This window comes from Osmia bicornis, chromosome 13 (genome assembly GCF_907164935.1).
Source record: "Osmia bicornis bicornis chromosome 13, iOsmBic2.1, whole genome shotgun sequence".
NCBI classification, from domain to species: domain Eukaryota; kingdom Metazoa; phylum Arthropoda; class Insecta; order Hymenoptera; family Megachilidae; genus Osmia; species Osmia bicornis.
The window spans coordinates 25,634-86,581 of NC_060228.1; the positions used below are offsets into that span (position 1 = coordinate 25,634).

General features: G+C 44.4%; 5 protein-coding genes across 5 annotated transcripts; 2 read left to right on the forward strand and 3 right to left on the reverse strand.

Moving 5' to 3' along the window:
• The first annotated feature begins 1,306 nt into the window (after positions 1-1,306).
• Positions 1,307-1,871, forward strand: LOC123988408. Its single transcript, XM_046288428.1, has 2 exons — positions 1,307-1,379; positions 1,606-1,871. The coding sequence occupies exons 1-2, from the start codon at positions 1,307-1,309 to the stop codon at positions 1,869-1,871; spliced, it is 339 nt and encodes a 112-aa protein (XP_046144384.1).
• Positions 1,872-37,491: 35,620 nt separating this feature from the next.
• Positions 37,492-38,889, forward strand: LOC114881592. Its single transcript, XM_029198411.2, has one exon. It carries the CDS (start codon positions 37,492-37,494, stop codon positions 38,887-38,889), a length of 1,398 nt encoding a protein of 465 aa, XP_029054244.2.
• An 8,426-nt stretch (positions 38,890-47,315) lies between these two features.
• LOC123988409 lies at positions 47,316-49,805 on the reverse strand. The gene is made up of 2 exons (XM_046288429.1): positions 49,503-49,805; positions 47,316-48,625 (listed from the first exon to the last, which is right to left on the reverse strand). Exons 1-2 carry the CDS (start codon positions 49,633-49,635, stop codon positions 47,316-47,318), a joined length of 1,443 nt encoding a protein of 480 aa, XP_046144385.1. The 5' UTR covers positions 49,636-49,805.
• Positions 49,806-50,142: 337 nt separating this feature from the next.
• Positions 50,143-52,055, reverse strand: LOC123988410. Its single transcript, XM_046288430.1, has 2 exons — positions 50,341-52,055; positions 50,143-50,290 (listed from the first exon to the last, which is right to left on the reverse strand). Exons 1-2 carry the CDS (start codon positions 52,053-52,055, stop codon positions 50,143-50,145), a joined length of 1,863 nt encoding a protein of 620 aa, XP_046144386.1.
• A 4,877-nt stretch (positions 52,056-56,932) lies between these two features.
• On the reverse strand, positions 56,933-58,165 carry LOC114881663. The gene has a single exon (XM_029198507.2). It carries the CDS (start codon positions 58,163-58,165, stop codon positions 56,933-56,935), a length of 1,233 nt encoding a protein of 410 aa, XP_029054340.2.
• Positions 58,166-60,948: the final 2,783 nt, after the last annotated feature.

The window sequence follows — 60,948 nt, forward strand, 5'->3', positions numbered from 1 at the left end:
AAAAAAAAATAATAATAAATAAATATATATATAATAAACAAAAAAATATATATATATAAATAAGCAAGAAAAAAGAAAAAAAATATATAAATAAAAAAGGGGAAAAAAGGATACATACGTAGAAATAAAAAAAAAAAAAATATTCACATATATGTATATATACACATTAATAAATAGTTATAAGATGGCTAACGAAGCCAACGTACCAGCCGAGGGCAACCGCCCAATTAGCATAAGGGATGCAGCGGACATAGTGCCACCTTTCGATGGCCACAACATATCCGTATATCAATTCACGAAGAATTGCCTTAATGCTAGGGGCATGATTTCACCGAACGCCGAATACGGCCTAGTCCAGTTAATTAAAAACAAATTATATGGACAAGCTTCGAGAGCAGTATTGAGCGGAGACTACAATACTATCGAACGGCTAATTACGGTGTTAAAATCACGATTTGCTCCTTTGTACTCATCGATACAACTATACGGAGACATGTCGAAGATGGCTCAAATGGCGAACGAAGCAGTCGTCGACTATAGCAGCCGAGTCTCTAGTATCCTGCTGCAAATTCAGAACTGTAATGAAATCGAAGTTCCTGATCATACGCAGCAATATAATGTATCTGCAGAAGCCAATGCTGTCAAAGCATTTCTGACTGGGATGAAACCAGAAATCTTCAGTCGATTGCGAAATTGCGAATTCGACACCTTAGACGAAGCAATTAGCGCAGCTATCAAAGGCGAAGCGGAATACAAGGAAAACATGATGAGAACGAAGATAACTGAGGGATATACCCAGGCCGTTCAATGCAGCAATTGTTTTGGATACGGCTACAGCACCAACACCTGCAGTAGCCGTTCATTCCAAAGGCAGCAGGTATCATCAATCCAGTGGCAGCCAAAATATTGCCAGCATTGCCAGCGCCCGGGACATACGATTCAAAATTGCTGGTTCAACAATAACAACTTCAACAACAATAATAACAACAACTTCAACAGCAACTACAACAACTACAATAATTACAATCAGCCAAGAAATCAATGGATGCAACCAAACCGGGTTCCACAAAACCAAACCCCGGTAAACCAGCTTCAAAATATGGGTCGTAATCCTTCATATCAACGCCAAGGAACGGGACAACCACCGGCTTTTCAACATCCGGCAAACCAACCTTTGGCAAATCCGACAAATCAAACCCCGGGAAATCAACCTCCTAATAACTGGTACCAAGGCACCGCAAACTGGAGAAGACAACAACCTCCAATATGTCGCTTATTGCCAAAACATTGGCCATACTATTGAACAATGCAGGAAAAAAGCATATCAAGAAAAAATCAAAAATCAACCACAACAACAAACTACAACTCAAGAACCACAGGTACGTAAAGAAACAAACCTGTGCTTAAAAGCAAATTACGCAGAAAAGCCTCCAAGCATCAAACTCATAAGTGAAAATTTTCATCAAGGAGTAGCATCACTAATGATCGACACTGGATCAGATATAAATATTATAAAAAAACATATTATATCAAATAAAGCGATAATTAATACAAATATTATCTTCGAATTAAATGGAATAACCGAAGGATATCTTTCAACCCTAGGCTACATCGAAGTAAAAGCGCTGGATACAGAGTCCATATTCCACGTCGTGGAGGACCTTCCAATAGCACACGATGGAATACTAGGAACAGAATTCTTCAAGAATAGCGGAGCGAACATTGACTATGCCAAATCTATGCTCATAGTCAACAATTATATTATACCATTCCAAGAACCTTTAATCACCATACCATCAAGAACTAGGACAACAATACCTATCAAAATAGAAAATACAGAAGAAACAACAGGGCTTTATACCAAAAATTGATATACATCCACAATTATACATGGGAAACGCAGTCGTAACAAACAGAACTGGAATAGCCTTCCTTCATGCAACAAATGTCTCTTCTGAAGAAATAAAAATTCAAATGCCTACCGTACAATTGGAACGATACGAAGAAATTAAAATAGAAGAAGAAGAAGAAACACCATCAGACTCTACTAAATGCATAACCACACTATTTACATCACTTCGCCTGGAACATCTAAATAAAGAAGAAAAATCAAGCATAAAAAATTTAATTTCAAACAACGCTGATCGATTCTATTTAAACGAAGATGAACTTGGAGCTACAAACAAAATTTTTCATCGAATAATTACAACCGACGAAGCTCCAGTTAATATAAAGCAATACAGATATCCACAAGCACTAAAGGAAGAAGTAAATCGACAAGTAAATGAATTATTAGAAAAAGATATCATCGAACATTCATCATCACCTTACAATTCTCCAATTTGGATAGTACCAAAAAAAGAAGATACACAAGGAAATAAATCATGGAGATTAGTTATCGATTTCAGAAAATTAAACGAAAAAACCATTAGCGACGCATATCCATTGCCAAATATAGTCGATATTTTAGATCAATTGGGAAGCGCAAAATATTTCTCAATATTCGACTTAAAGTCTAGCTTCCATCAAATACCCATGCATCCAGACGATAAGCACAAAACAGCTTTTTCAACGCCATTTGGACACTTCCAATTCAAAAGAATGCCATTTGGTTTAAAGAATGCTGCAGGTTCATTCCAAAGGCTTATGAACAACGTTCTGGATGGACTACAAGGGGTCGAAGCATTCGTGTATATTGACGACATAGTAATATATGCTAGTTCAATAGAAGAACACGAAACAAAATTCAATAGACTTATGGCAAGACTGAGAGAAGCAAACCTGTATCTCCAGCCGGAAAAATGCGAGTTACTGAAAGAAGGAAGTAGCCTATTTGGGACACATTATCACAGAAGATGGAGTGAAACTTGACCCAAAGAAAATAGAAGCGGTCAAAGAGTTTCCAGTTCCAAAAACAGTTAAAAATATTAGGCAATTCTTTGGTTTATGCGGATATTACAAAAGATTTATCAAGAATTTTTCAAAAATAGCTAAACCTTTATCCGATTTAACAAAGAAAGAACAAAAATTCGAATGGACGCAACAGCAACAACAAGCCTTCATCATCCTCAGAGATAAACTATGCGAGGAACCAATTCTTCAGTATCCAGATTTTACAAAACCATTCAACATCACTACAGACGCATCTGGAATCGCCGTTGGAGCAGTACTTAGCCAAGGCGAAATCGGGAAAGATCAACCAGTATCATATACTTCAAGAGTATTAAACAAGGCAGAAACCCAATATTCTGCCACAGAAAGAGAATTACTAGCAGTCATATATGCCGTAACTCATTTTATGCCCTATATTTATGGAAGAAAATTTTATCTAATAACAGACCACAAACCATTACCGTGGCTGCATAATCTAACAGATCCCGCATCAAGATTAATGCGTTGGAAACTAAAACTAAGCGAATACGACTACGAAATTAAATATAAACCAGGAAAACAAAATATAAACGCTGACGCATTATCCCGAAACCCTATTGCAACATTACCAATTCAAGCAAAACGGAAACACTCTACCACAGATTCAAAAGAAGTTAAAAAGAAGAAGCAATGGCACCAGTATGCTACGAGACCTAGAGCAACTACTTCAACCACAGATTCAAGAGAAATTAAGAAAAAAAAACAATGGCATCAATACCCAACACGTCCTAGACCATCGACGACATCCGATTCTAGGGAGTACAAAAAGAAAAAGGAAACCCACCAATACCCAACACGTCCTAGACCATCGACGACATCCGATTCTAGGGAACACAAGAAAAAAAAGGAAACTCATCAACACCCTACAAGACCGAGACCAACAACATCATCAAGCTCCAGAGAAGTCAAAAAGGAGAAAGAAACGCATCAATATCCAACAAGACGCCGAGACACATCTTCAGAACAAAACAGACAGACAAAAAAGAAGAAACAATCGTATCAACACGCCACACGACAAAGAGATACTTCCTCCGAATCCGAAAGAAGTATTGTAAGAAGAAAAACAACACACCAATATTCTACACGCCAGCGAGATACTTCATCTGATTCTCAGAGAGAAATAAAAAAGGGTAAAATTACACAACACCACAAAATACCACATAAAACAAGCAGCAGTCAACATCAAAAACGTCTAAAAGAAGATACTACCTCCAGTGAATCAGAATATTGCGATACTGATGAATTCCAAGATCAACAACACAGGAAGAGGAAAAAGGAAACATCAAGCTCTGCAAACAAACAATATAAAAAGAGAAGACCGAACGAGGAAAAAATCACAGTAGAAATTCACCAATTACCTAAAAAACAACTAATTTCTGAACCTCCTAAACCACTTAAAAGGAGACATGAACCAATAATAATTGGTGATGAAATTGATGATTTTGAAGAGGGAATAACTCTACCCCAACATATATATAGAGAGCCACCCAAAATAGATTCATCTTCAGAAACTAAAAAAGCATCCTCAGAAATAAAAAAATCATTATCAGAAATAAAAAAGGCATCTTCAGGAACAAAAAGAGCATCTTTAGGAACCAGAGAAGAATTTTCAGAGCTGAAAAAAGAAGAAAAAAACTGATTCAGGAAGTACATCTACAGCACCTATAACTCCCATTAAAATTATTAAAGAAGAAGACCAACTTACCACACATAAAATAACACAACCAAGAGTGATCAGCAACCTACCAGTCACATCAAAAATAGTAGAGACAACTGACCACCTCTGGATGAAGAAAGGGATTGTAATTGTATTCCTAAATGAAGAGGGAAAACCAATAGACAATCAATCAAGAGAATTTTTACAAAAGAAAAAATAAAAATACACATACCTCAACAGGAAGAAATTATCATACATTTAAAAAAGAAGAATAAAGAAATATTTGGCCTAGTAACACAATCAAGAGAAGACCTACCTAAAACACTAAAAATACTTTATCAAGAATTCCATAAAAGACAAATTCAAGAATGCTCTATACCTGAATTAAAAGGATTACATAAACTCCTACAAGTAATTTTTGCAGAATCAAACATTTCCATCACACTATGTAAAGGAACCATAATCACACCACCTAAAGAAGAAAGAATACAGATCATTAGAGAAAACCATGAGAGCCCAGTAGAAGGGCATAAAGGAATAAAAAAGACTTACCACAGAATCAGAAATAATTATTATTGGAAAAACATGAAAAAGGAAATCACTGATTATATTAGAACCTGCATCAGTTGTCAAAAAGTAAAATTAGTGAGGATGAAAAACAAGGAACCTATGGTCATCACTGACACCCCTATTAATGCATTTGACAAAGTATCTTTAGACATATTAGGACCACTACCAATTACTACATCAGGAAATAGTTATATACTTACCATCCAGGATAATTTAACCAAATATTCAGCTGCAATACCTGTAATATCAACCACATCTGAAGAAGTAGCAAAAGCTTTTACAGAAAACTTTATATGCAAATTTGGCAGTCCAAAAGCCATACTTACAGACCAGGGTACATGTTTTACTAGTTCATTAATGAAGAAATTAGCCAAAGCATTCCAGATCAAAACATACAGAACATCTTCATTTCGTCCTCAATCAAATGGACCACTAGAAAGAAGTCATCATGTTTTAGTTGAATATTTAAAACATTATATTTCAAAAGAAAAACATTGGGATGAATGGTTACCACAAGCAATGTTTTCCTATAACACCAGCATCCACGAAGGAACGAAATTTACACCACATGAATTAATTTTCGGAAAGAAAGCTCGACAACCATCAAGTATCAATTAAAATTCTCCAAAGACTCCATCACAGCAGAAACAAGAAACAGACACACCATGGAGGTTAACCCTCATCGAGATCCCGGAAATAAGTTGGAAAATCTACAAGAAGTCAAATCAGAAGGATCCGAGACGAAGACATGCGAAAATTATTAAATATTTCGGAAAACTGGCAGCATCCCCCAGGAATGACAAAGAAAGGTGTTTATGCAAATTCTGCTCCGAAGAACGATCAACAACCAAAGAGTCTCTTGAGGACAAGAGACTAACACAGGAGGAAGGCTGTAACATCCTACAAGAAGAATGAACAAGAGAAATTTAATAATTAATATTTATTAATATATTTATTCATTTTTTTTTTTCGTTTTCATATAATTACAAATTCGTTTTATTTATTTTTTGTACTACATTGATTTCGATAATTATATTTATATTTAATAACTAAACAGAATCTTATATTTATTAATATTTACATTTAACAAAAATTTTATACGTCGATAATTCTACCGCGTCGATAATTCTACCGCGTCGATAAAAGGTCGACGCAGCGCGCGAAATAAATAGAGAAAGACAGCAATAGCGAATAGAAAGAGATAGGAACAAGCGCAGAGTAGAAAGAGACGGCAATAGCGCGTAGACAGAGATAGCGATACGCACGGAGTCACGTACGCGCAGGTCAAAGTCCGAACACTTCCGGTATCGAAAACACAGGTAGAAAAAACTGCTACGTCAGCAGTTCTCCGGTATAAATACGAGCGTGCCGCGCAAAGAATTTTCACTGCGATTCTGATCGTAGTCCGAGACGGGTCTATGATACGATTTATATAGAATTCAGTAATCTTAGACTCTTTTGTTGGCAAAGCGGCAAAGGTTCCGCGTCAGACCCGGAGCGCTCAACTATCGGTTCGCAGCGGTTCTACTACGTGTCAGGTTCGCACCCAAGCTTAACGAGCGAGCGAAAGCCGAAGCTCCTTGGATGCGGCCTATCAGTACACTGGCTCTAGAGCGACGATACCGTTTTGCAGAGTTCGCTACCAAGCTTAACGAGCGAGCGAAAGCAGAAGCTCCTTGGATGCGGCCTGTTCACTGACGGCTAAGTTGCCCAGAAACCGAACTGCGGCCGAACGAGCCAACTCCTACAGCGTCGGAACGGATCTTGGCCAATTTCCCGACAATTCATTCAAATCATTTATATTATATTAAATTATATTAAATTATATTAAATTATATTAAATTATATTAAATTATATTAAATTATATTAAATTATATTAAATTATAGATTCAGGTTTTATAATCGTATCTAGAACCGCGTTCACTAATCAATTTATTTACTCTGTATTTTTATTTTAGGTTGAATTATTTTTGTAATAATCTAATTTTCTTTTATTGTATTCCAATTTAGGCACAAACACGATTGTTAGTTTCATGTATTTTTCAATCCAGGGCGTACTCATTGTACAGTACTAATACCATTATTTTCTTTTGTATTTCAAACAAAGGCGCAACATTTGTTAATTAACTACATTAATTCAATTCAATATTTAATTACCTCAATTCATTATTTAAATTCAATATTTAATCACATTATTTAATTACGTTCAATATTCTTTTATATTACTTACCTTCTTTCTTTTTTTATTTTTATATTATACACAAGACACCACATTTAATTTCTTGAATAAACACTCACATATTATTATTTTGAGAAAGGAATCTAGCGTTGGATTTTACTCCTTTACCGCGTGCCACCCGAACCTATAATCCCTTCCTATAATTAATACATAATATATATATATATATAGTCGAGTAATATATATATACGAGTCGCCTTCTCTTAGGGAACCGCTCTCCCTACGAGTCGGTGCAGTAGCGTGCTCGCGAATAATTCCGGGACGTTACAAATGCATATTGCGTTATATCTCATGTGGATATAGTAATAATGACAAGGTTATTAAATGTATATTTCATTATATCTCATGTGGATATAGTAATAATGACATTGTTGCTAAATATATATTACATTATATCTCATGTAGATACAGTAATAATGACATTGTTATTAAATGTATATTACATATCTGATGTAGATTTAGTAACAATTATATTGTTATTAAATGTACATTTCGGTATATCTCATGTGGATATAGTAATAGTGACATTGTTATTATATGTATATTACACTATATCTCATGTGGATATATAATAATGACATTGTTATCAAATGTATATTACGTCTCTGATGGAAATACAGTAACAATTACATTGTAATTAAATGTATACTACATTATCTCATGTAGATATAGTAACAACGACATTGTTATTAAATGCATATTGCGTTATATCTCATGTAGATATAGTAATAATGACATTGTTATTAAATGTATATTACATTATATCTCATGTAGATATAGTAATAATGGCATTGTTATTAAATGCATATTACATTATATCTCATGTGGATATAGTAATAATGACATTGTTATCAAATGTATATTACGTCCCTGATGGAAATACAGTAACAATTATATTGTAACTAAATGTATACTACATTATCTCATATAGATATAGTAACATCCACATTGTTATTTAATGCATATGTCGTTATATCTCATGTGGATACAGTAATGTTGACAAGGTTATTAAATGTATATTACGTCTCTGATGGAAATACAGTAACAATTACGTTGTAATCAAATGTATACCACATTATCTCATGTAGATATAGTAACAACGACATTGTTGTTAAATGTATATTTCATTATATCTCATGTGGATATAGTAATAATGACATTGTTGCTAAATATATATTACAGTATATCTCATGTAGATACAGTAATAATGACATTGTTATTAAATGTATATTACATATCTGATGTAGATTTAGTAACAATTATATTGTTATTAAATGTACATTTCGGTATATCTCATGTAGATATAGTAATAGTGACATTGTTATTATATGTATATTACATTATATCTCATGTAGATATGGTAATAATGACATTGTTATTAAATGTATATTACATTATATCTCATGTAGATATAGTAATAATGACATTGTTATTAAATGCATATTTCATTATATCTCATGTGGATATAGTAATAATGACAAGGTTATTAAATGTATATTTCATTATATCTCATGTGGATATAGTAATAATGACATTGTTGCTAAATATATATTACATTATATCTCATGTGGATATAGTAATAATGACATTGTTATTTAATGTTTATTACATATGTGATGTAGATATACTAACAATTATATTGTCATCAAATGTATATTACAATATATCGCATGTTGATATAGTTACAATTATATTGTCATTAAATGTATATTACATTATCTCATGTAGATATAGTAATAATGACAGTTATTATATGTATATTACTGTAGCGTCGAAACTCAGACCCTTTGTCTGAGCTCCGTGGTTCATGTAAAAGGAAAGACATTATGGTAAATAAATACACAAATAATCAAACACAATTTTTGGGGGCATACCCCGAGGTAAAAAAGACCTTGCGGCCAAAAAAACCTCGATAAAATAGTATATTTATTTGATAATTTGGTTTGTATCAATGTGAGGTGTGTGTCTTATGTGTGTGGTTGGATTTGGCTGATTATGCTTACCGTAATCAGATCGGATCGTACATGATCGCATATTGTTTGTATGGCGACGTGGAGTCGCCGTAAGCAGTACCGTTTGACGGTAGCGTTTAATATGTATTCGCTGAGAATTGATTTTGTTGAAAGTCTGTGCCGATTAACGGCAGGGAGTGCGTATGGATGACGATATAGAATCGTCATCGGCTTGACCGATGTACGGAAGCAAAGTGTATTGACGACGACATGGAGTCGTCGTCGGCTAGACCGATGGACGGCCGCTTTTGTATGGTGTGTATTATTAGCAGTAAATTGCTGGTTTTGCAGTTACATACCTTTATGTATATGGTAACTGCTTCTCTGAGAACTATGAGAAACTCACTGATTTTAATGAATACTGGATAAAATGCAGAATCTTACACTGCGTACTGTGCTCTTTGAAAATCAGAAAAGAACTGTGCAGGGCCCTCGAGCGGTACGCTCGACCGCTCTAGACCCAGCTACCCCTACCCCACAGCGTGGGCAACGCACAACGACGTCAATTTTACCCTTGACGCGCATCCGTCCCAGGGCATTGCAACGGCCTAATCAGCCGCGCGATATTCAAAAAATACTTGGGATCGGTTCCGACACAACATGCTCCCCCCGTTGCGAGAGTATCGAGCAAAGTGTTAATGTGTGCGTAAATACAAGTGTTAAAGTGTGATATACAATATTATGCTACACTAGGCAATGGACATAGTTGCGTAATATTTCGTTTAAAAGTTCCTTGCGCTGTTTTGATGGTAGCGACTCGGACGTTTCCGTCGTTTCCAGGGTGTACCTCTAGTACTACTCCCAATTGCCATCTCATGCAAGGCTGCCTTTTATCGATGATGAGTACAACAGCTCCTGGCTCAAGGCTGTCGTTGTCATTAACCCATTTCTGCCATTTTTGCAGTTCACTTAGATATTCCAACTGCCATCTCCTCCAGAAGTCCTGCCTAGCCTTCGTGATGAATCTCTACACTGACAGGCGATTCTGTGGAACCAACGATAAATTCTCCTCGGGTAGTGCGGTGAGAGGACGACCTACTAAAAGATGTGCAGGTGTAAATGCAATGGGATCATTAGGGTCAGTACTAATGGAGCACAAAGGGCGAGAATTTAAAATCGCCTCGATTTCAATCGCAAGCGTGTTAAACTCCTCAAAGGTAAGAAGCTGTTCGCCTACGACGCGTTTCAAGTGATGTTTAAACGACTTCACGGCGGCTTCCCATATACCGCCGAAATGTGGTGACAGGGGCGGATTAAAATGCCATTCAATGTTCTTCTTTGCAGAGAAGCTGTCGACATTCTCCTGGAATTGTTCAGAACCAAACAAAATGTATAATTCCCGAAGTTGGTTGTTCGCGCCTACGAAATTGGTCCCGTTATCGGAATATATATGGGAAGGAATGGCCCTGCGACCGATGAAACGTCGAAATGCACCCAAGAAGCCCTCAGTAGTCAGATCGCTTACAATCACCAAATGAACTGCTTTCGTGGCCATGCATATGAAGACACATCCATATGATTTAATCCGTGATCGATTGCGGTATTTCTTCTCCTTAATGAAAATGGGACCAAAGAAATCCACACCTGTATGTTCAAAAGCAGGAGCCCTTTCGACACGTGACCTGGGTAGGTTACCCATGTGTATTTGTAATGGAGTCGGCCGATGTCGAATACATGTCACACAACGACGCACAATCTTGCGGACTTGGTTTTTGCCGTCGAGAATCCAAAAACGATGCCGTATAGTATGCAATGTGCTCTGGATCCCGGCGTGGTAAGAGTTTTGGTGGACCTCTCGTATGATCAGATCTGTTACATGGTGGCAAGAGGGTAGAAGCAGAGGATGCTTCTGATCAGAAGAAATCTTCGCGTTGAGCAACCGGCCACCTACTCGAAGCAACCCTTGGTCATCGAGGAACGGGTCAAGTGCAGCGAGCCTACTATCCTTCACCCGACTTGATTTAGATAAGAGCTCGATTTCGTCATGATAACGCTCCTGCTGTATGACACGGATAATCCTCCTCTCGGATTCTAGTCTTTCCCGGACACCAACAGTCTTGCCTTTGAAGTCGTTGCATCGACGAAACCGCAAAACATAGGATGTAACATTTAACAATCTTGTGTAAGAAGAGAAATGCTCGAGAAAATCGTTTTTATGATTCAATGTGACCAAACATGTACTCTTCCTTAATCCCGGCAATTCCGCAATAGGCAAATCACTGCCAACAGGCCAATTACTTTCGTAGTGCACAAGCCAAGTGGGCCCTGTAAACCAGCTACGATTTTTCATAAATTCCGAAGGACTTTGTCCTCTCGACAGCGCGTCCGCCGGATTATCACTGGTCCGCACATGTTTCCATTCAATTGAACTGTCGAGCGCCTGTATTTCGGCGACTCGATTCGCCTCAAAAGTCTTTAGTAATCGCGGTGATTTGTTAAGCCATTGCAATACAATCGTAGAATCCGACCAAAATATGATTCGGCTTATCGGAAACTTGAAAGTAGGTTGCGCTTCCTTGTAAATGCGAGCTAGAATCTGTGCGCCACCCAATTCGAGTCGTGGAATTGTGACTTCTTTAATTGGAGCGACACGAGATTTGGAGCAGGCGAGATGAACATGAACGCGCCCGCTATTATCGGTCGAACGGATATACAGGCACGCACCGTAACCATGCTTACTTGCGTCACAGAAGCCATGAATTTCGATGTCAGTCGGGTTTTCATTTAAAAAAAGACGATCAACGTTCAGATCACGTATACAATTAAGCTGTTTAGCGTATTGACTCCATTTAGAATGTAACTCTTGAGGCACCGTTTCGTCCCAATCGATCTTAATTTTCCAACACTCTTGCATAATAAGTTTAGCGGATAAGATAACAGGACCGAGCAATCCTAATGGATCAAAGATTTTTGAAATATTAGCCAAGATATTTCGCTTGGTGATTTTTGTGGATAGATCGATGGGATTTACGGTATAAAGAAATTTATCCAACTGCGAATTCCAAATAACTCCCAGCGTTTTCAAAATCGGATTTTCTTCTATTGCGTGGTTCAGATCTAAAATCTTCTCCGTTATATTATCGAGCGCATGATGATGGTTAGAAGCCCATTGGCGCATGTTGAAACCGCCCAGCCTTAGAAGTTCGATTATCTCATCTCGAATCAATAAAATTTCTTCGAGAGAATCGGCACCAGTTAGAAGATTATCTACGTATAGATCACGTTTTAGAATCCGAGAAGCTCGGGGAAACCTCGCGCTTTCATCGTCTGTGAGCCGCGATATCGTTCGAATTGCCAGAAAGGCAGAAGAGGATACTCCAAACGTAACAGTATTAAGCTCCCATACTCTGATCTCGTCATTATGGTACCAAAACATGCGTTGGTATTGACGATCTTCAGGGTGAACCAATATCTGCCGATACATCTTCTCGATGTCGGCTGTCAAAACATAAACGTGAGATCGAAACCTCATGAGCTGTTCAAAAAGAGAAGGCTGAATAGTCGGACCGACCATCAAAACGTCGTTTAACGAAATGCCTTTGTCCGTCTTTGCTGATGCGTCAAACACCACGCGTACCTTAGTGGTTGAACTAGAGGCTTTGATTACAGCGTGATGAGGCATGTAATAGCCGTTAGCATTTTCGTTACGAACCAAAGACATATGTCCCAAATCGATATATTCTTGGATAACTTTGTGATATTCAGACCTCAGATCATGATTCGACTCTAATCTCCTTCGTACAGAGTGGAAACGCCTAAGAGCTTGAGAGCGCGAGTTACCGAGATCGCGATCGTTATGTCGAAAAGGTAAACGTACCATATATCGGCCGTCCGCGTCACGCACGGTATTTTCTACATAATGTATCTCGCACAGCGACTCTTCCGACGTCTTTGAAGATTTGATATTCGCGTCTTCAATTACCCAAAATCTGGCCAATTGCTCGGATAAATTGGTCAAGTTACAGGTTAGTACGGAGCTCCCCTCTTCGCTATTCAAACCTCCGGCGACCACCCATCCTAACTGTGTTTTTTGCAAAACCAAATCACACTTATCGCGCGATAAATTGATTTGGCCGATCGACAGCAATGACAAAGTGGCTCCAGATCCGATTAACATATCCACTGAACGTGGAATATGAAAACGAGGATCGGCTAATTTTAAATTGCTTGGTATTTTAACTAACTCGCGTGGAAAATTTTCTTTCGGTACAAAATCGGAGATTTTTGGAATGGTTAGAAAAGTCAGTGACTTCGAGAAAGTGCTATGTATAGAATAAAACTGTATTTCGATGCTGTTTTTGGCCACCGTATGCATCCCGTTGATGGCACCGATCGGAATAGGGCACGCGCGTTTGAATAGCTTTAGTTTGTTCGCGAATTCCTCCGTTACGAAATGGGCCGTCGCGCAGGTATCAAGGAAGGCTCGGGCCTGAATGAAGTGACCGTCTACGTCACGAACATGGACAATGGCGCTCATCATCAGCTGTGAATGTGACGCACGCGAAACCGTAGCGAAGGTGTCTACGACTAGTCATTGTGATCCTTTCGCCTCAGGTAGCTCGTTCGAAGTTTTGTTAGACGCATTCTGTGTACGCGGCGATGCCGGGTTCGGAATATTCGAATGTAATAGCGTGTGATGAAACCTACTGCAGCGCTTACAACGTGTAGAGTTGCATTTGCCCGGATGCGCACGAAGACAATTACGGCAGAGCCTTTTTGCCTTCACTACCTCCCATCGCTGCTTAGGATTTAGCCCTTCAAATCCCGGACATCTATAGATATAATGATTCCCGCGGCAATGCGAACAAACGTAAGATGCGGACGTAACGAACGTTTTCGCGCCCGTTTCAAATTTCCGTGCCTTGGACGGTTGCATCTCTCTATTAACGCGACGCTTCTCACGTGATCCTTTTCTATCGCGCGCGGCATCGCTGTCTAATGTGCCAAGACTGAATGCAGTCTCATTGATGAATTTGCAAAGTTTGTCTAAACTAGGAAATATATCAAGAGTTAAAGACTTCTCCCACTCCTGCCGCACGTCACGAGGAAGCTTCCCTTCTAAAATTCGGACGATTAATCCCTCATCCGATTTCACCTGCAACGTTTCCAACATACTCATATGCTGACAGGCGTCGTCAGCGATCCTTAATAACCCTTCCGGGGTCGCGGTAATCACTCTAGGTATATTGAGAATGGCGTCGTAATGTTTGGCCAACAGAATGCGTCTCTTTTCGTACGAGTCTACCAGAAGTTTCCAGGCCTTCTTATAATTCTCGGCGCTGGTATCAAAACGCGCGAGCTTATTTAAAGCTGCACCCGTAAGCGAATTTTTCAAATATAAAAATTTATTTAGATCACTAATCTCGGTATGAGCGTCGATCATGGTATTTCTGTATGACAACCATTTATCATGATCGCCGTCAAACTTAGGCAACTCTGCTATGGGCAGCTTGAGTTGCCGTTGCTTTTCAACGAAAGTCGAACTACCAAGGGGGTTGTTTATGACCGTGTCGACGTCCCGGGACCCGCCTGCGCTCGGCATGTTTTCTACTTTCGACACGACGTTATAAAAATTGTCGCGTATTTCCTCCATGTGCTCTAGGCCTTCGTTAGCCTCGTCTAACAACTCGAGTTCGTCGTTGAGCTCCTCATACGCGTTGAAGATTTCCATGACGCGCGCAAGTCGTGCTTTAGCATGCGTGCTGTCAATTCTGTTCTGTTCGACGGAAGTACGTGGAGACGTGATTTGTCGTTTGAGTGCTGTGCGCTTCTGCGCGATGAAAGCGATACGGTTCGGCATTCTGATAGATGAAAAGAAACTATTCACGCGATGATAACTGCGTTGATGTAATAGAATATGTAACGAAACGGAACCGAAATACTACTCTCTCGCTCACGCTCTCTTTACTTTACGTATTATAACGTAAATAAGATGACTTTCGTACGAAGATGCGGACTGAGCCGTTAAGATTGGATCGGAAATGATTCGATAGCGAACTCACAGAGATTCCAGACGCAAAATGAAAGAGGTTGAAAATGAATGTCTTATCTGTTCGTCAATAAGAAACGTAGGCTGCGGGCGACAACTAGTCTAGAAGCACCCCTGACGGAAACGACGTCCCTTTGATGACAATAGATCCCAGGTATTCTGGGCTAAGGTTTGCTGGACTGCACTTTGTTGCAGCGATGCGCTGTTGGCGAGTGACTCACACCTCACAGGAGGCACCAATTTGTATGTAGCGTCGAAACTCAAACCCTTTGTCTGAGCTCCGTGGTTCATGTAAAAGGAAAGACATTATGGTAAATAAATACACAAATAATTAAACACAATTTTTGGGGGCATACCCCGAGGTAAAAAAGACCTTGCGGCCAAAAAAACCTCGATAAAATAGTATATTTATTTGATAATTTGGTTTGTATCAATGTGAGGTGTGTGTTTTATGTGTGTGGTTGGATTTGGCTGATTATGCTTAACGTAATCAGATCGGATCGTACATGATCGCATATTGTTTGTATGGCGACGTGGAGTCGCCGTAAGCAGTAGCGTTTGACGGTAGCGTTTAATATGTATTCGCTGAGAATTGATTTTGTTGAAAGACTGTGCCGATTAACGGCAGGGAGTGCGTATGGATGACGATATAGAATCGTCATCGGCTTGACCGATGTACGGAAGCAAAGTGTATTGACGACGACATGGAGTCGTCGTCGGCTAGACCGATGGACGGCCGCTTTTGTATGGTGTGTATTATTAGCAGTAAATTGCTGGTTTTGTAGTTACATACCTTTATGTATATGGTAACTGCTTCTCTGAGAACGATGAGAAACTCACTGATTTTAATGAATACTGGATAAAATGCAGAATTTTACACTGCGTACTGTGCTCTTTGAAAATCAGAAAAGAACTGTGCAGGGCCCTCGAGCGGTACGCTCGACCGCCCTAGACCCAGCTACCCCTACCCCACAGCGTGGGCAACGCACAACGACGTCAATTTTACCCTTGATCGGTTCCGACACAACAGTTACATTATATCTCATGTAGATATGGTAATAATGGCATTGTTATTAAATGTTTATTACATATGTGATGTAGATATACTAACAATTATATTGTCATCAAATGTATATTACAATATATCGCATGTTGATATAGTAACAATTATATTGTTATTAAATGTACATTTCGGTATATCTCATGTAGATATAGTAATAATGACATTGTTATTATAGGTATATTACATTATATCTCATGTAGATATAGCAATAATGACATTGTTATTAAATGTATATTACATTATATCTCATGGGGATATAGTAATAATGACATTGTTGCTAAATATATATTGCATTATATCTCATGTAGATATAGTAATAATGACATTGTTATTTAATGTTGATTACATATGTGATGTAGATATACTAACAATTATATTGTTATCAAATGTATATTATATATCCGATATAGATATAGTAACAATTATATTGCTACTAAATGTATATTACAATATATTTCATGTAGATATAGTAATAATGACAAGGTTATTAAATGTATATTTCATTATATCTCATGTGGATATAGTAATAATGACATTGTTGCTAAATATATTGTTGCGCCGGGGAGTGGAGCTCGCGCTTTCCATAGTTAAATGAATACACCAGGAGCAAACTAGACTGTCTATATTTCAGTTACACATTTGGTTTAGCAATAGATCCGTACAGTTCGGCTTCCCGATACAATCTGATATTTAAAAAGACGCGCGGTTGTCTAAGAGACCTGAAGCATCCGGTGACGTGTTTCCGCTCGAAACAAGGGATAGCTTCACGTTATGACTCGACGACAGCTTCGGACGGGGCAGTCGATGGCTCTTTCGATACATCAAGAAGCGGTCGATGCGTCGAAAGAGCGGGAACTTCTCGCCGTCGCAACATTGCTCCCCTCCTTCAATAAGCGGTCGACCCGACCGCGGGCATCTTCATACTTGTAACCATCTTCACGTAGGCCGATCAATAAGCCAAATCAAGTCATAGTCTCTAACCTCGGGCTGTCAGTCTTCCATGGATGCTAACCTCTTCTTTAATACCTCTGCCTGAAAGGAGGTTAAAAGCTAAAGCGTAACAGTTACCTAAGTGGCCCTCTCAGGCAGCTAACGTCTTGACATTCGTCCTTCGTCCCAGGGGAAAACCACTCAAAAACCCTGAGCAAGACGCCGGTTCAGTGCTAACAAGTCAACTTAGAAACCGCTCCAATTTCCTATTGTTCTTTCTTCGATTTCCAATTCTTCTTAGCACTCTTCTTTCTTCGAGGAGGTCCCGACAGTTCCTCGCCCTTCCTCTTGATTCCTGGGCCTTCACGCCTTCCTCTCGAAGTCTTCTCGGATGAAGAAATTCCAGTCCAACGGGTCCACTCTACCGGGGGATGCTCCCCAGCCATCAAGCAAAATCTTTCCTCGATGGACTGGTGGTCCGGAGCATACCACAACTACGCAGTCCGATGACCAGAACCCCGAATACAAAAATCAAAATAAACGGGACACCGGCTGAGGGGATGCCCTCTTCCTCCGAAGAGAACAACACTTCCTCCATCGTTTAGACACGCGTAGCCAGCAAGTTTACCGTGGCCGAAAGAAACTTCACCCTGGCTTTGTGCGACGAAGCGTCTTCTTCTAGGTCGAGGACGTCAGAAACACCCTCCTCAGTCTCCTATTCTTGATCCTTCCCTATTTAGGTGTTTCTTCCCGGTGAATGTTCATATGGAGCCAAACGATTCACGTGAACCACCTTCGGTTTAGATTTTGGGGAGCGAAATATGCGGTAGATTACGTCATTTAACCGGTTCATCACTTCATACGGTCCTTCCCAATCAAACTGGAGTTTAGGACATTTTCCCTTCGTTCTTCGGGGATTGTAAAACCACACCTTGTCCCCAGGAATAAAGGAAATTGGCCTTGCAAAAGAATCATACCAGGATTTTGTCTTTTCCGCACAAATTCGCATACGATGACGAACGAATTTGTGAATCTCTTCGATCTTCTTTCTGGTCTCCTCGATGTAAACAGTTTCTTCTTTATGTTCCGAGGCAATAGTTCCTCTGAGCAGATCCAAAGGCAAACGTAACTCTCGTCCCATCAGAAGCATTGAAGGACTATTTTGAGTAATTTCATGTCGAGAAGAACGATAGGCCAATAAAAACGTCGGAATCCACTCATCTCAATCCTTTTGATGTTCCGCCACAAATTGGGATAAATACTGCATCAAGGTCCGTATCAACCGTTCTACGAGTCCATCTGACTGAGGGTGCAAGGGAGTAGTTCTCGTTTTCTTTATCCCCAAAATCTTCATCAACTCTTTAAAGACAGTCGACTCAAAACTGCGACCCTGATCAGAATGAAGCTCCAACGGTACTCCATGCCGACTTCGTATCTCGCGATTCGTACAATACAACAACTTGCGGATGACGAAAGCGCAAACTTTCCATACGCGTCCAGAATTCTAAAACGCGATTTATATGTCGATGACCTCCTAACAGGCGCGAATTCACTGGAGGAAATTCTAACGATACGCGACGAAATAATCGAGCTTTTGAAGCGAGGCGGATTCAACATACGTCAATGGGCCTCGAACCACAATCACGCACTTGATAATATTAAAGAAAAGATCCTCGGAACGGATTGCGTGATCGATAATAGTACCGTGGTAAAAACTTTAGGCCTTGGATGGAACGCGCAAGAGGATAAACTCGTGTATTCGGTAAAATCACCCGAAGCTCCTGTTAAATTAACAAAACGGAACATTTTATCAGAAATCGCGAAAATTTTCGGCCCCCTCGGGCTTTTAGGACCGGTGATTTTGGTCGCGAAGGTCTTTATGCAAGAATGTTGGAAGACAAAGCTGGACTGGGACGAATCGGTTCCCCAAGCTCTGCATTCTAATTGGACGTCCTTTTCGAGTCAACTTCATCTTATAAACAATTTGTCTGTAGAACGAAAACTTATCCTCGAAAACGCTGACAACATACAAATTCACAGGTTTTGCTACGCTAGCAAGGCCGGGTACGGTGCATGCGTCTACGTACGTTCTTGTAAGCGGAAGGGTCATACCCTCGTTCGTCTGTCCTGTGCGAAGTCGCGAGTCGCGCCGCTAAAGGAAATGACCATGCCGCGTCTTGAGTTGTGCGGTGCGTTGACGCTTGCCCGGCTGCACCGAGAAATGCGTTCTACTATAGAGTTTCCGATTAATCGCGTTGTTTTTTGGACCGACTCCACAATAGTCTTACAATGGCTTAAAAAATCCCCAACGGTTTTACGGCTTTTTGAGTCAAATCGCGTCACGAAAATACAAATAATCAAGGAAGCCGAATGGCGACACGTTAGAACAAGGGATAACCCGGCAGACGCACTATCACGCGGTCAATATCCCGCAACATTTTGTCGAAACGCGTCGTGGTTCGAGGGACCCCATTGGCTACGCGACAGCGGGACCACCTGGCCGACAGGTTCAGAAATCACCGTAAAGGATCTTCCCGGGTTGAAGAAAACTACGTGTTTGGCCCTTAAAATCAATAAATGCGAATTTTTCGTTAAGTTTTCGTCGTACACGAAACTTATCCGCGTAGTAGCATACTGTCTTCGCATGCTTCGATCCAACGTTTGTAAGGGAGAATTATGCGCGCAGGAAATAATCAATGCGGAGCGCACAGTCGTACGATTGATTCAACAAGAACAATTTTTTGACGAGATTCAGCGTATTTCGTCATCGGGGGGAGCCAAGGGCAGTCGACTTGCGTCCTTGAGTCCTTTCGTTGATGAACATGGTTTACTCCGCGTCGGCGGGCGATTACAAAATGCTGAAATCTCGTACGCGCAAAAACATCCGATTCTTTTGCCGTCATACCATCATGTAACCGATTTAATTATTCGCGAGATGCATGAACGTACGTATCACGCGGGTATTCAGAGTACTTTGTACACTATTCATCATCGTTTTTGGTTACTGGACGGCAAAAATCAGGTTCGAAAAATCGTACGACGCTGCGTTCGCTGCATTCGTTTTAGGCCGTCTCCCATGCAGAGAAAAATGGGCAATTTACCAAAACCACGCGTCGAAGAGGCAGCGGCCTTCACACACACGGGCGTAAATTTTTTCGGTCCGTTGTTTATTAAAGAGAAAAAACACAGAAATAGAAGTCGTATAAAGGCTTATGGCTGTGTCTTCGTTTGCATGACAGTGTTACGTCCCTAGTTATAACCCATTTTCGTCTTTCGCCATTCCAAAGAGGTCTTGCTCTGGAATCCGCAAACCATCAGCGTTTTCTCGCTTAGCGACGACCGCGATACGAAATCAGGGAACTTGCGGAATGCGATGGCGAAAACCCTTTGCTTGCAGGTTTTCGCAAGCAAAGAGCGTGACCTACTCCCCTTTTGGGAGTATAAGTTATCGGTGCAACGCAAGTACGCCAGTTCCGCGATACCGTAAAGCAGAGACGAAGCTCTGTTCCTCCGCGACCCGCGTTTGGCTGCCTCGAAACCAAGAGGATCATCAACGACGTGCTCGGCCTACGGTTCAACACGAGGGTATCCCCGAGGTCTGAGGATCCAGGCCCATAATAGGACAAGCTCCAGGAGTGCACCCGTGTGCCGGCAGGACCACCACCAACCGCTTGCATCTTCCAAGGTCGAGGTGTAGCCCACGCGTCGCGAGTTTAGCGTTTAGTCGAATCCGCGAGTTAAGCGTAAAGTGAGACCTCGAGTGTGAGTGACCGACGCGTGCAAGGAAAGCATTTGTTGACGACACCCGAAGACAACGAAGGGTATGTAATAGATAGCAATTAAAATATATATGTACGAGTTCAAACAACCGCAATCGCGTATCAAGATCATTCGATTCCCATCTTATCTCCTTTAACCCCTGAAAGGTAGGTCAAGGTGCGCCTTAGCGCTTTAAGCGGCAGAATCCGTAGATCATATTTAGCGTATAATAAACGCCCCGTAAAACGGGACGTAACAAAATTGGTGTCAGAAGTGGGATACGTCCGCAACTTGACCACGCTTTCCGCTTAATCAAGTAATTCGTCAATATGCCTTTAGTTCACGATACTCTCCCTTCCCGCGCTCCTCCCTCCGTCCTGAGTACTCCACCGACCCACCGGGATTCAAGAAGCTCCACTACCCTGGGATCCTCTGCGTATGAGTCCTGGCGTATTAATCGAGAGGAGGAAGATCGAGTCTACCGCGTCTTAGAATCTGTTCCGCGTTTTGACCCGCCACACATTTCCTTCGAAGAATTCGTACATGCTGTGGAAACCGCGAAGCGACGAATCCCGGCCGGTTACGAGGATAAATTTCTCGAGGGATTAATAAGTAAATTATTCCGGCCCATTCAATATTACGTAGAAGAAAGTAGATGCAAAAATGTAACGGAACTCTTAAAATTACTTCGTAAACGTTATGCTCCCAATCGAACTCATCAGGAAATCCGTTTCGACCTAGAACATATAACTGCGCGACCGGGCGAAACCACTTTAGAATACATCCATCGGTTTACGCGCACCTTTCATCAGGCTAAGGCCAGTGCCCGCAACGAGGTGGGTGATGGCTACGACTTCGCCGGTCTCGAACGCCTGGCACGTAAAGCGTTCATTCGGGGACTACCCTTACATTTATCACACGCGGTTATTGCCGCGGTGCCGGGAACACTCGAGGAGGCGATGGACGAGGCTATCTATGTAGAAAAACGCGACCGAAAACGGACATCCGCCGATAGTTCTAGCGATGATTTGTACCCTCTACCGCCGCGTACTCCCGCTCCCTACGATTATGACCGAAGCTGGAAAGAATGGCGGGAACCACCGCCATCCGCGGAACTAGAATATCCCCGGTACTCATATAACATTAACGTCCGCGAATATCAAAATTATGGCCCACGAGGGCCCGGGTATTATCAACCCCCTCCGGCTGATTACGACGAATACCGTTACGCTCAGGGGCCCGTTTATCCCGAGCACCGTTACCACGTTGAACCTTATAGATCGGAAGGGTGGTACCGACCACCCGAACCTCGCGATTTGGAAGAACTAGCTTATAGAAGAAGAGAGCAAAATTTTTCACGCAATGCAGGTTGGCAACAGCAACCGATGCGGATCGCTCCACGACCGCCTCCCGGTCGAGGACGCGATCCCCCGCAAGATCAATATAATTACCAACCGCGTAGCCGCTCATACGAACGCGGTAATTTAAACGCGAATCGCGCCCGTTCTCCGGGTCCATCCAGAACGGGCGCACCCTCATCGCTACCACTAAATCCACGGAACAGGGATATGAGCCCCGCGGGCTCTTACAGGCGCCCACTCCCCGCCTTCGGATACGATCAAAGGCGCTAATCAACGGAATAGGTGAATTTATAGTAGATACCGGGTCCATGCTGAACTTGATTAATGCGAATGCGCTCTGACACGACGCGCCGATCACTAGTTGCGAGAGCGTCAACGTCCGAGGCCTACAAGGAAGCATCGTGGCCGCCGGTACCGTGTGCATAAAAGTAACCGGAAGCCAGACACTTTTCTACGTTGTCGACACTCCTGACTTCCCTAATGGTGTAGTAGGACTTTTAGGTAGTCCATACCTGCTGCAAGAACAAAGCGAAATTTCCTTTCACCATCGAACTCTGGTGACAAGCAAAAGACCGATACATCCGATCGGTTTCTCGAATGCGCGCGAAATCGAAAGAACGTTAACTTTAAGCCAAATTGATCAAGAAGACCCGCGAACGCTCCTTGGAAATAAAACGATACAAAACGAAGAATCTAACGTATGCAGAAATGATAGCGACAAAGACGCGGATCGTACCGTTGAACAGCTGACTCAGCGAAATCCTCAGGAATCGGGCGACGAAACATGCAACGCGACGATACGCTCTACTGACCTACCTAGGCCGCCGACTCCGCTTACAGACGAACAGCTGGAATTCCAAGGCGAAGACCTGGGAGAATACGTCGTCACGAGACAAACCGACAACGAGAGGATCAGCAAAATTAATAGCGTACTGAAACTAGATCACTTGGATGATGAACCACGGCGCATGATTGAAGGCATCGTAGCCCGTTACGCGGACCGATTTTTCATACCCGGCGATCCCCTGGGAGAAACCAACGCAATCTTTCACAACATCCCGGTGAACGACAAAACACCGGTATTCACACGACAATATCCTTTCAGCATCGACCAGGAAAAGGAAATAAGCAAACAAATACAGAATCTGGAAAGCTTAGGGGTCATAGTTCCGTCGAATTCTCCGTATAATTCACCCCTCTGGTTAGTTCCAAAGAAACCAGACTCGAAAGGAAACGTGCGCTGGAGAATGGTCGTAGATTACCGCAAACTAAATGCGAAAACTATTGATGACCGTTTTCCTATTCCCCGCATATCCGATATTTTCGACCGGTTAGGAGGCGCTAAATACTTCGCGGTATTCGATTTAGCAAACGGATTCCACCAAATTCGCATGGCACCCGAAGATCAAGAAAAGACGGCATTTTCAACTCCGGACGGACATTATGAATACGCGCGCATGCCGTTCGGTCTGAAGAACGCGCCTGCCACTTTCCAGAGGCTTATGCAACGCGTTTTAAAGGGACTAATTGGAAAAATTCTTTACGTATATATCGATGACATAGTAGTTTATGGACGCACTCTAGAGGAAATGGAAACCCGTCTCGAATTGCTATTCCAACGCCTCCGCGACAATAACTTGGCATTACAACCAGATAAGGCAGATTTTCTGAAAAGCGAAGTAACTTATTTAGGCCACATTATCTCATCCGAAGGAATAAAACCAAATCCAGAGAAAATTCGGGCGGTAGAAAGTTTTCCGACTCCGACCACGCGTAAATCACTTAAACAGTTCTTAGGATTAGTAAACTACTATCGGCGATTTATCCCGGACTTGTCACGACAAGCCAGACCGTTAACAGAACTAACCAGTCCTAAGAAACCTTTTGCATGGACCGAAATCCACCAGCAAAGTTTCGAAGATCTACGCCAAGTACTCTGCAAAGAACCGGTCCTTCGCTATCCAAATTTTGACGAACCCTTCATAATCACAACGGACGCATCCGACATCGCGGTTGGCGCTGTCCTAAGTCAAGGAAAAATAGGCGAAGACCCGCCGATCGCCTATGCCTCATTAGCGCTCACTTCAGCCCAACAGAACTATTCCACCACAGAGAAGGAATGTCTTGCGATTATTTTTGCGGTTAAACATTTTCGAACATATATATATATGGCAGGAAATTCACACTTGTAACAGACCACAGGCCTCTGCAATGGCTGTTCTCGATCAAAGACCCAGTATCACGTCTAGCACGTTGGAGAATACACTTGGAGGATTATAACTATGAAATTGTATATAAACCAGGACGCGTGAACGCGAACGCAGACGCCCTATCCAGAAATCCGGTACCTTATGCGCTACCGCTAACACCAACGGACCAGAATGATACCGCAGAGGACGCTATCGCTAACCGCGTACGAACCCGCCGCGCCGGCCAATCCAGGCCCAATTACGAAGAACCTGCGTCAATGATATTAGACGAAACCGAACCTTTAGACCTCACGGAGCCTGAAGGTCTCGCACCAGACGCAAATTCTACCACACTGGAAAACGCCGACCTGACAAACCGCAACCTCTCTACCATCGCAACCAGCTCTCCGATTGTCCGGAAACGCGTATCGTGGGGTTCACCGCTATCTACACTGGAGCCCGCACGCGAACCCTCTTCTTCCGCGAATGAAGACGAGCCTGAACCCATTGCACAACTCACGGACGATTCTCAAACACACGTCGCAAGCCCACCGAAACGCGTCTCCTGGGACTTACCATGTCCATCCGAAGTATTACCAATACCACAGTCGACGATGAATATTCCGGACCATACCGATATTAAACAAGACTACGAAAGATTTTATGTGCCAACCGCGCCAATAATAGACGATCCATTGCAAGACAGACCTAAGAACTGCTCAATAATCGTATCAAAGTCCCCCCTCACCGCCGGTCCAGGGAACATCGCACACTTCATCCCTGCCGACAAAATTCTAACAAACCCAACCTGCAAAACGCTGAAAGCATTAGGCCTTTTATCAGAAACCAGTTTATTAAGCGAAGATTTGACCGAGGGACGCGTAATAGTTACAAAAACGGAGGACAGACGGCTCTTTAGTATCGTAGGAGCACGACATTTTTTTCACGAGATCGAACCATATCAATTGCCCTACCTATTACACGCATCAAAACTCAGCGCTAAAATAGAACGCATAGATAACCTCCGCATTCCGGCAAACAGGGAAACCTTACTTCAAGTTAGCATACCTGTGCTCCAACGGCATTTATACGAAGTATTTCACGACTTTCCCATTACTATCACAATTTGTACGGGCGAGGTACAGACTCCACCGGAGGACCAACGCGAAGATATCATCCGTCATTACCACGAGAGCCTGATAGGAGGTCACAAGGGAGTGACCAAAACCTATCGTCGCATTCGAGACCGATTCGAATGGCCAAAAATGCACAGAAACATAGAAGATTATATACGTTCCTGCAAAAGCTGCCAGGAGCAGAAACTAGTAAGAATAAAAACTCGCGAACCAATGCTGATTACCGACACCCCGGCAAAACCATTCGACAAAATAGCACTCGACACCGTTGGACCTTTACCGATCTCATCAAGCGGAAATCGCCATATCCTCACACTACAATGCCAGCTATCAAAATTCTGCATGGCCATCCCAGTACCGGATTTCCGGGCGGAAACAGTAGCAGACGCCTTTTCGCGTTACTTCATCGCGGTGTTCGGCGCGCCGCGTGCAATCCTCACGGATCGTGGGACGTCATTCATTAATCAAGTTCTGAAAGGAATAGCCAAAACCTTTAATATCGAACATGTTACTACATCCGGTTACAGGCCTCAGACAAATGGGTCCTTGGAGCGTAGCCATCACGTGCTTATTGAATACTTGAAACATTTTATAGAAAACAAACACGACTGGGATATTCTCCTTCCATTCGCGACATATTCATATAATACTTCAACACATGAAGCAACAAACTTCTCGCCATACGAAATAGTCTTCGGTCAATTAGCTAGGGACCCGTTTACGCACATGTCTCAGGACGAGCTCGCGACCTATCCTACATATGTACATAACCTCGTCCAACGCCTCGACGAAATTCGCCAACTAGCAAGAAATAACCTCGATCAAAGCAAAGCGCGTTCCAAAGCACAATACGACAAAACAAGCAACGAAGTAAGATTTTCCCCGAACGAACTAGTATACGTATTGAAAGAACCGCGTACTAGTAAATTCGACCCTCATTACATCGGCCCGTTCAAAATTTGCGAAATAACTGACAATAGCAACGCAATCCTCAGGGACGAACAGGGAAGAAAATTTGCAAAACATCTTAACAAATTAAAACTCGCTCATTCGAAAAACTTTGAAAACAAATCCGATAACACCTGGAAGCCTCCCCCTTTCGACCCGACTTGAACAAAAGGGCATTTATTTTAGGGAACTCAGTAATTTAATTAACAGTGCTGACTTATAGATAGGTCAACCGTGTCACCGTGGACGCCTGGCACCTGCTTCTAAGCATCACCTTGATCCAGTTCGCGATCGCGAACCGTATCAAAGGCGACTATTCCATTACCACTCTGGGACACAGGTCCGGTTTGTATCCTGAGAGACTAGCCCCAGTCCGCACGTTTCGGACAACGTGGAGACTAGTCACAGCCACGGACGCAACGGAAAACACCACATCAGCAATTCTATAATAGCTACAACGGAACGTCTATAATCAGCGTATCCACGTGCACCGCGCTTCAATTCCATTCTCTTTATTTTTCTCGGCATCCTTTTCAAAATTATCGAATGTTTAGCGTGGGGGGGGGGGGTGTGCCCTGTGGCCACTTCCCGCACAAATTTTTCCACTTTATACATAAGAACAACAACACAAAACCTGTACATATCTTCGACACTTTATATACATATTTCTTTTCTTTATATTTTCAACAGCTGCGCCCCGTTGTATTCTCTTCGGCACCTTTTACTTTTATATTTTGAACAGCCACCTTTTATTGTAAAATTTTTTCACTATTATATATATACTCTGTGAATGCATGAAAATGTATGTGTGATTGAGCAAATGAGGGTGGCGAACGACGAAAACACCTTACACAAAATGCCCTCGCGAGAGCATTTTGTGTCTAGCGTGGGGGGTGTTACGTCCCTAGTTATAACCCATTTTCGTCTTTCGCCATTCCAAAGAGGTCTTGCTCTGGAATCCGCAAACCATCAGCGTTTTCTCGCTTAGCGACGACCGCGATACGAAATCAGGCAAGCAAAGAGCGAGACCTACTCCCCTTTTGGGAGTATAAGTTATCGGTGCAACGCAAGTACGCCAGTTCCGCGATACCGTAAAGCAGAGACGAAGCTCTGTTCCTCCGCGACCCGCGTTTGGCTGCCTCGAAACCAAGAGGATCATCAACGACGTGCTCGGCCTACGGTTCAACACGAGGGTATCCCCGAGGTCTGAGGATCCAGGCCCATAATAGGACAAGCTCCAGGAGTGCACCCGTGTGCCGGCAGGACCACCACCAACCGCTTGCATCTTCCAAGGTCGAGGTGTAGCCCACGCGTCGCGAGTTTAGCGTTTAGTCGAATCCGCGAGTTAAGCGTAAAGTGAGACCTCGAGTGTGAGTGACCGACGCGTGCAAGGAAAGCATTTGTTGACGACACCCGAAGACAACGAAGGGTATGTAATAGATAGCAATTAAAATATATATGTACGAGTTCAAACAACCGCAATCGCGTATCAAGATCATTCGATTCCCATCTTATCTCCTTTAACCCCTGAAAGGTAGGTCAAGGTGCGCCTTAGCGCTTTAAGCGGCAGAATCCGTAGATCATATTTAGCGTATAATAAACGCCCCGTAAAACGGGACGTAACAACAGTAAAAGCGGTACACATTGAAATAGTGAGCGATCTGACGACAGAGGGTTTCCTCGGTGCCTTCAGACGTTTCATTGGGCGCCGGGCAATACCTACTCACGTCTATTCAGATAACGGGACGAACTTTGTGGGTGCGAATAACCAGCTCCGTGAATTATACGCCTTGTTCGATTCCGATCAATTTGAAGAAAACGTAAACGAATTCGCGGTATATCAAAATATAACGTGGCATTTTAATCCGCCATTATCACCGCATTTCGGGGGCATATGGGAGGCAGCGGTCAAATCGTTTAAACATCATTTTAAGCGTGTTGTAGGCGAACGCCTCTTTACATTTGAGGAAGTAAATACCCTCGCGATAGAAATTGAGGCAATTTTAAATTCGAGACCGCTGTGCCCTATCTCGTCGGATCCAAACGATCCTATTGCGTTAACTCCTGCTCACATACTGGTTGGTCGGCCTCTCACGATGCTACCAGAAGATAATTATCTTTCAAAAAATCGATTGTCATCACGGCGCCTCATTGCAAAGGCACGCCAAGATTTCTGGAAACGTTGGTATACGGAGTACCTTAATGAACTCCAAAAGCGCCAGAAGTGGCTCGAAGCCCGTGGTGAACTCAAGGTGGACTCAATCGTCATCCTAATGGATAAAAATCAGCCATGCATGCAGTTGCAACAATAAAAAGCGCAAATGGCATTTTTAAGAGGAACATAACCTGATTATGTCCGTTACTTGAAGACGTTCAAGAACACGCGAATTAAGCATGTCCGTGATTATGACCAAAATTATGCATGTGCGTTAGTATTAAATTTATCGTGATATTGTTCGTTACACTCGCAACGGGGGGAGCATGTTCGGCCCTCGACGTTTTATTTTGTGTCAAGACCGAAGGTGGTTTATGACTTCAAGTGGCTCGGTGCGTAGACCACCATGAACAGCCTATGCCTCGAAATACGAACCGAGGCAGGGTCTTTGTTTAGTTCTCGCTAGGATCGGTCCTAACGTAAGCACGGCCAAGTCGTAAATTATCCAACGGTCTGTCATCGCCATTCCCGATAAGTTAGAGAGCAAGCGAGAACGGAAATTAGCTCTTCGTTGACTTTTTTTTAATGCGTAGATTCTCGGGCGATCGACACTTATTAGGCAGTCTAAAAAGAAGCGTGCGACAGTTCGGATCGCGATCGACGACATGGTTCGTCCACGAGTGCAAGTTTAAAGAATTCTAATAATAACGTATATTATGGTCGTAATGACGACCCGTAGAGTTGGTTAAGCATGTACCTCTCTAATTTACATTATCACCTGATATCATGTAAGCTGTCGAGCGTCGACCTGCCGGGTTGGGTACTGCATGTAACCACCCGGACCCGTATTCGCTTACATGGTCAGGTATTATAATCGAACGCAATGACATTTATTGCACGCATTTCCACCGGTCATTAGTATAATCAAACGTAATATTAAGAAAACAAGGGGTTTTTTATGCCGACGGGCTTTTTCCCCATAAGCATGTAGAGCCAATAAACGATTATTAATATTTAGGCTCAAAATCGTCTAAATTCATTTATTAAAATACCCTCCTCCTCACACATATTATTTCCTATTTTTGAAACACGGGATCTCTCCATGTTGGAGAGATTTCGACGATACAGACGCCGTCGAGTAATAATAACTCGTGCGCATCCCCACCATAGGATCAATCTATCGAGCGAGGATCGATCCATCGAACCTCTGTTTATATATACGACCCTCCAGCAATTACTAATATAATAAAACCGAAGTTTCAACCTGACGTTCAAAAACATTACCGAGCACTCGCGTCTTTCGAATCGATCAACCGCCGTTCAACCGTCGATCCTAAACTATTGACGTTTAATTCATTGCGCCAGAGCGAAAATTGTAACGTGAGTGACTAGTGGAGGTGACCGCCAATAAACTAGATACCGATTCAACATAACGGAACCGTTCGCATTTGTCTTTGCTCTTTTTGCCAAACCCTCACTCCGTATCCTCGTTAGGATAGAATCCGCGAACCATCGGAGCGCTCAGTGCAGACAATAAATCGTTCCGATACAAATTCTTAAAATGACCTTATCCCTAATTTTTCAGTTAACCATTATACAGTAAAATCAAAATAGAATTGGTATTAGAATCAATACTATTATAATAGTACCCGTAGCTTTTATAGAACAAACTAGAACCGATGCCTAACCTATTTCAGAAACAATATTAGAACCGTAATCGGTATAGAATAGAAAAGAACCGAAAAGAGCCGATATAGAACCGATATCAGAACCGGCACTAGAACCGTAACCGGAACCGATATCCTCCTGAATTTCGGTTCTAGAATAACTGTTATAGATCAAAACGGTCCTTCAAAACTGTTTTAAGAACTGGAATCGATATCATAACAGTTTTCAAAGCCTGCCATATAATGTGCCGTAATTTTCAACAAAATACAATAATAAACTGTGTGAATAATCAAGCAGTTGTACGCAATATTCTTTGTTACATAAAATTCGAATTGCTATGCTCAAACTCAAAAAATGAACATATTTATCACGTGATAATTTTTTAAAAAGGATTGTTAGCCCAGTATATAATAATAATTGTCTTAATTCGGTGGCTTTAAAGCGATCAACTTCATCTAATTTCCTTGGCTTTCTAGTAAATTCCTTAGGTAAGAATAATGACATAGATAATAAAGAAGTTGAAGCAAGAGTTATCTGAGTTGCAACCATACGAACATTATGTTTACCCTTAATCCAAAACTGCAGCAATTTTTTCATTACTCCTAATAGTACGAGATGCATGTAGTCTAAAGGAAATTGAGTAACCATTCCAATGTTTAAATCTTCAAGATTTTACGTGATTTTATGGTGTTCTTCTTGTTTCCTTAATTTAAAGGATTCATCTGATCTTAACATTGCATTAATTTTTGGGTACGTTACTCGATTTTCTATGTAATCTCCCTCTTGAATTCAAAATACGCATTATGTCCTTTAATTCCCTTTGTAACATCCAGCAGGAAGAAGAATAAACAACAAGAATTAATAATTAGTATTTATTAATATATTTATTCATTTTTTTTCTTTATTTATAATTAAATTTGTAACAGCTCATTTTTTTAAATTATTATTGTACTATATTGATTTAAATAATTATATTCATACTTAATAACTAAAAAGAATCTTATATTTATTAATATTTACATTTAACAAAAATTTTATATACTTCAAAATATACGTCGATAATTCTACCGCGTCGATAAAAGATCGACACAGCGCGCGAAATAAATAGATAGAGACAGCAATAGCGAATAGAAAGAGATAGGAACAAGCGCAGAGTAGAAAGAGACAGCAACAGCGTAGACAGAGATAGCGATACGCACGGAGTCACGTACGCGCAGGTCAAAGTCCGAACACTTCCGGTATCAAAAACACAGGTAGAAAAAACTGCTACGTCAGCAGTTCTCCGGTATAAATACGAGCGTGCCGCGCAAAGATTCTTCACTTCGATTCTGATCGTAGTCCGAGACGGGTCTATGATACGATTTGTATAGAATTCAGTAATCTTAGACTCTTTTGTCGGCAAAGCGGCAAAGGTTCCGCGTCAGACCCGGAGCGCTTAACTATCGGTTCGCAGCGGTTCTCTTTCGTGTCAGGTTCGCACCCAAGCTTAACGAGCGAGCGAAAGCCGAAGCTCCTCGGATGTGGCCTATCAGTACACTGGCTCTAGAGCGACGATACCGTTTTGCAGTGTTCGCTACCAAGCCTAACGAGCGAGCGAAAGCAGAAGCTCCTTGGATGCGGCCTGTTCAGTGACGGCTAAGTTGCCCAGAAACCGAACTGCGGCCGAACGAGCCAACTCCTACAGCGTCAGAACGGATCTTGGCCAATTTCCCGACAAATCATTCAAATCATTTATATTATATTAAATTATATTAAATTATATTAAATTATATTAAATTATATTAAATTATAAATCCAAGTTTAATAATCGTATCTAGAACCGCGTTTACTAATCAATTTATTTTCCTCTGTATTTTTATTTTAGGTTGAATTATTTTTGTAATTAATAATCTGATTTTCTTTTATTGTATTTCAATTTTAGCACAAACACGATTGTTATTTTCTTTGTATTTTTCAATCCAGGGCGTACTCATTGTACCTTACTAATACTATTATTTTCTTTTGTATTTCAAAACAGGGCGCAACATTTGTTAATTAACTACATTAATTCAATTCATTATTTAAATTCAATAATTAATTACATCAATTCATTCATTATTTAATTACATTCAATATTATCTTTTTATATTACTTACCTTTTTATTATTATCATATTATAAACGAACAACACATAATTTCTTGAATAAATTCATATAATTTTGAGAAAGGAATTAACGTTGGATTTTAGTCCTTTACCGCGTGCCACCCGAACCTATAATCCCTTCCTTTATTATTATAATATATATAAAGAATACGAGTCGCCTTCTCTTAGGGAACCGCTCTCCCTACGCGTCGGCGCAGTAGCGTGCTCGTGAATAATTTCGGGACGTTACACCTTGATAAACGATTTTGCAGGAGCATCGCAGATAAATACGTTCAATTTCACAGTTATTTTTTTGCCGTATTCTATAATGCCAGTTCGGAAAATTTTAAAACAATCGCCCTTGAAATATTTCAAAAAAGTATTGCTCCATTTTGGCTTTTCAAAACCATGATAAGCACCAATTATAAACGGTTCGGTGTAAAAATCTGCAACTATACTACCTAAAATAGGCCAATATTGACTCCCAGGTGATTTTGTTAAAGGAAGACCATCTATATTCACATTAATATTTATCTGAGATGGTAAATTACTTCGACAATAATGTTTACGAATAGATTTTTTTAAAATCACCTAAACCTCCCCAAGCTAAGGTGGAAGCTATCGTGCCGAGAGCTGGATGGCACCGGGGTAATGGTGTCTCAAACGATGCCCTTGGGGTACCAGGCGATCCCCATTGTATTTTAGCCTTACCCCCGTAAGCAGGCTCTGCGGGGGTGGACCACCCTTTCACTCGTGGGATACACATGGAAACACATAACAAAAACAAAAACACAAACACAAACACCGACACCACAGGCATTCAAAAGGGGGGGAGCTCTCGGAAGAGGGACCCCTTACCAAGGGGGAGGAGCTCTCAAAAGAGGGACCTCTCGACATAGAGGAGGAGCTCTCGAAAGAGGGACCTTCTACAAAGGGGGAGGAGCTCTCGGAAGAGGGACCTACCACCACGGGGAGCTCGGATATCAGGGTGGAGCGAACAGCCTCGGACGACGCAGCACTTGCTGCGGCGACTGAGGCTGGGTTCTCGCTGACGGACGGCCCAAAACAAGGAACAGACGAGGACGCAGGTAGTGATGCGGTGTCCTCGCCTACCTCATCGGAGAAGAGGAGGGGATCGCGCCGTTGCGGGGCGGCCAAGAAGAGGGCTCGAAGGGCCAAGTTAGCCGACGGGACCTCCTTAGAGGCACCGCGCGGAGCGACCACCTCCTCGAATCCAGTATCGGGGGACGGGCCCAAATCGTGGGCACGGCACGAAACCAGGTATTGCCAGTGGGTCAGGAAAGGGAAAAGGAGCCGCGGGCCTGAAAAGGGCACGACCGGCGGATGGCTCCCCAACCGACCACCAGGCGAAAAGGGGCAAGATCTTCCCTGCCCCGTCCAGTTTCAGGGAGGCGCTCGTGGCTGGCAGGAGGGTGGCAATCGCGCCCTCAGGCTACCCCGAGGCCACCCTGACGACGGAGCAGGGGGATCTTGTGCTAAGAACCATCGAAACGGAGCTGGACGCCATACCAGCTGGTAAAGAGGTCCCCCGTTTCGAGGCAAATAAGCTGGAACAGGGGGTATTATGGATCACCTGTTCGGACGAGAAGGCCAGGGAATGGCTGAGGAGTATAGTGGGCAGGGTGAGGCCATGGGAAGGCGCCGCTCTCCAATTATTGGAGAGGGAGTACCTTCCTAGGCTCCACAAGCTTATTACGGTCATCCCTGGACCACCTACGGAGACGGGTATAATTTTGAACCATCTCAAGAGACAGAACCCGGGTCTCAACACCCAACACTGGAGGGTGTGGGGCCGGAAGGAGGAAGTAAGATCAGTCCAACTTGTCATTGGAGTGGAGAACGAGTCCCTCCAGGCCCTCAAAAGCTGAGGCTACGTGGCGCACGTTGGGCTAGGCAGGGTGCTCTTTAGAGAGACCCGTGCAAGGACCGACGGGGGCCGCGAGGAATCAGCGGCAAAAGAGGGCCCGGTTACGGAGGGCAACTCCAAGACCGCGAAGGCCGAGGCGAGTGGGGGGGACTGCGGGGCTCGAGACACGGAGGCACCATCCACGTCTACGGGCACCAAGGTCGCCCCTCCCGCGACGGTGGCCTCGGGATCTGGAGCGCCCGACAAAACTACGGAGGAGATAGGAAAGACCGCAGAAGTGGCAGAAGGGATGAAGGGCCCGGTCTCAATGACGGGGACCAAAATCCCGGGACCGGAGGCATCAAGGGCCTCAATGACGGAAAGAGGCGGCCAAGGGCCCTCCGGGAAGGGTCCAAGAGGTAGGCCTCTGAAAGCCCATGTCGGAGACCCGGAATGGGGTCCAAAAGACCATCACTACGGGCCTCCGGGCGGACAGAGGAAGGGGGAGCGCCATGGGTGCCCCTCAAACAAAGCGCAGGGCTAAAAGATGAGCCGACCACAGGGCACACTAAGCGCAGGCGCGAAACGCACGCGAGGAGATGACACTGCAGTCCCCATGACTGCAGGTTGTCTCTCTATTTCGCAGATCAACTTGCAGCACTGCAAAGCGGCCACGGACCTGCTCCGTTGGCGACTTGCGGCGCAGCACACAGATATACACAAATACACGGATATAGCCCTGATACAAGAACCCTGGTTAATCCAAGGGCAAGTAGGGGGGCTAGATCTGAAACAAGGCTCCATCTTCCATGGAGACCTGGAGACTGGACCCAGGGCATGCGTGTACGCGAAAAGAGGGCTCGGGGCAACGAAACTGGCGGAATTCTGCACAAGAGACCAAGCAGCAGTCCTACTCCCAGCGGGGGTGGGAGGTAGCAGGGCGAACCTGGTGGTTTGCTCGACCTTCCAGCCCTATGACTCTGAGGGGCCCCCGCCAACGAGGGATCTCAGAGAGCTGGCGGACTACTGCAAGGTCAAGGGGCTGCAACTAGTGATTGGGTGCGACGCAAATGCACACCATATCGTCTGGGGCAGCAGCAACATAAACAAAAGAGGCGAGGCATTATTAGAATACCTCGCTACCACGGATCTGGAGATTGTAAACAGAGGCTCCAGTCCAACGTTTGTCACCTCCCGGCGACAGGAGGTGCTTGATATCACGCTGGGCTCCGCAAAGGCGGCCCAAGCTATACAAGATTGGCGTGTGGAAGACGAGGCTACACTATCTGACCACAGGCTAATCACTTTCAAGTTAAAGACGAATGCAGACCTAAGGGCCTCGGAAACATACAGGAACCCCAGAGCCACCTGCTGGCCTCAATACCGTGAGAGCCTAGAGGGAGAGCTCAGGGGGCACTGCGTGATACCGAGGACCACGAAGGGGATCGAGATGGAGGTCGCAAGACTGCAAACCTCGATCATCGGCTCCTACGAAAGATCATGCCCGTTAAAACAAAGAAGAGAAAGCAAAAGGGTTCCCTGGTGGAACAATGAACTGAATAAGCTCAGAGCCAGGGCCCGGAAGCTTCTGAACAAGGCGATGAAGGCAAATACCGTAGAAGCCTGGGACGCGTATAAAAAGGCCCAGAAGGCCTACAAAAAAACGATTAGAGTATCTAAAAGAAGGACCTGGAAAAACTTCTGCCAAGAAACCGAGGCCCTACCGCTGGTAGCTAGGCTTCGGAAGATATTTGTATCCGAGCCTCCACAAAAACCGGAAGGTCTAAAACTTCCAAATGGAGGAGTCACAGGTGATTCCCTGCAGACGTTGAGGCACCTTGTGGAGACGCACTTCCCAGGCTCGGAACTGATACCGGAGGAACTGTCCCAGAAGGAACAGGCACCTCTCAGGAACAGCGCACGGGACTGGGAACTGGCCTCAAAGGTGGTCACGATAGACAGATTAAGATGGGCTATAAACTCATTTAGTAGGTACAAAAGCCCGGGTGCAGACGGGATCTTCCCGGCTCTTCTTCAGGAAGCCGGAGAGGACCTGTTGATGCAGCTATGTAAGATATACAGAGCATGCCTAGCACTGGGATATGTACCACTTCAATGGAGAATAGCCAGGGTGGTCTTCCTGCCTAAGCCAGGCAGAAGTGGCTACGATACGGCGAAATCCTTCAGGCCAATCAGCCTAACATCCTTTCTACTAAAAACTTTAGAAAGGCTGGCTGATAGGCACATCAGAGAGCATGCATTGGCAGAAAGGCCTATACACGCCTCCCAGCATGCGTACCAGTCGGGCAAATCCGTGGAAACGGCGCTCCACCATCTTGTAAGGGAGGTGGGAGAGGCCCTATCCCAGGGGGAGTCCGTCGTGAGTATTTTCATAGACATAGAAGGGGCTTTCGACAGCACATCCTTCGATGTGATGAATGAAGCAGCAAGAAGCTTTGGGATTGACGACAGTCTGGTCACCTGGATCGACAATATGCTACGAACCAGGACCATAATAACCTCCTCTGATGGGTCTTCGTTGAGGGCACGCATCGCAAGGGGTTGCCCGCAGGGAGGAGTACTGTCTCCCCTGCTGTGGACCCTTGCGGTAGACGGGCTACTCCGCAGGCTCAGCGAGGAAGGTTTTCTGGTGATAGGATGACATCTGCATATCGGTTAGAAGCAGACACCCGCATTATATAGCGAGAAGACTGCAAGAAGCACTCATACTCGTGCAAAAATGGTGCCTATCCCATAAACTCATGGTAAACCCTACCAAAACGGAGATGGTACTATTCTCGAGGAAAAGGAGCTTTGAATTCAAGGCCCCCTCACTGTTCGGGGTGGAGATTAGCCTATCCACCTCAGCGAAATATCTAGGGGTCACTCTAGATATGAAGCAAAACTGGAAACTCCACATCGGAAAGCAGGCACAAAAGGCAATCGCAACTTACTGGGCCTGCAGGAGGATGTTTGGAACTACGTGGGGACTTAAACCAAGAATGGTCAGGTGGATATTCACCGCAATCTTGGTACCCCAAGTAACATATGCCTCTGTTGTATGGTGGACGTCTATGACGAAACAATGCAACAGGAGGCACCTGGAGAAGATCCACCGCCTAGCATTGCTCGGGATGACTGGGGCCTTCCGCACCACACCGACAATGGCAATGGGGACACTCATGGACCTGGCACCACCACATATCATGGTGGAAGCAGGAGCCAGGAGCACAGCCATAAGACTATTCTTAGCAAGCAAGTGGAAGATGGCGTCAACGGGCCACGCGTCTATCCTTAGGGAATTCAGGGAACCAGGAGGGGCCTTAACTCTAGGGGGAGACGCGTGCGACCCGACATACCATTTTAAAAACAGCTTCCGGGTAAACATCCCATGCAAGGCAGCGTGGGAAGCAAACCGGGAGGAACTCCTCACTCCGGAAGGGCTGATCTGGTATACGGACGGCTCCAAAACCAAGTCGGGTACCGGAGCAGGAATCTGGGGAGAGAGGCCCAGGGCAGAGATAGTAATGTCCCTGGACCCGCACGTATCCATCCTTCAAGCGGAAGTGTTTGCCATATGGGCATGTGCCAAGTTGTGCTTGGAACGGAACTATAGGGACAAGCACATCTACATCTGTAGTGACAGTAAGGCTGCGCTTGGATCCATACGTGCTACGATAGTGCGATCCATGCTGGTACAAGACTGCACGGACATGTTGGAACGGCTGGCTAATAACAACAACCGCGTCAACCTAATCTGGGTACCTGGACATGCAGGTATCCCGGGAAACGAGAAGGCGAATATGCTGGCAAGGGAAGGAGCTAGAAGGCCCAGCCCAGACACAGCATACCGCATAGGTGTCGATAGAGGGACGGCAAAGGAGATGGTGAGGGAGTGGGCGTGTACCCAAACCCACCTGACCTGGAGCAGTACTCAAGGAATGAGACACACTAAGGCCATGTTCAAAGGGCCATCGTCAAGGCTAGGCAAGACTGTGAGTCGCCTAGACAGAAACCAACTGCGTTTGCTCGTGGGGCTCATTACTGGGCACTGGTATACGAGGAAACACTTGATGCACCTAGGAATCGGCAGCGAACCAAGGTGCCCCAGATGTGGAGAGGAGGATGAGACTCCTATCCACCTGATATGGCGTTGCAGAGGACTGGAGGCCCTAAGGCGATCATGTTTTGGGGCTGCCACCCTTGACGACGCACGTATAGAGGACATTGGAGTGGGAAGGCTTCTGGGCTTTGCCAAAGAGGCCGGCCTACACAATACACCTCAATCTTAGTACTGCCCACAGGGGCTCGGGCACAATGGTCCCGGGAGGACTGAGTGCCCGGAAACTGCGCAGTAATAATAATAATAATAATCACCTAAACCTGCATGATAATATTTTCCTGGTAACATTTCAATAATGGCCACTTGTTTGGGAGTTTGAAACAGAGTTCGAGCATCAATAGGAAGATTATGGCCATATTTTACTAGAATTTTCAGTAAACTACTAATAGCAGTATGACTAACACGATTTTCAATAGCCCATAATCGGATGTCGTTAATAAGTTCTGTTTTACAAAATTCAGTTTTAGAAAATTCATCACTTGAAATACTTGACTGAGGACTATTTTTATCAATACTAATTTCCGAATGTTCAGAAACTAAATCATGATTATTTTCTGTACACTTATGAGTGTTCATTACATTGGAATAATCGAAATCAGTTTCTTTTAGTACATTTTGCTACTGAGGTAATTGTTCGATGTTAGCTGGCACATTCGATAAATTTACGACACTATCTTGAATTTCTAAATTTGAATTAATAGTCATTTGGCAAATATTACGAAATTTTTTAAAGAAAATACGCCGCTGCCGTGGCGTTAAAGAAATAACGTCTAGTCTTAATTTTGATTTGGACATAATATATAATTTTATAAAGCAATAGAAAGTAGATGAACTGCGATTATGTATACGAATATAGGTTTGAGTTTGCCTCATATTATTTTCTTTATGTTATATTCTCCTTTATCACTGAAACAATATATAGGAAGCTTATATGGAGAATTAAAAATGTTTTGATAAATGAAAAATGTTTTGACATTTGCAGTTTTTTTTAAACAAACTAATTCAATAATTAAAATATAATTTATGTAATATTTTAAGGACGCCAATAGAATATTTCAGAAAAAATGTAATCTATATTTCTTAAATAGTATTTTATTTATATATAAAGAATTTGAAATTTTTGGTAATTATTTAGAAGTTGGTCCTCCTCACCGATTTTCGTGACCTTGAAATATGTTGTCAAGATCATCATTCTGAACAACCTTTCCCTATACATGTTACCGCCGCTCGGCCTTAGTTTCCGAGATATTCGTAAAAAACTGCAGCTATACTTATGTCACCAGTACACTGTATTCCGGGAAAAATGGAGACTGAATTGTGATTGAAAGAGTGATTGAAGTGGTTTGAGGTTAGGCTTAGGCTTAGGGTTAGGTTAGGTTTAGGTTAGGTTTATAGAGGCTGGTGTTGAGAAATTTTATATTCTATAGTCGTGTAAAGAAAGGGGCACAGCCCCCTTCTTAAATTCAGATTTAGACTAGGCACTTCAGTACCTCCGGAAACAAAGTAAGCAAGATAGTGACGTCATCGACGCGAGAGCCGCGGCGCAGGATGAGCGGATACAGTAGGTCCCCGAAAAATTGTACACTATAGTAGGCTGCGATATTTTAGTGTTCCAAAACTTTTATTGCAGATTTGCATTAATATATTTTCGGGGTCCTTAGTGACCCGGGGGTCAAAATGGCCCAGGGTGCCTGAAGACCCCTCAGGTTGTGAGGACCCCATGGGGTCCTAGGAGTCCCGTGACGTGGTGCTGACGTCATGCGCGAAAATAAATGCGTGGTGGAAATAAAATTCTGAGGGCAGAAATCTAATTTTTACCTTTGCCGGGGGTCCACGATGACCCAATGGGGGCTCAAGAAGCCCAGTGTATATAGGGTCCGCAGGTTTAAGGGGCTGGGGTCCTGAGGAACCCAGTGCTGGTATGTTCCACATATATAAGGGGCTGGGGCACAAAAGAACCCAAATGTGGGGAGGGTCTCCCTATTTAAGGGGCTGGGGCCTTGGAGAACCCTGTGTAGGAAGGGTACACCTGACAGAGGGGCTGGGGTCTACAGAAACCCGGGAAAAAGTGAAAAAGAGTTTTTGATGGCTGTGATGGGAACTAGATGATAAGACAAGCAAATGTATGACTACGTGACAAAGGGCTATGTCTGGTGTCCCCCCTTTTGTGTCTGTTTCTATATATTATGATTTTTATTTATTTATTTATCTTGGTGTTTGTACTGGACTGGATATTTATGACGAATTTGGCGAGTGTATAGGTATTAGATTTATGTATAGTGGTGTGATAACGGTCGGTTTTATCTTTATTAATGACGATACGGCAAATCTAACGGGCAATGCTACATCTAGACAGAAAAATGACGACTATGGCTACGCAACAGGATTATTCTATAAAATATCAAATAAAATGGAAAACACAAAGTTGAAGAAGATTAAAGGTTACGGTGTAGGAGTTCTCGGTGGCTCCAGTACCGGCGCGGATGCGGGTGCGTGTGCAGGCCCCACCGCGTCGTTATCTGACGACTGTACATCACAGACTAGACGGTAGACCGCCAGGCCGCTGTGAATGTAAGAGCTACTGACGATGATACGGATGGATGGTTGAGTGCGGCTGGGAAGGATGAAATCTTCTCCAGAAAACCCAGGGTATCAAGATCACCACCCGGTTTGGGCGCATTTAACAGGGATATAGCATCCCCGCCAGTTCGTTTGGAGTCGGCGGACCTCGTCGGAGATGAGGATGAAGCTATCCCTCAGATAATTACGAAGACTAATAAGGATAAAGGTAAAATTAGTAAGCCTAGAAAGAAGGGGATGACACTGGAGGAGAAGCTCGACGCCAGCATCAGCACGATATCAAAGATGCTGGAACTGATTAAGGGTCACAACATAGTGATCAAGGAATATATTTTAAAGAGCAGAGATGTGGCCCCGGAAGTGAAGGAGGAATACATATCTATGGGGTGTTGTCTTGAGGATGTGACGGATGCGGTGGATGGGATAAAGGAAATCCACACCGGACGCAAGATAGAGAAGAGGGCAGGTAAAGGTAAAAATAGAAGAGAGTACCTAGATATACCTACCAGCGAGGATGAGGCGATGGATCCCGAATCGGCGACGACGGGGACGGACCATGAGGAGCCCCCTGTTCCTGTACCTGAAAAAGAAATAGAAACGAAAAGAAAGTTTAAAACCATGGCGACGCAGACACAGGATGAGTTGGAAATGGATTTCCCTGCCGAGCAACAGGCATAAGAGGAAACAGATCACCCCGCCCACGGAGAATGTGGGGAAGAAAACGAGGTTTTTCCTCTCTAGTGTGGAAGGGGCGCCGGAGGAAAATGCGACGAGGAGGAGGGGCAAGGAAGAAACCCAAAAGAAAGAGGGGGGTCCTACTGAACAGAACTGGGAACTGGTCCAAAATAGGAGGAGGAGAAGTGATAAAGAGTTGAATAAAGAAAAAATGGAAGAGGATGGGAAGACAAGAGGGGACTCTGAGGGGGTAAAGGGTACCCCAAAAAGAAGAAGACCGGTTCCGGCAAAGCCCCAAGCTATAGCGGTTAGGTTCAATAAGGACACGTCTTTTGCTGACATCCTGAGGAAGGTGAAAGGGGCAGCTGGTTCCTCCCCTGAGGGTGTGAAGACTGTAAAACAGACAACGGCAGGAAATCTACTGATAGAATTCACACCCGGAGCGGACCTAGACGGCTTCAAGAGGAGAATAGACGGGAAACTAGGGCCGGATGTGGAGGTAGCCAGGCTACAACAAAAGGTAGACGTGGAGTTAAGGGGAATAGACCCCTCGGTGGAAAAAGAAGATGTACTAGAGGCAATCAGTAGGGATTTGGGTCATGAGGCCTCGGACTTAAGGATAAAGGTCCTACGTGTAGACCCGAGGAAAAATAAGATTGCGGTGGTCGAGGGCTCAGCACCGGACATGATAAAGCTGATTCGGAAGGGCAGGATAAAGATAGGTTGGACCATAGTTTTGGTGAAAGAGATTCCACGCCTACTCCGCTGTTTTCGATGCCATGAATTAGGGCATGTGGCAACAAACTGCAAGAGCAGTAAAGAAGGTGGGGGCTTTTGTAGGAAATGTGGGGAGACGGGATATCAGATGAGGGAATGGGTCAACGCTCCTATATGCAGGTTATGTGTAGCTGACAAACTGCCGGAAGAAATGGTGTGCCATGTAGCAGCATCAGCGAGGTGCCGCAAATATAAGGAGGCCTTAAAAGTCAAAAGGCAAAATTAGAATACTACAGATAAATATGAACCACTGCAGAACTGCCCATGATGTGCTGTTTATGACTGCGGATAAATATGAAGTCGACCTTGTGGTAGTGTCGGAACCATACCGGGTCCCAGAAAATTGGTTTGTGGACAACACAGGTAGAGCGGCAATTCTGGTAACAAACAAGGGAATAACCTCGGGAAGAAACATCTCCCTAATTAAAAGTGGGGGCGGCTTTGTTATCGTTAAATACAACAATATATATGTAGTTTGTTAGCGTCAGCACGTGTGCAAGGGTTGACACGTGGCAGGGTCAATTCATTTGGGGCTTTGACCTGCTTTTCAAGGATTTCTCAGGATTCTTTAGGCTATCGATACCTTGAGCCATATGTCTGTCATCGGACTTGGGCCGATGGTAGTTGGTACTCGAGGTGCGACGAATTCTAAGAGTCGCGGATGTTTTGTTTATGGAAAGGCGATAGAGAGTTCGATCGCCGATCCTCGAAGGAACGCGCGTGTGGCCGATGACCCGAAGTCATGGTGCCGCATGGCACGTAGAAAAGATAAGGATTTTCTAGAAGGATCTGGAGTGGGGAAGATTTTAGATCTTCTGGTAAGAGGACCATGAGGAACGGCATGGTACTTGCCCCAGAACCTCGGATAAAGATTAATCGATCGCGCAGTAGAAGTCGATATTAACAAGTTAGTGTGTATGCATCACCTAACGGCCCTGAACAGGAGTATGAGGAACTGTTGGACGCGCTAGCTGTGGAGATGAGGACACTAAAAGGTGATACAGATGAGAAGATCATCATGGGTGATTTTAATGCAAAATCCCCCCTATGGGGTGCGGATACATGGTGCAGCAGGGGAAAAAAGCTGTTTGAGTTCTGTAGTACAGTAGAACTTTTCCCCGTAGTTACAAAGGGAGGAGCTACATGTGACCGTGGACGAGGCACAAAAATAGACATCATGTCATGTAATAGAAGGGCACTACATGACCTGGCAGAATCTGTGGTTGTGGAGGATTACTCGGCGTCCGACCACAGGTATGTATTGCACACTTTTCAGCCGGCGCAGTTGAAGGGTATAAGAGCCTCATCGTTCGAGCTGGAGAAAGGCAAGCTCGATGAAGACGGCTTCGTTGAAGCCTTTTTAAAGAAATTTAGGGACGAAACCTTTGATAAACGACCGCGTACAAACACCACACTGGAAGTGGACAGGTTCATTGAAGAGGTGAGTGGGCTAGTAAATAGGTTCACCAGGTACGGAGGTCTGAAGAGCAATCGTACGCCTGTACCATGGTGGAATAAAGAGATAGAGGAGAAAAGAAAACTAACTCAGAAAGCTAGGAGGAAGCTCACGAGGGATAGGGCTGGGAGGAACCACGTAGCTATAGAGGAGGCAACAAGGGAATACAAGAAGTGCAAGATGGACCTCAATACGGAAATCAGGAAGGCGAAGAGGAACAGTTGGGCAAATCTTTTGCAGGAGGTTGATAGAGACATATGGGGCAGGCCATATAAAGTAATTATGAGGACAGTTAAGGACAAAAGAGCCAAGCCAGACGTTTTATCCACAGGGAAGGTGGATGAAGTGGTAAACAAACTGTTTATTCTAAGGTCAAGTCTGGAGGATAGAACAAGTGATGCAGGAGATAGCACCATGGAAGAGGCGCATAAGGGGAGCCAGGATCAAGGTGAACCCGTACCGTCTGCATATCACAGGTATATCGCGCAGGAAGATGTCGTCAGGATAGCGAAAAAAATGTCGGCAAAGAAAGCACCGGGACCGGACGGTATTACGTCTGCAGCTGCTAAAAAGATAGGTCTAAATGCGCCTAGATGGTTAGCATATATTTTTAATATATGTTACAGAAGCGGGTACTGGCCTATCGCGTGGAAAACCGGTAGACTGGTACTGCTACCAAAAGGGAAAGCGAAAAATCCCTCGGAAAAGGCTTACAGACCGCTGATGATTATCTCCTGTTTAGCGAAGATATTCGAACATGCAGTTAAAGACAAATTGTTGCTGGCACTAAAAGACAATGATTTTGCCCCAAACCAGTTCGGTTTCCGTAAGGGGAGGTCCACCTTGGACGCAATGAAACTGGTTATGGAGCATTGCCAGAAGGCAAGGAAATTCGGAAGACATTGCCTTCTCGTCTTACTAGATGTGAAAAATGCCTTTAACACGGTCAGGTGGGACAGTATCATACGGAATTTGAGAGAAAGAGGTTTCCCACCGGAATTAATAAACATTGTGAGAAGCTATTTACAGGACCGCTGGATCATCTACAATGAGAAAGACCGTGAGAAGAAATATCAGGTATTCGGAGGTGTACCACAGGGTTCCGTGATAGGCCCTTTACTGTGGAACGTGGTATATGACGAGCTCCTGAGGATGAAGACGAGGAGTAATGTGCACCTGATAGGATATGCAGATGATATAGGGGTTGTAGTGATAGACCATAATTTAAAGGAAATGAAAAGGGTTGTGGAACGGACAATAAGGGATATGGCAACCGGGTACGAAAATGTGGGACTAAGTCTTGCACAACAGAAAACAGAGGCCATTATTCTGACCGGCAGAAAGGTGGCAGGGGGACTGAAGTTTAAGTGCGGGCAAGCGGACATTAAGACGACAAGGGAGGCTAAATACCTCGGTGTCACGCTGGAGATGAACATAGCGTTCAAAAAACACATAATCACGGTGTGTAATAAAGCACTTAAATACGCAAACTCGCTGGCGTTACTGATGCCGAACATGCAGGGTGCGGGGTATACGGCCAGAAAACTGTATTATAGGGTCATTGAGTCTGTGATCCTATACGCAGCGCCGATATGGGCAATAGGGTTAAAATTTAAAGGGAACGTAAATATTTTAACAAGTGTACAGAGAACGGCGTTACTGAGGGTAGCGCACGCGTATAGATCTGTATCAGCGGATGCATTATGTGTGCTGACAGGTCAGGTACCATTAGACCTGGTTGCTAAAGAAAGAGAATACCTGTACGACAAGAAAGAAAGTAGGGGAAATGAGGATGAAGATAAGATACTAGGGGACAGACTCAAAACAGAGGCCAAGGCTCTTACCATGGACGCCTGGCAGGAAAGATGGGACAGCTCAGAAAAAGGTACATAGGTGGACGTACGAGCTGATTCCAAAAATTGCAGATTGGATTACGTGGGGCCCGAGTACCCTAAGTTTCCATCTAACGCAGGTTCTAACAGGGCATGGATGCTTTGAAGCATACTTAAATAAGATCAAAAAGAGGGAGTCGGCAAATTTCTATTTTTGCCCAGGAATTATTGACGACACTACGCACTTCCTGTTTGAGTGCGACAGGTGGGCGTCGGATAGGGGAGAACTGAATGCCACCCTACAGGAAGAGTTCTGCAAGGAAAACTTTATGAAACTCCTGCAGACAGAAGAAACCAGAAGCATGGTAATAGGTTATGTTACGAAGGCTTTAAAAGAAAAAGAAGAAATGGAGAGAATGAGGCAAAGAGCAACAATAACAACAGGAAATAGAACGTAGACAACAGAAAAGGAGAAAAGAGAATAAGAAAAATAAGAAGAGAATAATTGTACGAAATGGTGGATGTGCACTTTAGACTATTGAGTGTACCTCTTATGACTGTTTATTGTAAATTTTTACTTTATTTTAACCTACTTTAACATAGTAGTTACGGAGTTTTATTTATTTATTTATTTATTGACATAAGTTATTTTATTTTATCTGTGTTTTGAAGCTCCGAATTTTCCGTCGAAACGGTCGAGGAATTGAGACGAGCTTCCGAAAAACGCTGCTCGTTGGAGCGTGAAAAAAAACTTCGACGCGATCGCGGATCGGTATTTAATCCGTTTTTCGGGGAATCCCTTTAAACGATGCACAGAAGGATCGTAGACGTTTTAATCTACAACGGAATTCGATGAAGAAGCGTTTCGTAATAAGCCCGTGTTTACTTTTGTCACAATGCCGACTAAGAGAGAGAGCGAGGATTCTCGGAGTCGATATATTTATATCTTTCGCCGTCTCGCCTCGCCCCCCTACAGGTGCCGAGCTACTCGATCCACCCGGGGGAACCTGTGAGGGGAAGGACGAGTGGCGGGGAACCGCGAACCTCGCTCGCCCGTCGGATATGATTTATTTTATAAACGATAAATAGTAGATACAAACAAATATGTACAGTTAATAGAATAAAATAATTAGTTTTAGTATAATGTAAATTTAAACAACAATAATGTAGAAGAAAATATAATTAATAAACGAGCAAATCTCAAACATGCCGCCCGCCTCGTTGTCGGAACGGCAACGACGTGACCGTTTCCAAGGATCGGCGGTTGCTACTGCGTCACTGCTCGTCTGCCGGTAGAGTGCCGCCGCCCGCCGTGACAGACGTATCATGAGACGTCTTCTTAGCCGTAGCGTTGTCCGTATCGTTCGGCGACACGAGTGGAATCAACCGTGTGATTGCACGTGTGGTCAGTTTGCTAGCAGTCTGGACGGTCGCCACACGTGTTAGGCCATCTTTTCCCTCGTGGACCTTCACGACGCGCGCCATCGGCCATTTAGTTGGTGGTGTCGAGTCCTCCTTTAGCAAGACGAGGGTTCCGAGTTGGAGGTTAGGAAGCGCCTTCCGCCACTTCGGAAGATGTTGCAGTTGGCCCAGATATTCTTTACTCCACCTACGCCAAAAATGTTCAATTAATTTTTGTACGAGGGCCCACCTTTTGTGTCCTCCGTCGAAATTTAAATTTTCCGGTGATTCCGGAATCGCCGACAGTGAGTGACCCGTAATGAGGTGATTCGGTGTTAGTGCGGAGAAGTCTTTGGGGTCGTCCGTGAGTGGTGATAACGGTCGTGAATTTAAACACGCTTCCACCTGGCACAATAATGTTGTCAGTTCTTCGAAGGTCAGCCTGTGACCCTCTACTGACCGAAGAAGATGCCTCTTCGCGGATTTCACCGCCGCCTCCCACAGGCCGCCAAAGTGAGGTGAGTAGGGTGGAATAAATTCCCAATTTGTTCCTTCGTTGGCGATTAGCTCAGCAACCTCCCTGTAAAATTCAGAAGCTCGTTTGAACATAGATTTCAACTGCGCATCTGCACCCCGAAAATTCGTCGCGTTGTCGCTCAAGAGGTGAGCACAGCGTCCTCGCCTCGCGACGAACCGTCGGAAGGCCGCGATAAACGCGGACGCAGACAGGTCGGACACTGGCTCCAGGTGGACAGCTTTGGTGCAGAGGCAGACGAACACGGCGATGTAGCCCTTGACCGTCTTCTGGCCGCGACCCTTTGACATGCAGAGGGTGATTGGGCCAGCATAGTCGACCCCACTGCGAAGGAAGGCCCTGGCAGGCTGGACTCGTGAAGCAGGTAAGGAGCCCATTTGCTGCGTACCCGTGTTACCTTGGAATCTTACACAGCGTACGCAATTTCTTAGGATGCGTTTGAGGAGAGTGCGGTCCTGCGGAATCCAGTACGTTTGACGGACGAAGCTTTGTGTCGACGTGAGGCCACCATGAAGAGTCTGAGCGTGTGCTGCCCGAACAATTAGCTCAGCCAAATTAGACCGACGGTGAACGAGGATTGGATGCCGTTGATCGTAGGTGAGCGATGCATGATCCAATCTTCCACCCACACGAATGATCCCGCAGTCATCTAAAACAGGCCGTAAGGCTAATACATTGGATTTACTTTTAATCGGTTTACCTGTTTTTAGATTGTGTAGTTCTTCGGAAAAATATTCCGATTGGCTCAGTCGGAGAATACATCTTCGAGCCTCATCGAGTTCCGTGGAAGTCAGGAAACCCGTTCGCCTGCTGTCGTTGCCCCGAGTGTTCCACACGAAGCGTCTCAGGTAAGCTGTAATGCGTACTAGCTTTGTCAACGACGAAAATCGGCATAGTAAGTCGTTTTCAGATTCTGACTGTTCGGCTGCGATGGTGTGGACGGTAGATCGTTGCTCCGAGAGTGAATCGTCCTGAGAACGAATGGAGGACGGCCAATCACTGGGGGGCATCTGAAGCCACGAAGGGCCATGCCACCAGCGCTCATCTTCCTTCAGAGCCTGTACGGTAACTCCCCTGGTTGCTAAATCCGCCGGATTATCGCCGCTGCGAAGATGACGCCAATCCACGTCTGGGAGTAACGTTTGAATTTCCGCCACGCGGTGTGCGACGAAGGGCTTCCACCTGGAAGCGTGCGATTGGACCCAGGATAGTACCACCGATGCATCCGTCCACGCATATAAGGTGGCTCGTAGAGGAAGTATGCCGTCCCGAACCGCCACCATGAGTCGAGCCAGTAGCAGAGCTCCGCATAATTCCAAGCGCGGAATACTGCAGAGTTTGATTGGAGCGAGCTTCGTTTTTGCGATGAGGAGATGCACGTTCGCCATGGTGGAGGTACTTGGTAAGCGTACATAGACTGCAGCGGCGTATGCTCGTTCGGAGGCGTCGCAAAAGCCATGCAGCTCGATGTGATCGTGCATCGCATCCCTGTAACTAACCCAACGTGGTAATGAGATAGTCTTTACCTCTTCCAGATCTTGACGAAACTGAAGCCACGACTCCTCCAGGCGGACTGAAAGCGGTTCGTCCCAATCTGCTCCTGACAACCAAAGATCTTGCAGTAGTGTTTTGGCGCGTATGAGTACTGGTGAGGCCCATCCAAGCGGATCGAAGAGTCGAGCAGTGTAAGAAAGGACGAGTCGTTTCGTCCAAGTTCGGATGGTTGACGGTTGGTCCGATTTGGCCGAGGTAACAGTAAGCGTGTCTGCCACCGCATTCCAAGTCAGTCCTAGCGTCTCCGCGTCGTTGCTCGCCTGCAGGAATTTGTGGTCTCTTTCACTAGGTTCCCCTTGGGACGTGTAGTTCAGCGTCCACTTATCAAGAGGGAACCCGCCCGCCATGAGGATGCCGATTAGCTGCTGTCGAGACTCCTCAGCCTTGGCAGGATCGTCGGCTCCAGCCAACAGGTCGTCCACGTAGGAATTTCGACGCAAGATGGCTGCGCCCAAAGGAAATCGTTGTTCCTCATCGTCTGCCAGCTGTTGTAGAACTCGTAGAGCAAGGTAAGGGGCTGAAGTTGTCCCGTAGGTGACCGTGGTTAAACGAAAGTCGCGGACTTCGTTTCCAGCTTCGTCTCTCCACAGTATGCGCTGCCAATCTCGATCGTCAGGATGGACGGCTATCTGACGGAACATCTTTACTATGTCCGTAGAAAATACGCATCTCGGGAACCTCCACCGAGTGAGCACCAGCCAAAGGTCGGACTGCAGACGTGGTCCTGACGCAAGAGCCTGGTTCAGCGAAGGTCTGTTGCCTGAAACATAAGATCCGTCAAAGACAACTCGAATCCTTTTATTTCCTGACCCGGTGGTTTTCCAGACTGCATGGTGAGGCAGGTAGTTGGCGTTAGCGACATCATACTTGGAGGCTGGTTCCATGTGGCCCAGTCTCCGATACTCCTCCATGAAGCCCGCATAAGATGTTTGCAAAAAGGAGTCCTTCTCCCATCTTCGTTCGCCAGCCAGAAACCGTTGAAGAGCGGCACGTCGCGGTACTCCGATGTCTTCGGGTGTAGCCTTCAGAAATGGGAGCCGCACCACGTAACGACCTAGTTCATCACGTGAGTGCGTTTCCTTGAAATACTCCTCACAAGCTGTGTCTTGAGGGCTCCACGGAGACTTCGAAGGGACCTCCTCAAGCTCCCAAAATCTTTGCAGGTCGTTTCGGAGATCATCCAGGCCTCGGATGAGTTGCACCCGAGCCACCCCTGAAGCTGGATCGTCGGAGGTCGAAACCGGCCCCAAAGGGGACCATCCAAACGGCGTGCGGACCAGCGACGGAGTTCCAGGAGGGCCTACCTTATTTTCCAAGAAAAGGTACCCACAAACGTCAGCTCCAAGAAGTACGTCGACTCTACGTGGTAATCTAAACTCCGGATCGGCCAGCGGCAATCCCCGCATGTGAATCCATGGATGGTCCTCCACTGGATGAGACGGAGTTGGAGAGGTGACTTTCCTTGTCACCAACGCGTTAAGAGTGATGCGGAAGTCGCTGTCTGCGCAGGACGTAAGCTCGACGGAGACTTCGTGTTTGGCCATCCCGACGCTCTTCTCCTGATAACCGGTGAGTAACACCCTCACACTTTTCCGCTGTAGCTGGAGCGATTGCGCGACCTTCTCGCTAACAAATGACGACTCAGAGCCTGGATCTAAAAGAGCCCTGACGTCTAAAGTGCGACCCTCAGTCGACTCCAAGCGGACCCGCGCGGTTGCCAACAAAATCACCCGTTGAGATCGGACCGTATAAGCAGCACTCGTGCTCGGTGTAATTATATTTGCCTTGGATGACGATGGTTGATCTTCCCGAAAGGCATCGTGTAACGATGTGTGGTGATTGGCCTCGCAAACCAGGCAGCGAAAGTTTGACTTGCAGGCTGCAACTTCATGACCTGAATTTAGACATGCTGTACACACGCCTACCTTTTTTACCAGCGACAAACGGTCTTGCGGGTTCATTTTCTTCAACCTAGTGCAGTGGCCAAGAGTGTGTGAGCCAGCACACGACGGGCACGTTTTTGCTGTCTTAGGCTTGGCTGTTTCCTTGGCGTTCGTGGTCAATGTTACCCTTGTTCGAGTATTTGCAACGGGTGTCCGCTTGGAGCCTTCCTTGGACTGGAGGGGGGGCGTCGCCGCATTCGTACCTTGAGCAGAAATAATAGCGTGAGCACGATTTTCCAGAAAATCCACTAACGCCTCAAACGGGGGAAGCGTAGTGGGATCAACCAAGGAAGTTTCCCAAGCGAGTCTCGTGGTTTGATCCAGCTTTTCGGTGAGGAGGAACGAAAACCAGTCGTCCCACGACTCCACCGGTCGCTCCAAAGAGGCGAGTGCATTCCGTGACTGGCGGAATTCGTCGAGGATCCTTTTAATTTCCTGAGAGGACGCCTTTACTATGGGAGCACAGGTGAGGATGCGACGCATGTGTGAGGCCGCTAAGATCCTTTTATTACCGTAGCGACGCTCCAGGGACGCCCACGATGCCTCGTAATTACCGTCCGTCATCGGAGTGCAGGTAAGCATGTTTGCTGCGTCACCTGTAAGACTAGATTTAAGATAATGTAATTTTTGCACCTTACTTAACTTTTTCGAGCCGTGAATTAGAGCTCTGAATTGATCCCGATAACTTTCCCACTGTAGGAGATCCCCAGAAAACGTGGGCAGCGAGATCGTGGGTAAAGTCGGTTCGCCTGACGACGCTTTGCCGGAAGAATTCTCGTCTCCTGGCTTATTCCGGTCTGGGGCGAGTAGGGCAATCCTCTCCTCCAAGTCCACGACGTGCGAAAGGTAAGTACTTTCAATAGTGCTGAAAACGTCTTCCTTCAAGTAAGGCACTGATTTATCAGCTGCGCAAATAATAGATTTGTGAGTTGACGAAAAATCACGCCAATAAGTATCTAACAGCTGCCTCCGTTGCTGCAGCATAATTAGAGTAAGTTTTTCTTGCCCGATCTTCAGTGTATTCCTCATGAAACGCTCTATACGTCCGGCCAGGTCGTCTTGAGAGCGCAGTAGGTTTTCGAGTGACGTCGACATGATGAGTCACCCCGCAAAAACTGTTCTCTAACGACACGTAAGGACGTACACAGCACGCGCGTGAAAGGTCACAACTCGCGACCGTTGGCGGTTTGAAAATTCGGACCGTTTAACGGCGTGTACGTGATAAAGAATACGATTATTCTGATTAGACGCAAGAAAATCAAGTCAGCGTAACTCACAAGAAACTGTAGTCTTTAACCCTTTTTCCAGCAGTTCGGGAAGTCCAGCGGGCGATCGGCCACCGTTGGATCGTACTTCGATGCACTGAGGACGCAGTTCGCCAAGAGATCACTCAGATCACTGCACTCACGGCCGGAAAACAACGTACCGATTCGCGATGGTCAAAATCGAGGTGCCGGACAAAGATCCGGCTCGAAGGACCAATGTTTTGAAGCTCCGAATTTTCCGTCGAAACGGTCGAGGAATTGAGACGAGCTTCCGAAAAACGCTGCTCGTTGGAGCGTGAAAAAAAACTTCGACGCGATCGCGGATCGGTATTTAATCCGTTTTTCGGGGAATCCCTTTAAACGATGCACAGAAGGATCGTAGACGTTTTAATCTACAACGGAATTCGATGAAGAAGCGTTTCGTAATAAGCCCGTGTTTACTTTTGTCACAATGCCGACTAAGAGAGAGAGCGAGGATTCTCGGAGTCGATATATTTATATCTTTCGCCGTCTCGCCTCGCCCCCCTACAGATGCCGAGCTACTCGATCCACCCGGGGGAACCTGTGAGGGGAAGGACGAGTGGCGGGGAACCGCGAACCTCGCTCGCCCGTCGGATATGATTTATTTTATAAACGATAAATAGTAGATACAAACAAATATGTACAGTTAATAGAATAAAATAATTAGTTTTAGTATAATGTAAATTTAAACAACAATAATGTAGAAGAAAATATAATTAATAAACGAGCAAATCTCAAACAATCTGTTTTTACCAATGTGGAGACTTATATTTGATACTTTGGACGCAAGCTACTGCAAAGCTTTTTATACGTAACCAGACTGAGGGTTCCAACCCCCTGACATTTTTATATGAACTGACTAGGTGTTATGATACCTAAAGGATGGGGCAGTGGAGGTATAAACCACTCCAGTAGAGGTTGATTTATACATCGAAACAGCCGATATGTCGCCCCCCCCCCCCCCCAAGTAATGCTTGATTAGCGGTCCCGGGGGTGGGGTTCTGACCGGCACCAGGAGGGTGAAATCGAGGTGGGTTTTTTAGTGGGTAAGCTATGATTAGCAGTCCCACACTCCCGAGTGACCACCAACTCGGCGTGCGTAAAGCATTTTTCCCCCTCGTAAAAAAAAAAAGAGGTTTAGGTTAGGTTTAGGTTAGGTTTAGGTTAGGTTTAGGTTAGGTTTAGGTTAGGTTCAGGTTAGGTTTAGGTTAGGTTCAGGTTAGGTTTAGGTGATTCCCGCTCGACGCGTCGAGGAGAGCGGACGTGTTTCGTGATCGCTCCGTGGTTAGATTGGCAACGCGGTGGATAGCGGCTTAGTTATTCGCGTTTTTTGGTAAAATCATTTTTATTATGTGTTCAGAAGTGCTATTGTGTTGTTTTTTGATTAAATATTGTGTTAATTTATTGTTAAATATCGAAAACGTGATGTGCGTGTTACGCGGCATTTCGACGTCGTGTTTCCGTGGTTCGGGGTGTTAATTATAAACATTGGACATTATTTAAGGATAATTTTCGTTAATTGGGAACGATTCGCAGTGAAATTCCGCGTTTTTTGGGACATTTGGTGATTAATTTGGTTAATGAAAAGCATGCAAGAGCTGACAGGTTCTCAAGATGGCCGCCGTAGTTGAAGAAGGACAGACGGTTGCACGCGCGGCCAGGGCCTTGGATAGAAGAGGACAGACGATGTGAGATTAGGTCAACGGTTTGGTGACGTATTACTTTTATTCCTTTATTGCGTTTTTATTCATTTGTTTTACGTTTATTGCGACGGTTTATTAAGTGATTTATGTGAAAGTGTGTGAGGAATGTTTATGCACGATTCCCAAAAGGTCGCCTTTCGCAGCCTAACGAGAGCGGCAACGGCGGCCCTCGGAGAGTGCGAGGACAGGCCCGCCATAAATTTCCTCGAGGGCCTGATAGGGGTTTCCAAGATTTTCCGGGGAGAGGCAACTTGGCAGCAGGGAAAAGGGCAGTCCCGCTGCAACGTTCGAGCAGAGAACAGTTAGGACAGCTAGAGCAATACTCAATAAATATATTAAAAAGTCTAATCTGAGTAGGTTATTTTGTATATCCTTTCTACATATCAGAAGTGGGATAAATACACACGCGTAATTTTACACCTTCACGAATCAGTGCATTGTGTTGGCTGGAATACGTTGGAGTTGGTGAAAGTGTGTGTGGCTAACAATGGAGCGTGGTACTTCATCCAAGCATCGACCACGGGCTAGTTCATCGCGATCCCGGCGATCTCGATCTAGTCGATCTCGATCTAGTCGATCACGATCTGGACGATCTCGAGATGGTCAATCAAGAACGCGAAGGGGCCACGAGTCTAGGAGGGAACAATCCAGCAGTCGGATTCGCTATAGTCCAAGTTCTTCTTCGGTGGATCAGCGTAGTACGGAACGAGGTCACCGAGAGAGCAGAGATACCGATATCGCTCGATTGGCGGAAGTGCTGAGCGGAATCGTCAATTCCAGTACACGGAAGACCAGTCACCATTTTTTGAATGAGAAATTCCTGCCAGAATTTGATCCAGCAACGAAAAACCTGTCTGCTTCGGAATGGATCGAGAAAATTAATGATTGTGGTGTGGTGTACGAATGGGATGACAAGGTAAAGTTATACTTATCGGGTTGTAAATTGAGGGGTAATGCGAAATTATGGTATGACGGGCTGACGCATTCCTTTTTGAATTGGGACGTATTTTCTCATGCGCTAATTATGCAATTCCCTGAGGAAGGGAGTTTTGGGAGGTTATTTAATGATGCAGCTGCTTATAAGAGTAAACCCGGTCAGAATCTCCAGGAATATTGCTTCACTAAGGTGGAAAAAATTAACAAATTAAAGTTAGATATTCCGGCAAATCAAATAGTTGATCTTATTGCACATGATATTCATGACGAGGCCATTCGGGCGGCAATATTAACGGCTAAATTGAGTACGGTCGCGGAACTGAATCAGATGTTGAGTATTTTTCCAACATCTGGCAAAAGTAAAGATATTAAGGAAGGAAGAGAACCGAAGGACCTGAACGGGCCAAAAAGTTGGCACGAAGCTGAAGAAACCCCGAAGGTTACCGTATTCATCTCGAATGTTCTAACGCGATTATCGTGATACCAGAATGTGCGCTGGTATTTCCGGTCTTGAGGGTGAATTAAGATTTGCCGGTACATCTTTTCGATGTCGCCAGTGAGCACGTACGTGTGGGTGCGAAATCTCAGCAAGTGTTCAAAAAGCTTGTCCTGTATCGTAGGACCGATCATGAGCTTATCGTTTAATGATAAATTCTTATCAGTCTTGGCTGACGCATCGAAAACAACGCGAACCTTCGTGGTTGCGCTCGTTGTCTTTATTACGGCGTGGTGAGGCATATAATAACCGGTCATTGATTCGTCGTCGGCCAAAGACATGTGGCCAAGAGTGATATACTCTTGCATCACTTTTTCGTATTCCGTTTTGAGCGCGACATTTGATTTTCATTTTCTTTGAAGCGCGTTAAATCGACGCAACGCGTTTCGTCGTGAGTCGCCAAAGTTTTTATCGCCGGCGCGAAAAGGTAATCGTACGACATATCGTCCGGACGCTTCGCGTGTCGTGTTTTCGCGGTAATGTGTTTCGCACAATGTCTCTTCCGATAATATCGAGGTTTCCCGGTCAATGTTAGTAAGCCAGAATTTTGCGATCTGCGTTTTCAATTCGGATAAAGTACAAGCAACGACTCGTTTATCCGCATTATCTATCGCCCCGCCAACTACTCGCTGTACGCGATACGTGAAACTCAGGATCTGCGAGACGTAAATTAGAAGGAATCGTAATTAATTCACGCGGAAACAACTCATCCGGCACGGAATCCGCAATTTGCGGAACGGTCAGGCACGTTATGGTTTTATGAAATTCGCCGTGAATTGAATAAAATGTTATCTCTACAAAACTCCTTGACATCGTAGTCATTCCGTTGATCGCATTAATCGGAATTGAACATGGTTGCCTTGGAAGGTTTAATTGTCGCGCGAGTGGTTCTGTTATAAAATGTGTCGTCGCACAAGTGTCGAGTAGCGCACGAACCCTTGTGATTATTCCGTCGGTGGTTCGAATACGGACTACCGCGCTCATTATTAACTGTGATCGGGGAACGTGACCAACGGTAGACAATACGGTACCTGATTGTCACAGGGAAACCTTCGAATCGGTCGCTTCGTTCTCTGACTTCTGTTGAGACGTGGACGGTACGGCGGGTGAATTTTGCGTCGCGGTATAATGAAGAAGCGAATTATGAAAACGCTTGCACTGTCTACAAAGCGGCGCCTTACATGGTCCGGCATGAGAGCGAAGGCAGTTTCGGCATAGCCCTTTACTTTTTACGGTCTCCCAACGCTGTGACGTAGTCAATTTTTCGAAAGCCGGGCATTTATAAACTGAATGAGCTTTTTTGCAATATGTGCAAGCAAACGGAGTAGCGGTAACGAGCGTGCGCGCGCTGGATTCGGATTTACGAGTTTTCGTGGCGCGCGAATCCCGATCGGCCCGTCGTTTACTTCCGGTCTGCGTTTCGGCTTTTTCGCGACAGCCGGCCTGTTCAAGCGTACGCATACGAGACACGGTTTCGTTGATGAATTTGTAGAATTGATCTACAGTGGGAAGAACATCTAAATTCAGCGATTCTTCCCATTTTTCCCGGACGTCGTGGGGCAACGCTCTTTCTAATATACTGATTATTACCGTATTATCGGGAGTCACGTCTAGTAATTTTAACATAAGCAAATGTTGACGAACGTCGTCAATTAACTTCGAGAGCCCGTTCGGTGTAGCCTTGGTCAAAACCTTTGTATCCAGAATCGCATACATGTGTTTGGTGACCAGTGTACGTCGCTTTTCGTATGTATCAACTAACATCTGCCACGCGTTTTTATAGTTTTCCTCGCTCGCGCTAAAGAGCGAAATTTTGGTTAACGCTTCACCTTTGAGAGACGACTTTAAGTATAAAAATTTCTCTAAATCGGCAAGATCCGTACGCGCGTCGATCATGGTCGTAAACGTGTTTTTATAAGAAAGCCAGTCGTCTGTATCTCCGTGGAATTTCGGCAATTCTGCTACCGGCAATTTCATCACACGCCGCCCTTCTATTTGAGTCGTGTTTAATCCCGTGACATTACCGATCGTATCGTTAGCTCGCGCTGCCGACGTACTGGCGACTTCCAATCCTTCAATTTTCCCCGCGCACTCGTAATATCGGTTTTGAATTTCTAAGAGTTCATCTAGCCGGTCGTTATCGGGATCAATAATCGTGAGTTCGTCATGCAACTCCTCGTATTCCGTTAATATTTGGGTCACCCGATTCAGTCGCCTTTTAAGAGTCAATACATCGTATTGATTCGACGCGACGCAGTTGACAAGCTGCATAACCTGTATCTTGAGCGTTGTTCGCCTTTGATTAATCAGTTTAATTCTATTCATCGCGAGCAATCGGATGAATCCAACGTCCGCAATAAAACCGAACTAAAAAACGGTAGATTAACGTAGACGCGACACCTGGTCATTCGGAACGACGCGTAATCCGATTTATATTAAATTATACGTAACAAGCGAACACACTTATGAACTATATTATAAGACCACTTAACTGGTAATAATGGACACCGTCAGCAGTTGTCAGCGGCTGGGCGAGAGATTCTCCAGGAGACGATGGTGATGGTACTCGTTGGACACCTTGAGAATTGTTCTCGTCCGCACTCGATACGTACAATTCAGCACTGTTGTGTCTATTTATCACTGCACGTATGAATACCAAATACAAAATACTTTGATCACGGATCAAAAAATTCTAAACTTGTTCTGCGTCGTGTTTCCAAGTCGACAGTTAGGTCAGGAATGGGCCTCGCTGGCCGCTCATGGCCCTTCTTTCGAAGGACCCACCCCCACCAAGGGGAAGCGCTCTGACTTCGTGGAATCTTCCCACGAGAAGGAAAACGCCTTGACTTCGTGGAAATTTCCCACGAAAGGAAAACGCCTTGATGTTTTGCACATGGCCCGTTTCGGCCGTTGCGTTCACGCTGAACTTTTTAATTTTCGAGTGCACTTCCACCGGTTTACCGCTCATTCCTCACAGGAGGCACCAAAAAATGTATCGTCGAAATCTCTCCAACATGGAGAGATCCCGTGTTTCAAAAATAGGAAATAATATGTGTGAGGAGGAGGGTATTTTAATAAATGAATTTAGACGATTTTGAGCCTAAATATTAATAATCGTTTATTGGCTCTACATGCTTATGGGGAAAAAGCCCGTCGGCATAAAAAACCCCTTGTTTTCTTAATATTACGTTTGATTATACTAATGACCGGTGGAAATGCGTGCAATAAATGTCATTGCGATCGATTATAATACCTGACCATGTAAGCGAATACGGGTCCGGGTGGTTACATGTAGTACCCAACCCGGCAGGTCGACAGCTTACATGATATCAGGTGATAATGTAAATTAGAGAGGTACATGCTTAACCAACTCTACGGGTCGTCATTACGACCATAATATACGTTATTATCAGAATTCTTTAAACTTGCACTCGTGGACGAACCATGTCGTCGATCGCGATCCGAACTGTCGCACGCTTCTTTTTAGACTGCCTAATAAGTGTCAATCGCCCGAGAATCTACGCATTAAAAAAAAGTCAACGAAGAGCTAATTTCCGTTCTCACTTGCTCTCTAACTTATCGGGAATGGCGATGACAGACCGTTGGATAATTTACGACTTGGCCGTGCTTACGTTAGGACCGATCCTAGCGAGAACTAAACAAAGACCCTGCCTCGGTTCGTATTTCGAGGCATAGGCTGTTCATGGTGGTCTACGCACCGAGCCACTTGAAGTCATAAACCACCTTCGGTCTTGACACAAAATAAAACGTCGAGGGCCGAACAGCGTCGATGACGTATATTTGTCGCTTACGGCACAATCAGGAGCGTAGCACCTATCGAGATGCCCTTTCCGCGGAAAATCATTTTGTACTATCCCGAAACAGAATTAATATATATGTAATTATAGTAATTATGATTAATTTTTATTATAATTCAAACGTACTAACAATACATCATTTATTAGGTTTCCAGCCATTCTCGAGCGTTGTGGAGATAATATAAATTTTAATGCGGAAAATAACCGCTCCATGGTAACCTGTGTGGGTGGTATCGCCAAAACTACCTCTGCTAATTTATACAATTGGGATGTTTTTTTGCTATTCCAATAGGATAAAATATTGCTGGTCGATTTTAGTCTAGGTTCTTTTAAAAACTCGCCTAATTTATTTTCGATAGTACAATGCAGAACTCTATTTTGACCACGGAGAGCCCCTGTATTTTTTAATAAAATTTCAAATTCATCTTCGTATGATGTGCCTGATGTATTTTCATTTACATAATTATTTTCTTGTCTTGATGACTCTCCCATCTCTGTACATATTCGTTCAATTCTTCTATAAGTATTTATTAAACAAATTTTTCCCTCTTCAATTTGTTTATCTGTTAAAATAACATTATATCTGGGATCCATGTATATTGCAGCAGAAAGGGTGTCGCTGTCAAACAACACAGATCGTCGTTTTTCTATATGAATTCGTTTGCGAGATTAGTGTTTTTCTTTCTTATTTCAATAATGCATCGCTCAAAAATTGCATATGAATCAACAACTAATAGTTCTTCTATTTGCAATCGTTTCGTTGGAATTCGTGTCGGTTTTAATATATGTGTTACGTCCGGTTATCAGTTATCGTACGTCATATATTTCTGTCCACCATTTATATGATCGCAAAGTAAGAAGCAAGCTGTAGAGGGGAATCCCACACGATATTAAAAATGTCCCTAGACCTAGTGAGCTGCGCGAGTTAAGGGGGTAGACACGGCACGTGACCTCTCCGATTCGGGACGTCGGTATTACTGCAGTTTTTTCGTTGGGCCTGGTGGAGCCACTTGCGTGGTCTGTTACGAACTTGAAAGGTTTAATTCTCAGCTAACGTGCGCGCAACACGATCTAGGAAGGCAACAGCGCCTCAAGTATTTTTACAAACACATTCAAACGCTCATCTCGCCAGAAGCATAGCGACGATTCGCCTGAAGAACGAAAGCGAAACATTAGCGCGTGGTTAGAGTGAGATGTAGGGTGATCATGCTATCCTTCTTTCAACCTAAATGATAG

What these genes read in the sequence shown, in the direction of transcription:
- LOC123988408 (XM_046288428.1), top strand. Translation starts at nt 1,307, where the DNA reads ATGCAGGAAAAAAGCATATCAAGAAAAAATCAAAAATCAACCACAACA. An exon ending in CTACAACTCAAGAACCACAG is followed by an intron (nt 1,380 to 1,605) that starts GTACGTAAAGAA and finishes TTTCAACCCTAG; the next exon opens with GCTACATCGAAGTAAAAGCG.
- LOC114881592 (XM_029198411.2), top strand. Translation starts at nt 37,492, where the DNA reads ATGAAGCAAAACTGGAAACTCCACATCGGAAAGCAGGCACAAAAGGCA.
- LOC123988409 (XM_046288429.1), bottom strand. Translation starts at nt 49,635, where the DNA reads ATGGGCCTCACCAGTACTCATACGCGCCAAAACACTACTGCAAGATCT. An exon ending in TTCGTCAAGATCTGGAAGAG is followed by an intron (nt 48,626 to 49,502) that starts GTAAAGACTATC and finishes GGCCTGTTTTAG; the next exon opens with ATGACTGCGGGATCATTCGT.
- LOC123988410 (XM_046288430.1), bottom strand. Translation starts at nt 52,055, where the DNA reads ATGCTTACCTGCACTCCGATGACGGACGGTAATTACGAGGCATCGTGG. An exon ending in GCAGTCTGGAAAACCACCGG is followed by an intron (nt 50,291 to 50,340) that starts GTCAGGAAATAA and finishes CTTATGTTTCAG; the next exon opens with GCAACAGACCTTCGCTGAAC.
- LOC114881663 (XM_029198507.2), bottom strand. Translation starts at nt 58,165, where the DNA reads ATGCAGCTTGTCAACTGCGTCGCGTCGAATCAATACGATGTATTGACT.